Here is a 62,062-nt window from a genome sequence, read left to right as displayed (position 1 = left end):
CAAGGCTCAGCCTGTCCACACAGCTCCCCTGAAACAGCTCCAAGCCTGAGGACCTTGGGCCATGACAAAAGGTTCCTGTTAAGGGAGGCTCTTTGTGGCATACAAAGCACTTTCACCCACTCTCAGTTATCCTTGGAAAGCATTTAGAGTGAAAGATCAGGGGCCCAGAGAGGAGAGGGATCTGCTTAGGGTCCAAGGAGCAGGTAAGGAGAAAACAGTTTGAGTCTGGACTCAAACTGAATGCTCACACAGTTAAAGGCATCAGTTCACGTTCCCCAACCATCTGGGCTCACAGCATCTGGTGAGTTACTGTGCCCCCTTTCACAGTCCGAGGAGAGCACAGTATTTCCTTCCGTATTCATCTACTATATTGAAATCAAGCTAGTTAGGTGATAGATTCAATGAGGTGATAAATTTACTGTGTGTGATGTTATGCAGGAACCAGAAGACTTTTCTGGGTCTTTTTGGTATTAAATAGAAGAATAAATATATCCGTAAAAAATATAGTCCAAAGAACTCCCCCTTAGTCAGCTGACCCACTTAAGAATATACTAGATGCTCTAGATAATGTGCTCAGTTGAACTTTCCTGCAAAGAAAGAGTTAATGTAGATGTTATTTGTGGTAACTTATCTCCCATATAGGCACTTATTTCCCTAAGTTGGTTGAGACAGGAGGGCAAAGAGACGGGGGGAAATAGGAAGAGAGAGAGGAAAAATGGGTTCGTTTCAAGATCAAAAGATGCTCAGAGATCCAAAAGGAAATACAAACTCTGGGGGTGGGGGGATTTTCAGGACTCTGTATCCTCCTGATAAGGAACGAATTCTTAGGATGGCTCCACCCTCCTGTCTGCAGCCCCAGGGCCAGGTCCCCTCTCCAGCAAGAGCAGGCAATGGCACCCACTCCTGGAGCTGGTGACCAGAGGCCAGAGCAGACACAGACCTGGGGAATAATATCCCCTAAGTCCACAACAGGAAAGAACAATTGGACAACACCTGCTTTGTAATATTTCATTAGTTTCAGGTATGGCTTATGTCAATTACACATGTGAACACAAAAATACTGGCTAAGTTTACCTATTCAAATTAAACACACATTCAAACAAATTTACACTTATTTGTAGGCATTAGTGACTCTCACTGAAGTCTAACCAAATAGTAAAACAGTTTGGTTCATCTTCATGATAAAAGTTTAAACAGAAGCGTTGAGATAGAACTTCCCGTGGATGCTGCAACTTAAGCAGAAATTTAAGACAGTTTCACACGGAAATAAAAAAAATGAAGGAAGAAATGAAATAATTCCTTCCCTTGATTTTTTTTCAAAATATTAGATAAAAGTTTCTACTCAAGTCATTTGAGAATGGGAATTATTGAGATTAGAGCTGAGGCAAATAAATGCGATCACCAGACAGAAGGACACAGATTAAACCCATTAGCTACTCAACAGATTAATGGAGGAGCTCCAGCAGGGCAGCTGGGGCCAGGTGTTCTTGCTGCTGCTTTCTGACAGAGCAAGCAACACATTAGCTCTGCTGAAGGCCCTTCACTCACCCTCAGTTCTTCTCCTTGTAACCCCATCAGCAGCAGGAGAGAAAGAGAAACAGGACATATAGACATTGTATTTTCCACGATTCAGGTAATACAATTCTAAGTGTGTCAACCTGACCTACCTGTTTCTCTTTGCTTCCTGATGATGTTTTCAATTTATTTAACAAACCATGCTATTTGAGCATCTTATTATGAGCCTTTCAGTTTCATGACAGTAGAGAAAACGTGGCCAAACTGTACTTAGACTACCAAGGCATCAAGGTATCCACCCCATAACAAATCAAATCTAAGAAATGAATGAAAATAAACTTAGTATATATATATATATATATATATATGTATATATACACACACATATACATATATATGTATGTATATATACACACACATATACATACATATATATGTGTGTATACATACATATATATATATATGTGTGTGTATATACATATATATATATATATATATATATATTTTTTTTTTTTTTTTTAAAGGGGATGCCCGGGTGGCTCAGTCAGTTAAGCTACTGACTCTTGATTTTGGCTCAGGTCATGATCTCACAGTTTGTGAGATAGAGCCCCACATCAGGCTCTGTGCTGACATTGCAGAGCCTGCTTGGGATTCTCCCTCTCTCTCTCTCCTGCCCCCGCCTCCCTCAAAATAAATAAATAAACTTTTAAAAGTATTAAAAGATGAATGACAGTTAATTTGGTAAAGATAGATGAAAAGCATTTCAAGTAGAAGGAACAGCATGGGCAAAAAAAAAAAAAAAAAAAATCCCTGTGGCATTTCCCTCTTTTTAAAGGATGGTGTTGGTAGAACGTTGTATGGCATATATTTATTACAGGGTTCTAAATCCTGAATAGTCAGTTTTGGTTGTTGTTGTTTGTCTTTTGATTCTACTTTAATCTACTTAAAACAAAACAAAAAATAAAGCTTCCTTGGAATGACACCAGTCATAGGAAAGAAACTACGGAAACTGGAAGATTTTGGAGTGAGGTTGACAGGCTGGCCCAGGAAAGCTGCATGATTTGAACTGCTTAACCCTGTTCCTTTCACTTCGGAAATGGTACTCTTTTAACAGTGAAGTCTCATATACCTCAAATAGTTGGAAAATGAGCCATTTTGCATAAGTTAACTTTCCAAGTAACAAAAGTTTTACTTCTGTGTAACACCAAGATTTTTTTCTATGCTCTAAATCACTAAAATTTTTTAAAAGAATTTATAAGAGACAAGAAAAAGACTGTTGCAATATTAACTATAAAATAAAATACAACATTTTTCATATGATATGGAGCAGATGCAATGCCATGGCTCAACAAATCCTATGTCATATTCCTCCTTCCTGAGTATATGACCACACTTTGTCCTTTGCAGTCAGATGGCCTATGTGACCAGCTCTTTCCAGTGAAATGTGAACAGATATGGAGGCCTCAAGTTGGAACGGTAGAGCCAATTAAAACAGCTTGGACCCCTTAGTCACTACTTAAATGACAATAGCCCCAGAGGGTTGCCTGCGTAGGTGAGAAATAAACCTCCAGTGGACTAAGCCACTGAGATTTGGGAGTTATTTGTCAATGCAGCCTAACCTAGCCTATCCACACTAATGCATGATATAAAAAGGAGAACAAAAATAAAAATATTTTTAAATTACATGGAAAGAAAGTACTCCAAATTTTTCTAATTTTTCTTAGGTGATGGTACCTACAGGTAATTAAAAAAAACTGGCTTTGTATATTTTCAATATTCTATCATGTAATACATTATTTTTAGTGGAAAAAAATTAATTTTATTTTAAAAGCCCCAAAAGTTATTGGTGGAGGGATAGACACATAGATGAATGGAATAGAATAGAGAACTCTCAAATAGACCCACACAAAGATCTCCAACTAGTTTTTGACAAAAATGCAAAATGAGAAAGAATAGTTTTTTCAATAAACAGTCCCAGAGCAATTGGGCATTCTAAAGGAAGGAAGGAAGGAAGGAAGGAAGGAAGGAAGGAAGGAAGGAAGGAAATTAATCTCAACCTAATCCTCGTGTCTTATACAAAAATTAACTCAAAATCACAGACTTTAATGTAAAATATAAAATAATAAAGCTTTTAGAAAAAATAGAAGGAAATCTTTAGGATCTAGGTAAAAGTTCTTAGACTCAAACACATGATCCAGAAAAAGAAAAATTGATTAAATTTAACTTTATCAAAATCTAAAACTTCAGTTCTGCAAAAGACCTCATTAAGTAGATGAAAAGACAAACTACAGAATGGGAGAAAATACTTGCAAACTACATGTCCAACAAAGAACTGTTATCTAGAATATATAAAGAAACCTCAAGACTCATAAGGGAACAAAGAATCTGATTAGAAATTGGGTAAAAGACATGAGCAGATACTTCACCAAAGAGGAAATATGTATTGCAAATGAGCATGTGAAAAGACGTTCAACACCATTAGCCATGAGAAATCTTTACCTACCTATCAGAATGACTAAAATTTTATATGCCCACATTGCTGATGGGGATGTAAAATATTACAGCCACTTTGGAAAACAGTTTGGCAGCTACTTATAAAACTAAACAAGCAGCTACCATAAGACCCGGGAATTGCACTCTTGGGCATTTATTCCAGGGAAATGAAAACATAGGTTCACGCAAAAGCCTTTACATAAGTGTTCATAGCAGCTTTATTTGTAATAGCCAGAGGCTGGAAACAACTCAGATGTCCTTCAGTGAATGAATGCTTAAACAGACTGGTGGTACATCTATCCCACAGAATACTACTCAAGCAATGAAAAGGGAACAAACCATTATTGATGCACACCACAAATTGTGAGGCAAAATGTTGCATATTCTGACTCCATTCATCTTCCTTTCTTGAAATGGCAAAATTATAGAAATGGAGAACAGAGGAATGGTTGCCAGAGTTAAGAAGGAAAGTGGGTGTGGCTATAAAAAGGCAAAATGAAGATTATTTGTGGTGCAGGATATGTCTATATCTTGACTATATCAATGTCAATATCTTGGCTGTGATATTGTACTATAGTCTGATGAGATGTTACCATTGGGGAAAATTGAGTAAAGACTATAGATCTCTCTGTATTATTTCTTACACCTGCATATAAAACTACAATTACCTCAAAATAAAAGACTTAATATTTTGAAGAGTTTTTAAAAGTCCCAAGAGGGAGAGTGATCAAAATTTTTACCATGTGTGGCAAAGACTGTTAATACCCACTCTCCCTTTCTTCTTACTCACAAAATCCTAAATATTGGAGGCTGCAATATATCTAATTAATAAAATGACATTTCCTAAATTTTTTTTTCAGGTGGGGATAACCAATGAGGGTTTTTTTTAATGTTTATTTATTTTTGAGAGAGAAAGAATGTGAACAGGGGAGGGTCAGAGAGAGGGAAACACAGAATTTGAAGCAGGCTCCAGGCTCTGAGCTGTCAGCACAGAGCCTGACATGGGGCTCGTGAGATCATGACCTGAGCCAGTCAGAAGCTTAACTGACTGAGCCACCCAGGCACCCCAGGATGACCAATGAGTTTTATGCAGAAGTCATTTGGAAGAGTTTCTAGGAAACTTCTCTCAAGGGTGCTAAAACATTTTCCCCCTCACTCCCTTCTCCTTCCAGATGCCTGGAACATGTACACAATGACTACAGGCACCATTTTGTCATCGTGATGGAATCTAATACTAAAGATAAGAGATAGAAGGAGCCTACATGCCAATGGCCATGGAACTACCATACCAGCCCTGGACTGCCTCTGAGTTTTTCAATTAAGCCACTGAAACTTGATTTTCCATCATTTGCAGTCAAATATATATGTGCTACCGAAGTGAGCATACCTGCAGTCAAATGTAATCTTACTTAGTGCACCATACAATTTACCACATCTCTCAGTGCCTCATCTCCCCCTGTCCAGTCCCAAACATTCCCGTCCCCACACAGAGGAATGGTGACTTGGATTGGGGCTTAGTTGTGCTTAAGGAGCAAGAGGAAGTCTGCAGAATTGAAAAACCAGAGATGGCTTTGATTCATTTACGTTAGAAAACTCTCAAGAAACTTAAGAAAAACAAAAATAATTGGGTAGTTAAAAGTAAGAGAAAAATGGAGAGTAGTACTGGCTAAAATCAAGAGGGAAAAAATTTGGAGGGAAAACTAGAAAAAATCAGGAGGGAGGGGAAGATAGGTGAAGATCTGTTGGATATTTTGCTATGAAATGACCCCTTGGGGTTTCTTAGGGAGGTTTTAGTAAATAATTGGCTTTGGAAAAAAATTTTTTTAAATATCAGAATGAGTTTCTCTGATTCTACCAGTATGCTGCAAAATGCCAACAGGCAGCTCAAGTATATTTTGGTTATAAAAGAATTGTCTATGTGCCCAGGGTCCCCTAAATTAAATGCTTAGTAACTTAAGGGAAAGATAAGAAGAATGCAGGGTGCTCTTAGGAAGCACAAGCAGGAGAACATCTACTCTAGCCAAACCATGATCAACTTTTAAAAATTACAAAAATATTTTTGAAGAGGAATGTCACAGACATTCTATTTCTCTCTCTTTTTTAATGCAGAGCTTCAAGCAAGACACAGTGAAGCTTATGGTTACATGGGTGCAGTTAAATTTTGGTTCTTTTCCCCACTTACTAGTTATTTATGTAATTTTGGCTAAATTAACTAGTAGCCCAAACCCCAGTTTCCTCGCCTGAAAAAAAAATTACCCCAAGTTCTACATGAAAGCATAAGTTTGAAAATGCCTGGCACCCTGTAGGTGCTGGATGTTAGTTCTTCCACTCTTCTGATGGTTCCTAATCTGGCTTCTGCCATAGGATGATGGGTAGTCTGCTATGGGCTCCCCAAAGACCCAAGGATCAGTGATGAGAGACACATTCTTGGCTTCTCAGGAAGGGAAAGCATTTAGATTAGTGTCTTGGGCAGAGGGAAACAGTGTCTTTCCATCTGTCTCTTTTGCCAGGTAATAAGGTAACAAAGAGTCTGGAAAAAGCTGGAATGTGATCCAGTAATCCCTGCATAAGGAAAGAGAAGATCCTGGTTCAGCCAAGAACCTAATGTGAGTGCTGGAAAAACACTCCTTTCTCGCCTGGGGGCTTGCTGGCTACTTCTCACCTGGGCAGGTGGTGGTAGGTGACAAAGCACCCAGCTCCCAAAACATGTTGATGGAGTCATGGAAATTCAGAGAATGGAAGCAACTGGTATATTACAAGAAACTGATTTACAAAACCAGAGCAATAAAACTCTATAGAGTCTGTCATTCTGGCAAATGTGGCCAAGGGTGGGTGGGAGGAGATTGGGAGATGATCAGAAAGTGTAGCAGAAACTTCCAGCATCTGTCAACAAGGGGGCATGTTGCCAGGGATAAGTTTGGGATGCGAGAAGGTCATGTGGGGTCCTGAGAGCATCCAGCCCAATTCTGCCCTCTGGGAAAGCTTATGCTCTGCTCCTTGACCTTCTTCTCCAAGAAGACCCAAGGTCTATTCAAGGTCTAGGAAACTGGACTGCTCAGGACTTGGACCAGGTGACTGAGATGCTGTCTCACTGGGATAATGAGGACTCAGAGATTTCACACCATATCTCTGGACTTCTGATTTCTTCTCCAAAAAATGAGGAGGCTGGACAAGTTGGCCCTTAAAGACATTGTCCATCCTGAAAGTCTATGACTCTACAAGAAGCCAGTGGCTCTCCTGAATTGTAGCTTCCAAAGAAAAGCAGCCCATAGCAGACCATCCCTGTGCCACCCTCTGCTCTTTGAAAGGCACACAAGGTCTGATTCACCCCTGCTCTCAACTAAACAGAAAAATGTAACAACTAAGAGTTGACTGGGTCAAGGTGAGCTAATAGCATCTATAAACAAAGACCACCTCTCCCTCTCTAGCTTCTGGCTGGTTCATTCACCAGTCTGGGCCTCAGCCTATTCACCCTTTTTCATTAATAAAATAAAAACAAAATCCCTTCCTGTTTTGTAGGCTTGCCCTGAGGATGCCATGAAGCTGGTGAGTAGTGGGAGCTCTGGCAATGCCGTAGCTGGAGTTCTCAAACTTGGTTACATGTAATAATCTACCTAGAACCCGACCTCAGAGATCTCTACCAAACTGTCACTTTTCTAGTGGTTCCTGTGGGACTCTAACATATAGCCAGGAGTGAGAACCACTTCTCTCCAACTCTGAGTAAATACATGTTATTGCTAATAAAAGATGAAAAAGTCAGCTGAGAAGTTATTTAGCTTATACAACACTAACAACCCATTTGACTGATTTTTATATTAATGACCATTTATTTTAACATTGGATCTCTTGGATTTCTTTTTTTTTTTCATTTTTTTAATGTTTGTTTATTTTTCAGAGAGGGAGAGAGAGAGTAAGAGAGTGCAAGCAAGGGAGGGACAGAGAGAGAAGGAGACACACAACCTGAAGCAGGCTTCAGGCTCTGAGCTGTCAGCACAGAGCCTGACACGGGGCTCAAACCCACAAACTGGGAGATCATGACCTAAGCCCAAGTCAGACACTTAATCAACTGAGCCACCCAAGCACCCCTGGATCTCTTGGATTTCTATAATGTCTTAAATTATTGTGGGAATGAAGAAATACACAAATAGAAGAAATAAAATCTTAAATTAATTTCTGTAAAGATCTTCTCCAAACCAGTGGTTCCCAAACCTCAGTCTTCAACACCAAATCATCCAAACCACCAGAGGTTTTGGTTGAAGTCCCAGATTTTCCAAACATCACTTCCTAGAACTGAATCCAAACCTTTGAGGGTGGGAATTGGTATGAGCCATCATTCTAGGTGATTCTGAAGCATAGCCAGGTTAGAGAATCACTGCTAACACATTCTGGGATGGGCACATCCTGCCAGGAAAGAAAGCCTCCAGGAAGGGAAGCAGTCATGTGCCCTTGAGCTTTCAGCCTCTGCTGACTGGGTCTCCATGTTCCCAACTATAAAACTATGGGCTCTGGAAGTACTCAGAAACATAACCCACAGGCTGTTTCCCACTGTTCGAGGGAGTGCAACTCCCATGTCACTACCAGGCCAGGTGGAGGACACATTCATTATTGGTCACCAGTGCAAGATTCCATACTGTGAACCCAAAAGGCAACTGCTGATGTGGGCTTTATCCTCCTTCCAGCTTGCATTTTGTCTCACTCATAAAGCCTGGATTCCTTCAATACCCTGTTGGCCACCCTGCCCCATCTTCATTCTGTCATTCAGCAGATACGGACTACACCCCAGGCTGGGCATTGAGGCCACCCCAGAGAGCATGACAGGAGACATCCTGCACCTCGGAGCTTAGAGCCTCATCTGGAGACAGGAGAGAACCAGGCTGGGTCAGGAGAAGCAGAGGGTGCATCAGACTCAGCAATGTCACTGGGAGAGCCTGCTGTAATGAGGATCTCATAACACTAGCACCTGTTTATGTTACACTTTCCCTGACAGTCTGATCCCCACACAACATGTGGGACCCACCACTATCATCTCCATTTTGTGGTGGGAAAATGGAGAAGTTTAAATACATAAATACATAAAGAGATTTGAATACATAGAGACAGGCAGAAGCTGTGGAGGGAAGCTGGGGTTTGAACCCAGAAGTATGGACACCAGTACTGGTTTTCTGAATGGCTAAGTATCTTACCTGTGTGTGCTGTGTTAAGATATTGTCTTTCATTTATTAACCTAGTAAGGATTTTGCATACCTTAGTAGGAGCCTTGGGAGCATGGACCCAGAGAAGAGGCAATGCAGGCTCTAGAAATTTCCAAGGAATCCTGAGTCCCCAGTATGCACTCCGGATGGGGCACATCCCCTGGTGTCTCTGGACTCCTCATCCCCTAGGAAGGAGTGTCAATGGAGATGGGCCAGGGCCAGCCCCTCTAATGTCCAGGGCTCAAGGTGGAGCCTCTGTTACCTGCATCTACAGGTGGCAGGTGTGGACAGAGCCTTGGACGTAGACAGGAAGTTGGAGTTCTAAACCAGCTCAGCTACTTACCAGCTATGTGGCTAGGCAAGTGACTTAACTGCTCAATGCCTTACATACAAAACAAGGAGACATGCTTTCCTCAGAAAGTGCTAGGAAGGTTGCAATGAAAATTTAAAAATGGGTGTTGAAGCCTATTATGGTATGTATGCTCTTAGGCACTTTGCACCTATTCTTCTCAAATGACAGCCCTCAGTGGTTAGCCCCCTTAGGTACTGCTTCAGCAGAAGGCAGCTTGGCCCCGGGCTACATTTCTTGCAAGGTAGTGTACCTCCAATGATGCATCTGTGCAAGCCCAGCCATAAAGTCCTGGTCATCTTGCCCCTAGTCAAGGAAGCAGTCAAGAGCTGTCTACTTTCAGAACTTCCTGCAAAATTGGTTGAGTCTACACCAAGACTCCATGGCAACCCACTTCTGCCTCTGCCAGTCCTATTTCTTCCCTCTAAGGGCACCTCCCAATAAACCTCAGTACCCTAACCTGCCTCTCAGATTCTGCTTCCCAATGAACCCAATCTGTGACAGCTGAGAGCATATTTTCATTGTTGTTGCTGCTATCAGTTTTTTTTTCAATTGTGGTAAAGTACACATAACATAATAGGTACCGTCTTAACCATTTTAAGTGTATAGTTCCATAAACTATATAAAGTATAAAGTATATTCATATTGTTGAGTGGTCATCACCACCATCCACTCACAGATCTCTTCATCTTGCAAAACCGAAATTCTGTCCCCATTAAATACTAACTCCCCATTCCCCCTTTCCCTAGCCCCTGGAAACCACCTCTCTACCATTTCTGATAGAACCACCTTTTTTGTCTCTGTGAATTTGATTCCTCTAGGAATCTAATATAAGTGAATTCATATAGTATTTGTCTTTTTTATGGGTGGCTTATTTCACTTAGCACAACATCCTCAAGTTCATCCATGTTGTAGCAGGTGTCATAATATCCTTGTATGTATATGTATACCGCATTTTCTTTATGCACTCATCCATTGATAGATACTTGAGTTGCTTCCATCTTTTGGGTACAGTGGATGCTGCTGCTTTAAACATGAGTGTACAAAAAGCTGTTCAAGACTCTGCTTTCAATTATTTGGCGTATGTACCCAGAGGTGGAATTGCTGGATCGTATATTGATATTATGTTTAATTTTTTGAGCGACCGCCATGCTGTTTTCCATAGTGGCTGCACCATTTTGCATTCCCACCAAAAGTGCACAAGAATTCCAGTTTCTCCACATCCTCACCAACCCTTGTCATTAATTGCTTTTCAATGTAGGCTTCCAGGCCTCCTCCTAGAGGAGCCATGTTTTTTAAATGCCTTGGGCAGTTTTACAACAAATAGATTTGAGAACCACAGTTCTGAAATCTAGTAGCCACACCATCCTGCTCCTGCATGGATCTGATACACATCTCCAAAATTTTAAAACAAATCACAAAGAATGGTGTAACAGGCATGGACCCTGATGTCCAAAGCCCTGGGTTCTTTGTCTTATTTGAAGTGACCTCCATGTCTTTGCCAGTAAAATGAGACCCTCAAAGTAGAAAAGCAATAAGGTCCATCTGACTCTTGTGCTAGAGCTCCAGGTAGGATCTCATTTAGAGAAATCATTTTTGCTGAGCATGGACAGACACTACACACACAGGGGAACTGGACACAATCTTCCACCTTCTCAGTGTTTATCTTCCTCAACTCTGCACATATCTCCCCTAGAGACACCCCCAGGGATCTCAACCTCACAGCTTTCCTATGTCACTTACTAAGGGTTAAGTGGGGAGCTTCAGGAGCAAGAGCATCCACCCCATGGTCAGAAGGAGCGAGGGCAGTGAAGGCTGTGGCCAACCGCTCCCATCCAGGATTTGTTTCCTTTCAGAGCTGTTGGCCATCCCTGAGCCTAGATAGGAGTCTGTTCCTTAAAACAGAAACCTGTTGGGGTTGGGGGGGGGGGCTTCCATTCCCTCAGAAAACCCTTGTATTCACTACTCCAATGGGTTGACAAAGCTCTTACAGAGGAAGAAGAATGAGATTTTAAAATTCCACAGACATGACTGTCTTAGAATGCTAGCAAAATCTATTCCACTATGAAAGCCTTCACTTTCCCCAAACCTGCTTGCTGACCAAACTACTTTAATTGTGGCAGTTAGAGTATCTTTCTTAAGCACTTAGGTGTCTGTCAGGCACATGCTCTAGGTACTGCCACTATGCTAGATTCAGGAGGAAACACCACACACAGTAGTAACGCTGCAATGCTGATTTGTGAATTCTCAGGGTCAAGAACTTTGCCTGGGAAAGACTCTGTGGCCACTGAGTCTGTCCTTCTAGATCAGTAACCTCCCTGCTGGGAAAGTGGGATGGATTGCTCCCCTGACTCCCGGAGAGCTCCGTTTCTCTTATGAAGGATGGCAAATACCTGTTTAAACTTCTTTTTGATATTCTGGTGAGGGGCCTTCCTAGCTGTGCCCCAGGTACAGGAAAATCTCATAATGCTGTGGGGAGGTGTGCAAGTAAAGCCTTATGGACATGACTCTGGAAAGGGACATTGCTGGCACCTCCTCTTTCACACTTGCTGACTTTCTCACTTGCTGACAGAGGCCTGATTGGGTGACCACATGTTTCATGAATCTCTTCCAGCCACAGAGGTTGAATATTTGACTAGTCTAAACTAATCATGTAATTCCATTTCCCTTATCAAAGGACATGTGATATCACCCTGGCCAATAAGAGGCTTCTAAAAAGGTGTTTTTTTTTTTTTTTTATACATTAAAAAGAATACAAGTCAGGGATTCGTCTCTTCATGCTTTTGATTGTTGTATGTGGATGTGAGTTTTGGCACTTTTACTGCCACCATGTGACCACGAGGACAAAGCCAAAAGAATTCTAGAGTCTTAACTTGGTCAAGCCATTGAATTAATCAACCATGAAATCACTCTGCCTCTGGGCAACAAAATCCTTAACCTAAAAACACTTTTAGCTGGGAATTCCGTTTCTTGTAGCCAAAAGCATCCTAACACAACAGTGGCCCAACATGGAGCTTTGACCAAAGGATCCAACAGGACACAAGGCAGCATCAGCAGGGTATTAACTACAAACCTGCATTATCCACATGTAGAATAATGAGCTACCGCATGACTTGGCACATAATAAACTCACTGAGCACCTTGTCATATTATGGATGAGGAATCTGAGGCTTAGGGAAGTTATAAGAACCAAATTCCGTAGTTCTTTATATTTCATAAATTGCTTTTATATTGGTCATCTCACTTAATCATTATAAAAATTACTATTATTATCTTCATTTTATAGGTAAGCTAAAGCTGATGTGGAATATTAAACTATTAATAGTTACATTGTGTTTTATAGCTTTATGCAGTTCTTTGCTCATCATAATTTCTCTAATTATTACCTTTAAATCGAATCTGTAAGGTAGAGGTTTGTAAATAAAGAAACGGGCTCAGAAGGGTCAACTTGGCCAAGCTCCGCTAAGGTCCAAAGCTGTTCTTCCTACATCAGTGACTCTCACAGTGCAGGCCCTGGACCCACAGAGTCAGCATCACCAGTGAATGTCTTAGAAATGCAAATTATCAGGTTCCACCCAGACTCACTGTATCAGAAACTCTGGAATGGAGCTCAGCAATCTGTGTTTGTTTACAAAGACCTCTAGATGATTTTGGTGCACACTTATATTTGAGAAGTGTTTGCTTTGTACTACAGCTGTCTCTTCAGTGACCTGTCCAAAGTTATCCTTCAGGTTAGCCAGAGGTCTTGGTCAAGGGCCAAGTGTTCTTTCTAATACAAAAAGTCAAGGCTAAACTGAAAAAAGAATATGGACTCCAACCATAAAGATAAAAGCTAAGATCACAGTTGATCTCAGACTATAAAATCATGAAGCATATGCTATACTATAAGTAAAATATTGCCCTTCAACCTTGAAGAAAATTATTTTAGGATCAATAAGCAAAGATGATACTGTTGTATACTGTATACATCACATGATCAACTCATAGAACTTAAAACCCCAACTAGTGGGATGGCCAAGATCCAACCAAAGGAACTGAAGACTGCAGAAACTGATCCTTAATGAGCTGGTGAGGGGAAGGCAGACTATAATATCAATCACCTACTATGCACCAGACATTTGACAAATGTGATGTTGTCTCATCTCAAACAATCCCTCTTGGTAGGTACCACCCTGCCATGTAAAGTACCTGAGACTCAGGAACTTAACTAACTCGCCCAAGGTTCACCCAGTTAATGAGGAGTGAAATCATTGTTCAGATAAAAGCCTGGTTTCCTCCAAACTCTGAAATATTTTGGCTATTTCACTTTATTGTTGATTATGCTGCATCTGGGAGAAAAGCTTTCAAAGCAGCCCACATTGAGCACCAATGTCCTATCTGCAGCTGAGAGATTGGCTAGGTCCTCAGGACCCACTTACCCCTCTTTGCTTCTGAATCCACCCTACTCTGTACTCTGTGCAGGTGGTCAGGGAGCATCACGCTCATTTTTATAACCCTCAAATTGCCTAGCACAGGGATCAGAACAGAACAGGTGCCCTTAAGTGTTTACTGAAAACATTCTCAGATACTGCTGTTGAGGCACAGCCCTGAGCTTCTGGAGATGATGGTATTGGAAGGAACAATATCTTCCCAGCATGTCTACTATGCCTCAGGCCACTGCTGGACAAATGAACCCTTGGTCTGAGCAACAGAGAAAAAAATCTTTCTGTTCCTGTGTGGTTGGATTGTATCAGCCCAGCACCTCCTGCAAGCCACAGGGTGGTTGCTCAAGAGATATTGTTGACAGATTGATTTACCGACTAATTTATACGACATACTTATCCAATGACATAGGTATCTTGGAGGGAGTTCAGAGGAAAATAACCAAGATGATTAAAGGATTGGAAAATGTGCTTTACAGGGAAAGGTTATGGGGACTGGGGTTATTTAACTTGGAGCTGAGAAAGCTGCTGAACACTGCATGCATAGGCTATTGCACTGGAAAGAAGATATGGCTCCTTGACTCCATCCTGCTGGCTTTCCACCTAGAACACCAAAGCCCAGAGAGCAGGGGTACCATGCAGTCAGCAAGTCTAGGCGTTGTGACCACTAGTCCAGTGGTCTCTCAGCAAAACCAGGTCCCCTGCATCAGCACACACACACATGCATACACACACACACACACACACACACACACACACAAACCTATGTGCATACACATGCACAAACACATAAACACCCAGTCACATACACACACATTACAGGCATGCACATACACAGACACGCACATATAGACATGCATACCCACACACATATACACAAACATACGTTTAAGCACGTTGGTGCTGAAAATGGCAACCAGCTCTCCTATTTCCCCCAGCTTAGATAAGGAAAGCAGACCTGTCTGAGACCACCATAATAAGAGGATTTCTGGATGATGTTTACATATCTAAGAGCATAAACAAAGAATAATGCAGGTTATACTTCTCTAGAAATTTCCCAGAGCAGAGGATATTCTCACTGTCTGAGGTGTACTTCTGGGCTGTGGGAAGGAACCAGATGCCCTCCCGGGCCTCCTTCATGGTTACACTGCCAGAAGGCAGTGGCTCATGCCCCCTTGCCCATCACTGTGGAGTGGACCTCCTTCTCCAAGTACAGGATGAGTCTGCAGTGGGGTGGAGCCCAATGGGAAGGTGCAGAACTGAAGCACAGAGATAATTAGTGTCAGTCATGCTGGACTTGGCTGAGAGTCTGCCCTCACTGGCTGTGTGCCCTCTGCAAATCACCCAGTTACCCCAAGTCTCAGTCTCTTTGTCATTAAACCTGGGACAGGAGGATGGCATTTGCCTCAACCAGGGATGACTAAAAAGAGCAACAAGGAGGAAAGAGGTTTGAGGCAGACCTGGGTTTGATTTAGTGGTGCTTCCATAATTTAACATCTCCATGCCCCATTTTCTCCTGTAGGAATGGGTGCAATGATGCTAACCCTGAAGCCAGTAGAAGAAATTCAATAATGTAATTCCTAGGGACTCCTGACCCTTTTTCCTGCCAATCTCTATATTCGCCCTGGCTCTTTATAGCCTTCTCTTGAAGTCTTGATCCTCTGAGAAGCAAACATGGCCCCTGAACTATCCCACCGTGGGCCATCCTCACCCTGTAGGAGTGGAGGGGCAGCTCCCCTCCACCCTAAGAGACTGAGCGGGGTCCTCAGGAGGGATTTCTCCCTCTCTGGCTCCAGTGACTGCATTGTTCACCCCCTCAGTGCAGGTGGGAGAACCAGACAGGCTATATAATATTAACATCCTGTAAATTAACGAGCAGGAACCTGAATCTTAGCAGCACCGTGTTTAAACATGACCTACCACCAAACAGCCCAGCAAGCTGGGGGAAGAGAACCAATCTTGCATCACCACATGCATCCTGCTCAAGACGTCCCTCCCAGAGTCTCAGGCTGAAACACCTCCTTCTTGGCTGTGACTTCCCAGAGCCAAGATACTCTACCCCTGGGGTGGCTGACCCTAAGAGACACAGACCTACTGAGACTCAAAAAGACTCACCATCCTCTGCAGAGCAAAAGAGCATGGCCGGCTCCTCTGAGCCCTCTGAGACCCCAGGGAAGTGGCCAGTGGACGAAAGTCAGACCACTGTGGATGCTTGCCCCTCTCTCTGAAGCTGATTCAGCCTCCCGGGGCCACAGGACTAGTGGCCTTCTTCTGGACAGCCCTTGCGGCTGCTCTCCTTGGCTTAAGAGCCCAGAGCCCCAGCCCCACAGAGCAGGTGACCTACCTCCTCTGCTTAAGCAGACAGTCCTTTTACATGAAAGCCAGACACCCAGCAGCTCTCCTCAGAACAAAACTGGATTATGACAAACTGAGAGAGGATTAGTGGAGGACACCATCTGCAGAGAGAATAATTAGCTTAGTGGGTTACACAGATTGTTCCTGGCCCTCTGCCCAAGGCTGCACTCTTCAAGACTGTTAAATACAGCCCCCATGGGCTTTCAGGGAAGCCCTCCCAGCACCAGAGGCTCCCACCTGATTCCAGCTACTTGGGTAGGCCATGAGCAGCCTGTGCGGACAGGGGGTGCTCCATGGAAACACAAGTACTGAGCTAGAAACACCAGGGGAGAAATGGTTAGCTGATTCCCATCTCCCTGAATAAATCAGAAAAGGAAATATGATGTCACTGCAAGACATAGGAATTTGGTGTATGAAGTCCTAAAAGAACAATCTGACAAGTACACATATCCATCAGCTGTTTTCTGTACCAATGTTGAATAACCAGTTTCCCCCTTGTAAGACCCTACTTACTCATTTTAGACTGAAGTGATCATTTTGGCTTTACATTGACAACACTTCTGGTGAAATTTTGAAGCCTGGAATTATCAAATCCTCTCTCCCTCCCTCCCTCCCTCCCTTCCTCCTTCTCTTTCTCTCTCTGAGAGCAGGAAACTATTCTTTCTTAGAAAATTCATGTTTAGTTTCAGGGTTGCTTAGAGGCAGGAATGAACTATGTAACTTGAAACTTGGTGGTTTCCTCAATGGAATTTAATGAGGTTAAAGAGTCACCTGCAGAAACAACTGGAACTGATAATGAATTGCCATCAAGAAACAAAGACTTAGCCAATGTGTGTTCGATATAAATATGACTGATCAGTTCTACAAATGAAATCCCTCTAGGCTTGCTTCTGGCTGACAGATACAGGGTTTAGTCCAATTAGATGTGCACAGATGTGTGTTACAGAATGGAGATCACTCTGTACTGGAAATATAGGTGTATTAGTCAAGATCCTCAATGAAATACAACCAATAGAATATTTAGAGATATAGATATGCAGAAATAGATTATGAGGGATTGGACTATGCAATTATGGAGGCTAAAAAGTCCCACATCTGCAAGCTGGAGAGCCAGAAGGACTGGTGATATAGTTCTTTTTTTTTCAATATGAAATTTATTGTCAAATTGGTTTCCATACAACATCCAGTATTCATCCCAACAGGTGCCCTCCTCAATACCCATTACCCACCCTCCCCTCCCTAATCCCAACCAGAAGGCATGAAAACCATCTGATGATGCAAGTCCCAGCCTGCATCCAAAGACCCAAGAACCAGGAGAAATGATGTCCAAGGTCAGGAGAAGATGGATGTTTCAGCTTATACAGAGAGAAAAAAATCACCTTCCCTCCACTTTCTTCTTCTATTGGGGCCCTCAGCGGATTGTATGGTGCACACTCACATTGGGGAGGACAATCTGCTTTACTGAATCTACCGATTTGAATATGAACCTCTTTCAGAATCACCTTCAAGACAAGTCCAGAAATGATGTTTTACCAGCTATCTGGGCATCTCTTAGCCCAGTCAAGTTGATACATAAAGTTAATAGTCACACTGGGCTTGCCCAGGTAATTTTAATAAGAACAAATATTGTCAAATACAATAGTCATTGGCTGAAATCCAGATTTTTTTATGCCAACTGTAGAACATAAGAAGCACAAACACATTTCAGATGGTATGTATTAGTTCATTGAGTACCCGAAAAGTGTACAACATTCATCGGTATTCAGCAAATGCCAATTCATCTACCCTATGAAGTAGATATTATTATCATACCAATTTTTGAATGGAGAAACTGAGTCCTGGAAAACTTAGCTTTCCAAAAGACATTTGGCTGGCATGTGGTGGGGTCAGAATTTGGATCCAGGCTGCTTGGCATCAGCTTCCATGTGTCTAACTACTACACTGTACTTTTTGTGGGGAGAACAGCATAGGCCCAGAGAAGGAATGATTTTATTAAAGGAATAAGAAAGAGAATGAAGTGTCAAGAAGAGAATGAGAAGAGTTAAAAGCAAGAGAGTGCAGAAAACCAAGAAAAGAATGTTTCAAGTATGGAGGAATCCAGCCAAAGGCTGTTGAGACATCAAGGAAGAAAAGGTGGGGAAATGAATGCCCCTAGTTGCTGGCAGTGCAGAGAGGCTTGGTGGCTTCACAAGAGCTACTTTAGTAGACAGGTGAGAGCAGAAGATAGACTGTATGTAAGAGCGTGGTAGGCAAATAGAGGAAGTTATTGGGAAGTTTGCAGTGAAAGATAGGAAAGAGAGAAGATGGTAACCAGAGGAGATGGCCTGTGTGTGCCTGAAGACAGAAGAGATAAGCCAGTGCAGGGGGACACGGAGAATGCAGGAGAGAGGAGACAATGAGCGGAGAGTGGGGGAAGGGGGGGTCACAGCTCATTATGGGACTTGGGACTGGCATGTAAATTCAGCCATTCAGACACAGAGTAAAAACTTCAGCAGGTTTCCACATCACCCAGACAAGGAAACCTGTAGCCTCTGGACAGTCATCACTCCCAAGAGTCTTGTCTCTATGATTTCCAGCGACCCAGTAAAATTTGGGACTCTCTAGTCAGCCTATCTGTCACCTTTGGCATTGTTCATACCACTCTGTGTTTCCTTTTGCACTTATTCTTTCTTTCACTGCTTTGTCTGTGCTGGTGCTTGCATTGTGTCTTCTGAAATCTACATCATCAACCTTTTCATGGAGCATCACCTCTGCTTCCTTGCTGTAACTGAAGCCCAACCCTCCTAATCTCACCACTTCCTCTGCAGCCCTTGAGGGAATGCTGTGTCACCTCTCACACCTTCCTAGGAATGGAACTGGCTTTCCACAAAAACTGCTATTCCACCATTTCTCACTGTCATACAAAGTCCCTTCTCCCTTTGAAGGGCTCGCCATCAGGCTTAGCTACTATGCACCACTCCTCATTACTATCATCTCACGGACTCACTCTGTCTTCCTCAGTCCTGGGGAAGATGCAGATCCCAATGATGCAGAATCTCCCTTTCTGCTTCATTCCAGCCAACATTCTCTGAGATCTAGATGTCTCTGTCACACCCAGCCCACAAGCTGGCTTCAAATGCCCTTGACTCAATACTCTATGTCTATACCCCACATCACCAGCTCACTCCCATGTCCATTCCCAAGGTCTTCTCTCCCAGACATGCTTGGTTCTGGAAACCTCAACTCTAAGATGTCAGTCTCAGGCCATGGTCTTCTATCTCTGGCTCTCTTCCTCTCTTCCCCCTACTACAAGTGTTCTCCATGCTCAGCAGAACTTAGTCATTCTCCTCAGATTCCTTTGCCCCCTTCCTACCTCTGGATCACTTTGTACCCAGCCCAGTGCCCATGGTACATTCTTTCAGCCACTGTCTTGCTGATCAATCCAGCCATCTCCTTCTTCTTTTCCACCCTCAGGGGTTGGAAGCTCAGCTGAACTTAGTCACTCTCCTCGGATTCCTTTGCCTCCTTCCTATCTCTGGATCACTTTGTACCCAGCCCAGTGCCCATGGGACATTCTTTCAGCCACTGTCTTGCTGATCAATCCAGCCATCTCCTTCTTCTTTTCCACCCTCAGGGTTTGGAAGCTTCTGGAGGAATTCACTCATTCCAGTGGATTGAAATTTCTGCCAACTCCTGGTATCAACATTATCTGGGCATCCAATGCTACTCCTCAGTGCTTCTACATTTCTCTGGTCAGGTCCAGTCCTCACTCTACTCCAAACCATCACCAATTTTTCTAGGTCACTGCCTCAACAGACTTCTGACCAAGATAATAGGAGCTGGGCTTTTTGTCCATAAGATTAAAATCATTCCTCTGCTACTTGTCCCTCTCTAGGCGTTGACCTCTTTTTACTCCCTCCTCTCCAAGAAAGACCCTCAGGAGAGCTTTAGACCTGGACCAATATGCATTCACCAAGTGTGGTAAAGTCTTTGATTGAATTATGTTTTCCACAGCTTGGGTTTAGGGGATATAAGGCTATCCTTGTATCTATCACTGTCCTACTCTCTACAGCTATTCTTCCAAACCTCTGCTTTCCCCACCTGCCCAAACCCCATTAATGCCCCCTCACCCTTAGCAACAACATCATCTGTGCCCTACTATTGTAAAGTAAAAATCAGAATGTGGTCACTTTTTTCTCAAATAAGCAGTTAAACAAGTTCCAACCCCATCCCACATAGATGGGAAACTCAGTACCTTTCCCCATGTCTCTAAAGGGATTCAGGGGACTAGAACTTTCATCTTCATGCACCAGAATCTCATTTACTGCTGCCAAATTCCCACTCACTGAGTAGCTTTTTATTTGTTACTTTTCTCTGTCCTACATTGATCTTAATTTCTTCATAACCAGATCATTGTGCATACTAGATGTCTGTGATGTAGGGGGTAAAGATGGGCAGTTCAGATTATGTCACAGCCCAGTGAGGAAGGACAATTTAAAGTGACTCTGGTACATCCCTGTATGCCAAAAGGGATGTATGCCTTGGTCCTCACCCCTTCCCGCCAGTGAGGACTTTTCATAGTGGCCCCTCCTCTTGGACACTAGCTTCCTCCATTGTTCCCTCTTCTTCAAATTCCTCCTTGGAACTCCCCAGATTCCTCACCTCTTCTACCCCTAAGGTTTTGCTATTTCTTTTTCCCCAACAAATGTTTTATTATCCTCAGGCAAAAAGACTTTGTTGTTGGGGCAGGTGAGATCAGTTGCTTACCTAACTGCCATGTCTGCTTTCTTCACTACCAATAGGACCCCACTTTTTGAGGCTGAATATTGAATGTCCTGTCCACTTCTTATGCAAAGCCATTTATGTGGCCTTCTGCCTTCTGCTCCAGTATTCCCCAAGAGCTATCTTGGCACAACCAAAGAAGCCAATTAAGTTATTCTAAAAAATTTCTTCCCAAGATGATCTCTCCCCTGGCCCTAAAGCTAACTTCCACATCTGTCTCTCCCACATTGAAGTTAGGGTCCTGTTGTATAATGGCCCTTCTCAACTTTCTATCATGACCCCACACCTCTACCCGTTCTTTGTTTCATCATCCACCCACTTCTCTTGACCTAGAGGGAGAAGTGGTCCCCAACCTGGCTAATCTACCAGACTCCATCCTCTTTCTCTGCCTTGACCCTCAGTCCCCAGTTAGTCCTGCTCTGTCTCCACAAAGTCATTTTCTCCAGGCATCCATCCCTGTCTGGACTGGGTGTCCCTCCTCTCCTCCTGAGTGCTCTGCCCTTATCTTCAAACAGCACTATTGTGATTGGTCTGCTCCTCTTCTAGACTGGAGACTCTGTGAGGACAAGGCCTGTGTGTTCATTCATTCAGTTAATATGAAGTTTCTGCTCTATGTTAGATGCTGTTCTAGGGACATGGTCCCTACAGTGAGCAGAGCAAAGATCCTGCTCTCATAGACATTCATTCTAGTGAGGGGAACAAAAACACATAGCAAATAAATACATGACAGGTGGTAATAAGTGCTGTGAAGCAAAATAAAGCAGGATGAGGATACAGAGAGTGAGAAGAAGGGACTGCCTTTTTAGGGACATGGTCAGGGAAAGCATCTCTGAGGATGTGACATTTGGTTGAGTTCTGAGTGAAAAGAACTAGTCAGATAGGTACCTGGGAGAAGAGCTTTCTGGACAGAGGCAAGAAAATGGTCAAAATCCCCAAGAATGAGTTTGCCCCAAGGCCAGTGCAAGGAACAGGGGGCACATCATAGGAGATTTTATAGGATATATCTGTATCTCACACCTGCAGTGGAATGGCTTCTCTCACATGCTTCATAAACATTTTTTTGAGTGAATGAATGATTGCTTAGAAACATGCTGAGGGTTACTGTGTATGTCTCCTACTTTCAGGGGTCCTTGCCCAGGGAAACTAAGGGTTCCCACCCATCTAACAGGTTGCATGCTCACAAAGCCTAAATTTACCTTCTGACAAGTGTCCCCTATAGGGTAAACCTTTGGCTTACATGATAATTTGTCCTTAATGGAGCTCCTTTTATGTTAATGAGTAGACTTCCTGCCCCCACTCCCCAGGCCCAAAAAAGTTTCCCAAGATGACTGATGACTGTCCCTTTCTCAGGGCCCTGACAGGAAGTAGGACTTGCAATGCACATTGGTGACCAGGGGAGATATCCTGCAACCTAAACTCCCCCACTTCCTGGTTCTGGCAAATCGCTTTATTTCTGTGAACAAGAAACCCCCATTGCCTGGTCCATCTCATGACCTGATTTGACCCAACTTGGGCCTCAGAAATTAGTTTCTATAGCAGTTAGAGACTGAATGTCAATACACATAACTCTAAACCCAAATACCAGTGGCTTAAGAAGTGGGTGTTTTTTTCTCTCATGTCACAAGTCCGGAGTCCAGTAGTCAGTGGCTGGTGCGGTAGCCTTAGCTGTCATCAGGGACCCCAAGATGGGATACTCCTGTGCTTGTAACAGGACTGCTAGTGCTCCTGTGATCATCTCTGCATTCCCAATCCAAAGAAAGAAAGGGATAATGGGCAAATGGGCTTTCCAAAGCCCAGAAAACCTACCCAGGGACTATGTCACATAACCATTCCAATCTGCAAGGGAGGCAGGGAAATGTTTTTCGATTGTGTACATTGCCCCTCTGGGAAAATTGAGGTCCTATTGGTAAGACTAGGGGAGAATAAATCTTGGATAGACCACAAAGAGTCTCTCTCAGAATCAACCCTCTTGAGCTACCCATCATCCATGAATATCCTTTTTCATATTCATATTCATGCCCACTAAGAGTGATGCTTTCTTTCTGTTATGTCTAAATGTGGTCCCTGTAGCCCAAAGGTCTAAAAACTAAAAGTCAAAGATTCTACCTCAGCATCCCCCATATGCAATGACAGAAAAAGAAGATAACTGTCTTTAAAACCCCCATCAAGGAAAGAGAATAACGGGAAACTCATTGCAGTCATTGGTCCATAACAATTCTGGAATATTCTAAACAGAACACAGAATAAGCATGGACTGTTGGTCTTGGCCATGGACTGTATTCCTGGCCAGTTGCTTCATCCTCTGGGAGAATTTCTCTTAAGCATTTTCCTCACTGTTTCCCCTCTAGGAGGTTTTTCCTCATCCATTACTCCCCTTGCTCCATCTCAGAATGGTCTTTGGAAGAATGACTTTCCTTAGAAATTCACAGCTTTTAAAGCTCACCTCCTATTTGCTTCGGTTTGGAGGTGCAGGAATCATTTTTGTTTAAGAATCTTGGGATGTTGCAGGTCAGGTTAGGCTTTTGATGGTAATATTGTTCTCTCAAAACTTAACTGACTTTGGTTCTAATTGGCTCCAGCCAATTCCATATGCAAACAACCACACAGAACAAAAGATCCTATCCAGACTTAATTTTTAGGGCTGCTTGCCTTTTTCTGTTGGCCTCTATGTAATCCCTTAGCCCATAAAATATGACTACTGACCTGAGGTAACTTCTAACAATAAGCTCCAATCAGAAGGTTTAATCCTAATTTTATTAGGAGATCAATACTTTTGCCTGATGGGATAGCAGTCCAGTCTTATCTTACTGTGGCTGTCATTCTCAAGTCCTTATTTATAAATTGTTTAATTTGAAGTATAGAAAGAGTTGGGTTTTTTGATCCTGTAAGACTCCAAATTACAGTGATCTCTTTGGACACCCATGTGGATAGCAGGCCAAAAGGTGGAAGCAACCCAATGTCCATCAGTGGATGAATGGACAAACAAAATATAGTCTATCCATACAATGGAATATTATCCTGCCTTAAAAAGGAAGGAAATTCTGACACAAGGTACAACATGGATGAACTCTGAGGACATTATTCTAATGAAATAAACTCATCACAAAAGGACAAATGATTCTAATAATATGAGGTGCCTAGAGTAGTCAAATTCATAGACAATTAAGATGGTCGTTGTCAGGAGCTTTGGGGAGAAGAGAATGGGGAGCTATTGTTTGCTGGGTACAGAGTTTCTGTTTGGGAAGATGAAAAAGTTCTGGAGATGGATGGTGCTGATGGCTGCATGACAATCCGGGTGTACTTAATGTCACTGAACTGTATACTTGAAAATTATTAAAATGGTAAATCTTATGTGCATTTGCCATAATTTTTAAAAAATCATCTTTAATAAATTATAAGCAAAAAAATTGCAATGTTCTCAGCATAGATTGTAGACTGTAGGTGAAGGGTGTATCTCTAAGATGTATTTTCATCCATCTCTGCTTGCAGACTGCCCTACTCCAGTCTGAATTTCTCTCTCTTTCTCTCTGTATTTTGCTGTCAGAAGTCTGTATTTTTCTTACCATATTCCCTGATGCTACAGCTTTGTTTGGCATATGGTATACATTCCAAGGTACAGTAGGTGACAGTTTAAAATGTCTTCAAATGCATCATGAGGTTACTAGTTTTTATTCTGTAATATCTGATATATTAATATCTCTCTACCTACTTTCTTCATTCAGTTACTTTCAAATATTAGGTTGTCAGTCCCACTCCTGGTACCTGTCTGCCTCAGGTAGGAATTGGTAGAGTTGTGTGGTAGAAGCCACCAAATTATGGCGGTTTAAACAGAGATGGGTTTGTTTTTGTTGTCTAACGAACAGTCTAGAAGTAGGTAACTGATGGTGTTGGTTTGGTGTGTAAAGGTTAAGACCTCTCTGATTTGAATAGCCTTTTTCTTAGGGTCCAAGATGCTTCTGAGATCTCAGCCATGTCATCTATCTTCTCGGCAGGAAGAGCAAATGATAAAGAGAGACAAAAATGTGTGTTCCAGAGGTGCCTGGGTGGCTCAGTCAGTTAAGTGTCCAACTCCTGATTTCAGCTCAGATCATGATCTCACAGTTCATAAGTTTGAGCCCTGCACTGGGCTCTGTGCTGACAGCATGGAGCCTGCTTGAGATTCTCTCTCTCATTCTCTGCATTTTTTCTCTCTCTTCTTTCTCTCTCAAAATAAGTAAATGAATTTATAAAATGTGTGTTTCAGGTGGATATGCTCCTCTTAAAACACTTCCCTGATATACCAGCTAAGAACTGCTACTTATATGTTATTGGGGACGAACTTTATCAAACAGCCAGCCCTCTCCAAACATGAGAATTCTGTTAGTAATGCAAAGGAGGAAGGTAAATGTTGGAGAACAACGAGAATTCTCTGTATCTCTACTGATGAAATTCAAGTTCTCTTGAAACCACAAGCCAGCATCTCATAGCCAATCTGTCAACTGTCCTATTAGACTGCTTTCACCTTATTTTGGTCATTCTTAGTAGGTAGAATAAAGTTTTTAGAAAATTTTATTTTTATGTATTTTCTTTCAATGTACCTATGCTATATATATGTAAATAAAAGTTATGTGTGCCATGTAAGTTCCTTTAGGGAACCAGTCAAGATTCTACAGAAAAACAGAACCAAGAGGAGAGATAGATAGATGATGATTTTAGATAGATAGTTGATAAATGATGGTGATAGATAGTAGATTTATAGATTGATAAATTGATAAATGATTGGCAGATGATGGTAGATGATAGATAGATAGATAGATAGATAAATATTAAGAAATTTATTTTAAGAAATTGGCTTATATGATTATGGTATGTTAGTATATTAGTCCAAAATCTATAGGACAGGATGGCATTCTAGAAACTTAGGTAGGAGTTGGTGCTGCAGTCTTAAAGCAAAATTTCTTCTTTTTCAGGAAGTTTCAGTTTTTTTCTTGAGGCCTTCAGTTGATTAGAAGAGGTCTAGCAACAATATCAAGAGTAGTCACCTTTACCTAAAGTCAACTAATTACAGCTGTCTATCACACTTGGAAAATACCTTAGCAACACCTAGATTAGTGTTTGATTAAATAACTGGGTACTATAGTCCTGTCAAGTTGGCACATATAACTGACCATCATAGACAGGTAACACAACGTAGATGAAATGGCACTAATGTCGGGTCAGAGCCTTGGGTTCCAGTCTGAACTCTGATATCTAGTGATGTTCCCTTTGCTCTGGGCCTCATTCCATTATCTGGAAATTTAAGGGCATGGACAAGAATACCTTTGTGTTCCCTTCCAGATGTAATATTTTTAAATATTAAATATTTTAAATATTCTGATTTTAATTTAAATATTAAATATTTTAATTTCAATATTTTATATGTTAAAATACGACTTTACTGTGTATTTTTTTGTACTTCTAGGATCCACAGTCATGTCTTAGTATGATGATGAAGGTGATAAAAACAATGTTGATCAACATTATAGAATATGAAGATTCCCCCCCAAAATTAAAAATAGAACTACCATGTATGATCCTGAAATTTCACTTCTGGGTATGTACCCAAAATAAATAAAACAGGATATCAAAGAGATATCTGCCCCTCCATGTTTACTGCAGCATTATTCACAATAACCAAGATATAGAAACAACCTAAGTGTCTACTGATGAGTGAATGGATAAAGAAAACATGTGTGTGTGTGTGTGTGTGTGTAATGAAATATTATTCAGCCATAAGAAGGAAATCCTGCTGTTTGTGACAACATGGATAAAACTGGAAGGTATTATGCTAAGTGAAAAAAGCCAGACACAGAAAGACAGTTATTGCCTGGTCTCACTATATGTGAAATCTAAAAAAAAAAAAAAATTAAACTCATAGAAACAGAGAGTTTAAAAGTGGTTGCTGGGGCTGGGGTTGAGGGAACAGAAATAGGGAGAAGTTGGTAAAAGGGCATAGACTTCCAGTTATACGATGAATAAGGTCTGAGGGTCTAATGTTGTAACATGGTAACTACTACAAAAAAAGTTGGTGATAAGGGATGAAAAGAAAAAGTAATGATCAGATCTGCCCTGAATCACTCAAACATAGCCGAAATCTCCAGGTTATAGTGTATATCATAGCCTTCTGAAGGAAGCAGTTATGTAAACTCTACTTGAACACTAACTGGAGTCTGTGAACCTAAACATCCAGGTCTTATCTAGAAAATTCTTGAATCCGGCAATCTACAATGGCTGTTAATATGGCCAACTGTTAAGGTCAGGGTTTCAACACTAGTTTTGTGATCTTGTACAAGGTATTTAGTCTCTCTAAGCCTCAGTTTCCTCATATGTGAAATGAGAATGACCATTATTATATCTATCCTATGGAATTACTGCAAGGATTAAAAGAGATAGTTAAAGCTCCTGGAATATAACTCTATTTACTAACTGAAAGTACTCTTCAGCATTCCTTGGTAAGTACATGAAATTGTTTTGTTTTTTGTTGTTTTTACGACCAAACAGGCCTGTAAGATAGATGAGCTGAGATACAAACATTCATTCCACAAACAGTAAATAGGAAAAGGCACATCAAGTACCATTAAGTTCAAGAGTGCTGGACTCTATGGCTTTTGTATGGATCTCATGGGAGATCTGAGAAAAGTCCATGTTTAACTAAAGAACATTGGGTGTGGCCAAAATGAGCCACGTTCATAGGTAGGTCCATAACCTGTTTCTCTCCTGTCAATATCACCTCATGATGCTTTCAATTATTCAACTAACAAACACTTACTGAGTACTAGCCACCATCCAGGCCCTACACAAGGCATCAGGGCCCCAGAGAGGAAGAAGGCATTGTCCATGTCTTTGTGGGACATGCAAGCTATAAGGAGAGGCCCTCAATAAACAGGTGAAATGTCCTGTCATTATGATAAAGATAGTCACATTCATTCAACAAGCCTACTATGGCTTGGAGAACAGGGAATAAAATAGTCATCAATAAAATGAAATACTCTCATGACTTACAATCTAGGGGGAAACAGTCATTAAAACTAATCATTCAAATGGTTAAGTGAACACTTACAATGTGCAAAGTGCTGCTGGTGATGCATTTACTGCCATAGACCATGTCACAAGGGCTCAGGAAAGCTTTCCCCGGGCAAGAGATGATTAAGCTGAGACATGAACCAGAATGATGGAGGCAGAATGAGGGAGGAGAGAGTGTTCTAGGAGAGAAGACAGTGTATGCAAAGTTCTGGAGGGAGGACAGAGGAGGACTGGAAAAGTGTGGATGGGTAAGGCCCGGAGGCAGTGGGTATAGCCACCAGGATGGACTGGACAAGAAAGAAGAATCCAGATCTTTACAGTGCCTTTTAAGCCTCATGAAGTCTTTGGGGCTTACTCTGTGAGCAACAATTGTATTGCAAGTTTGAAGCAAGAAACTGACATAGTTCAACTTTATGTATGTTATATATTTGTGTGTAGCAAAAAGGGAATATATAATTTACATAAAATAAAATTCAGAGATCTTAAGTGAGGATACATGCTGGAGTAAGTAACCAACCCTCAAAACAAGATGCAGGACATTATGATCACTTTAGCAAGTTCCCTCTTGCCAACGTCCATTCCATAATCAGACTTGTTTTGTATGCTTATTTACTCTGGCAATAGTGTAGAGAATGGGTGATGGGGGTGGGGGCAAAAACTGATGAGGGATATACTTGGGTAGTAGCAATGGGGATTGAAGCGAAGGAACTCAATAAATAGAAGAAAACGTTGGTAGAGCTTGGAATGTCTGGGAAGGAACAGGGGAGGGGCAGTCAGGAATGACCCACAAGTTGCTGGCTGGAGTAGTTGGAGGGACGCCTAACCACCCTGGGGAAGAAGGATCTGGAAGACTTTCCAGAAGAGCTAATGTGCAGTCTGAGTTTTGCAAAATCAATGAGAGTTAGCCAGGTGAGGGGAGTGAAAAGTGCATTTTAGGAAGGGGGTGGCAAAGGACAATCTCAGGGAAGATCCTGGGAACGAATACAGATGAGAGCACCTGGATCTAGCCTCAACTTAAATATACCCTAAGACATTTTACTTCTGTGCAACAATAAAATCTCACTTGGTCTAAGCTAGTTTGAGCTTCTGATGTAACAGAGAGTTGTGGTTATGAGGAGAAAATTGAGAGGGATGGAAAAGGAGGTGAGAGCAGCCTCTGGGTCCAGGGTGTTGAGTCCCAGATCAATGCCACTTAGGAGAGAAGTCAAGAAAGAACACCTGAGTTTCCAGACACAGTGACTGACCTGTAGGACCTACCCCAGAACTGTGGGCAAGGACAGCTCCCACCCAGTGGGTCTAGACTCGGAGACTCACCCCCTCAAACCACTGTGTCAGGACCCACTCCCCCTGGCAAAACACCCCATGAAAATCCTGAGCCCCCAAGGACCCCAAAAACCTAGCAAAGCTCCCCAGTCATCCATTCTATGGGAGAAGACTGAGCACTTTAACACTCCCCAGGCTGGGGGTAGAGGTGAGAGGACACATCCATTGCATAAATTTGGAAGTCATTTGCAATGGATGGACATTGAAGTCATGTGGCTAGAAAAAAAAATCCCTCAAGAATATGTGACCTGTGACCATTGAGGACATTATGCTGAGTGAAAGAAACCAATCACAAAAGGGCAAATACCGTATAATTCTGCTTATATGAGATGTCTAATGTATTCACCCTCATAGAGCCAGCATGTAGAGCAGTAATTGCCAGCGACTGGAAGAAAAGGAACACGGAGAGGTGCTCATCAATGGGCATAATGTTTCAGTTACATGGGATGGATAGGTTCTAGAGACTTGCTGGATGATGGATTGCCTGTAGTTAACAAGACTGTGCTGTGCACCTAAAAATGTATTGAAGATAGATCTCATGTTAAGTGTTACCATAATAGAGCTTTTATTTTTTTTTTCAACGTTTATTTATTTTTGGGACAGAGAGAGACAGAGCATGAACGGGCGAGGGGCAGAGAGAGAGAGAGACACAGAATCGGAAACAGGCTCCAGGCTCTGAGCCATCAGCCCAGAGCCCGACGTGGGGCTCGAACTCACGGACCGCAAGATCGTGACCTGGCTGAAGTCGGACGCTTAACCGACTGCGCCACCCAGGCGCCCCCATAATAGAGCTTTTAAAAAGAACATGTAGTTTAAAAAGAGAAGAGGGTAAGGATCGAACAATGGATGACACCAACATGTCAGGGACAAATAGAGGAAGAAAAGTCTTCACAGAAGGCAGAGAGTGAATGCATGGAGAGAGAGGTCATTCAGGAGAAAGCAGCTTATGAGAAACCAAGAAACACCAGCCAAGGATGACAAGGATGGAAAGGGATCCATGATGCAGCAACCACATGTTGCAAAATGACACCCTCTGTGAGATTAACAAGAGTGTGAAGGTTGCCAGAAAGAGAATGGGTAAGTTGGAATGAGGAGCCCGAGGCCCTCGTGGGAAGGAAGGGCACCCCCTCCCCATTCCTTTAACCCTAGTAATTTGCAGGAGTGGAACAAAGTGCCCTAACCAAGTTTTTCCTCATGGCGGGAAAGACAGCAAGGGGCCCTGAAGTAATATGACCATGAGGGTAACGAAAGTGGTACAGAACAGAACTAGCCTGATGGAGTCACTGGGCTGATGGTAATAATACTTTGAGTAGTTGAAGTGGTAGATGCTAGACGCTTGGGCTCTCTTACTTCTTCCCTGACTCAGGGAAAAGCTATAACCTGGGAGCTGTCACTCCTGGCCAGGAACTCCCTTGGTAGGCCCTAACGCAAAGAGACGAGGAGACCTGGGAAGGTACCAATGGAGATAGCTGCAGGATCAGACAGTTCAGCCACCAACCTAAGCCAGCATCCAAGGTTTTCTTCATGGAGGCTCCTGGGCAAGGAGTCATGGCCGACAGTCAAGGAGGCAGGGAAAGCAGGACTCACCCTTGTCAGTGGGCACCAGGGCTTCCAGGACGCAGAGGGCAAAGCTAGCCAGGAGAAGACTCGATCCCTACTAATCTCGGCATGTGGATGCTTGGGCACCGTGCTAGGGGACACCCCCACAGAGCTGTTTCCTGCACCCCAAAGCAAAGTCAGGATACAGGGAACAGGAAGTCACAGATGTTACAGGCCAGTGAAGAAGTGGGATGAAACTAGACCTTGGTGGGCATAAAGTCCAAAAGCGCATGAAGACAGTAAATGGAGGTCCGTCTTTTCATGGAGATAAATCCTTGACCTTGAAAGGAAGGAGAGAAGTGGGGCTTGGGTTAGAAGGATATGTAAGATGGGGGCATTCGTGAGTGTTTATAGGAAAGCCTGAGAAAGCTCACCTCTGTGAAGGAGAGGTGGGACAAAGGAAAGGGACCAAGGCCCCTGAAGCAGGTGTTGGGGGATGAGACCCAGAACCCAGCTAGAGAGGAGGGGCCAGGAGAAAAGAAACCTGGAAGAAACCACCTCAAAGCAGACCCTATGACCTCACAAAGCTGGCACACTCATCCCCAGGGTTCCAGAAAATCTGAGTCAGTACTGGCTAAGTCTCCTAGCAACTGGATGCAGGGGGCATGGCACTCTTAACACCCCAGGGAGTAAAAAAAGTCTTCCAATTTCAGGTGAAGAGAAAACCTAACTTTTAAAAAGGAGTTTGCTCGGTGATGTAAGAGTGAGGTGTGTGTGTAAAGTGGCCCCTCAACAGTGCTTCTTCAGATAGACACCTTGGACATGACTCCTTGCCCAGGAGGCCCACAATGGGGGGCAGGGGCATGCCAGCTGGAATGCCAGGCCAAAGGCTTACCAGCCCTTGGAGCTTGGAGGCTGTTTTCCCAACCTATAGGGACAGAGCCTGCCTGAAGGGAAGGAGGATATGGCCATAAAGGCACTGTGCCTGCCTCCACTCTGAGGAGGGCCAGGAAGGCCCTAGGGGCTGATCACCATGGGATGCTACCTCTTATCAGTCAGCCTCAGGGCCCTGTGAGCCCTTTGGGCTTATATGCCAATGTGTGTAGGGAATGTGTGTGGTTGTGGGGGTGGGGGAAGGGGGCTGTTGCTTTAAGGCAGGGAGGGGGCAGATTTCATCAATTTCTTAGACCCAACTCTATGGTGACTGGTGTGAGTAAGGAGGGGCCTGGACCTTCCAGAATAGGGCTCCTTCCAGAATAGGGCTTTCCACAGAGGGGTGTCAGGGCACTGTTACAGAGCTCAGGCAAGAGGAGTCATGCAACTATGTGCACAGGTTAGCTTCTGACCTTCAGCCATGAGCTGATGGGCAGGCACCAGGCAAAACTTTCCTGGTGGGGCCTCCCTCCCCGCCCTGGGACATGTGCTTTCACTGGCTGCTCTACATCTCCCAACCAGCTGACACCAACCTGGGGATCTGTGAGCGCTGCAAGGAATGGCTGCCTGGGTCAGGTGGTGAGAGAGGAATCCCTGGGCTCTGGACCTTCCCCTGAGAACAGTTTCCCCACAAATGCCCACCCCCCCAGCCAGGAACCTCCCTCACCCCAAGGGAGCAACGTTCCCATGTTCAGTGGCTCTCCACTTCATGCTGCACCTTTTCTTACTCCCTCCTTTAATGACACTTGCTTCTCCTACATCTGTTGATGACCTATAAGAATCTTTCTGGAAAGGCCAGACAAACTCTCAAGTGTGAAATGGGTTCTTTTGGCTAGTTCCCTGATCAGGTTTCCCTGCCTGACCTGCTAGAGTGCCCAAATTTTCACCAAGTAAGGCGTATTCTTTCTTTTAAAACATAGGCTCACCAAGCTTCTTTGTAGTCATTTACACTTTAGTATGAATTCTGTTATCAGATCAATACCTCTGGGGCAGTTAGTTGAGAGTGGACTCACAGGGAAGTCAACTATTGTTTTAGAGAAGAGGAAGGAGGAACCATAATTCAGGACTTGAAGCCTGCTGAAGCTGCAATGACCTAGCATGAGAACTCTGAGAGGAAGGAGCAGTGCTAGAAAGAACAGTGCATTCCCAGAAAGGGGAGGGAGAGCTGTCCAAAACTGAAAGCATGATTCTCCCCAGGCATACTCACATTTCTGGTCACTCTTCAGGACAATGCAGAGCCCTGTGAGGACCCCAGTGGTGATTTGCTCAGTGAGGATGGCATCTTGATTCCTCAGTCTCACTCTCCATCCCTCATATCATGCCCTGCAGAAACCAGAAGGTAGGGAGCACCTACGGAGACTGTTGAACTGGGAAGAGTTTGATGAAGTGAGAGACTCCCGCAGAAGCATTCTGCTGGATACCCTCTACGAAAGCATCATCTTTGCCGTGGGCAAAGGTTTCCCATGGGTGGAAGTGGCCAAGGTGGTCAAGTTCACGGAAGAGCTGCTCAAGGAAACCAAAGGTATGGGGCATCCAGAGCAGGGGTCAGCGAGGCTTGCAGGGGAATGCAGGGCACAGGACCCCCCTGCAGTCCACAGCCTCAGGAACCCTGTGAGGAGCTGGAAGTCCCTTTCTTTCTTTCTCTGACATTTAGCATCCTCCCATGCTCATAAACAAACTTCCTGTCTAGGCTTTCTGGAAATTGAAGCAAACTGAGTGTCCATGCTGCGTCTTTATTTTTATCTCCCTGGCTTAAAATTTCGCACAACTTCAAGCTGTTCACACAGCAGCCAGGATGTTTGTCTCTTGGTCAGTCAGTCATTTATGCTTAAATATGAATTTCCTTATCTGATCAGTACCTCTGAGGCAGCTAGCTGAGAGTAGGCTCCTAATGGAATCAGATTTTATTTTAGTGAAAAGAGGAGGGGCCAAGATTCATAATTTTTGTTTTGTTTTCACTTAACAGAAATCAAACGTGTCACTCTACTGGTTCACTGACACGCCCCCCCCCCTGCATTCCTGAAAGACCACAATTGTTCCAAGTATCAAGTTTGGGTCTACTGAATGTCTTGGAGGAATCCTTTACAGGCAGCAGCTTGCTGGCAGGGATGAGGGGAAAAGCAGTAAAGTGAGTTTGCAGAGGGAGCATCTCTCCCACCTCTGCCCTGTGCTGGGCTTCATGAGAAGAGGAAGAATATCTCTCCCTGTGACTCCCTGGCACAAGGGAATGTGATCACACCCATCCTCATCTTGGGCTGTGAGATGCAGATTCATTCCTTAAGCAAATATTTGGAGCAGCCCCTCTTTGGCCAACATCATAGTAATACTCAGACAGGAATAATCAATAAGTACCACAACCAGTAGGTAGATGCTTGATGGGAAATGGGACATTTACATACTCCCTCCCCACAACATTCTTACTGATCACAAAGGGGAAAAGGCTACTTCTATGTGAGTGAGCCTGACAGACACCTCCTTCATGAAATGATCCAAGTAGACATCATCAGTAAAGGGACACACTAAGAATCACGTTCTACCTGGTAGAATGCAAAAGAAGAACCCAGCATCCTTCTGTGATGGTTCTAGCAAAGACTCAGAACCTGATCTAATCACAAGAAAGCATTAAATTAGCGTCACTGAACAAAGTCCCTCTCCTGTGAGCTTCAAAAACATTAAGGTCCTGAGAGCCAAGGTAAGACAGAGGAGCTGGTTTAAACTGAAAGCCACCTAGGAGATGTGGCCACTAAACATGACATGTGGCCTCAGTTTGGGTCCTTTTGCTATGAAGGGATATAAGGGACACTGGAAAAACTTGGATGAGGTCTGGAGGTTAAACAGTAGTGGTGTGTCAAGGGAGATCTCCCGAACCATGGCTGTGGTTATGAATGCCCTATGTTAGGTAATTTACATGAAAACATTCTGAGATGATGGGGCATTTTGTGGGCCACTGATCATTTAAGTACTTGGAAAAAATTTCTTTGTACTATTTTTTTCCAGTTTTACTGAGATACAATTGACATATAATATTGTATGAGTTTAAGGGGTATCGCATACTGATTTGATATACGTATATATTGCAAAGTGATTACCAAAGTAAGTTTAGTTAATATCCATCACCTCACATAGTTACAATTTTTTTCTTGTGATGAAAATTTTTAAGATCCACTCTCTTACCAGCTTTTAAATATACAACATGATATCGTTAGCTGTAATCACCATGCTGTGCATTAATTCCCTGGGACTTATTTCTCTTATGACCAGAAGTTTGTACTATTTGACCACCGTAATCCATTTTGCACCCCGCCCCCACCTCTGGGAACCACCACCTGTCTGTCTCATTTCCATGAGTTTAGTTTTCTTGTTTTAATTCCACATGTGAGATCATATAGTGTCTGTCTTTATGCCTTTAAGGAAACGTAGGGTTTCCTTCGTTTTTATGGCCAAAAAATATCATATTTTCTTTATCCATTCATCTGTTGATGGACCATAGGTTGTGTACATGGCTTGACTTGGCTACTGTGAATAATGCTGGAGTGAACATGTAGGTACAGGTACCTCTTCAAGAGAGCAGTTTCATTTCCTTTGCATATATACCCAGAAGTGGAATTGCTGGATCGTATGTTGTAGTTCTATTTTTAATTTTTTGAACAATCTCCATACTATTTCCACAGTGGCTACACCAGTTTACATTCCCACTGAACAGTGCATTAGGGGTCCCTCTTCTTCACATTCTCTCCAACACTTGTTATTTATTGTCTTTTTGATACTAGCTATTCTAACAGGTGTGAGGTGATATCTCATTGTGGTTTTGATTTTCATTTCCCTAATGATTAGTGATACTCAGCCTGTTTTCATGGATCTGTTGGGCATTTGAATATCTTCTCTGAGAAAATGTCTATTTAGATCCATTGCCCATTTTTATTAGATTATTGGGAGTCTTGCTATTGAATTGTTTGAGTTCCTTATATTAACACCTTATCAGAAATGTGCTTTGCAAATATGTTCTCATATTTCATAGTATGCCTTTTAATTTTCTACAAAATTTCTTTTTCTGGGCAGAAGCCTTTTACTTTGATGTAGCTCTACTTGTTTATTTTTGCTTTTGTTGCTTGTGCTTTAGGTATTATTCCAAAAAATCATGGTCAAGACTTATGTCAAGGAGGTTTCCCCCTGTTTTCTTGTAGGAGTTTTATGGTTTCAGTTGTGCTGTTTTTTAGTAGACTATTTCTTAGAGCAAAATGGAACAGAAGGTACAGAGATTTCCCACAGAAACCTTGTCTCCCCCACCCCCGCCCACCCAACACACACAGCCTCCCTCACTATCAACATCCCTCCAAGAGTGGTACATTTGTTACAACTCATGAATCTACATTGGCACATCATTATCACCCAAAGTTCCTAGTTTACATTAGGATTCATTATTGGTTTTATGCATTCTATGGGTTTTTTTTTAATTTTTTTTTTCAACGTTTATTTATTTTTGGGACAGAGATAGACAGAGCATGAACGGGGGAGGGGCAGAGAGAGAGGGAGACACAGAATCGGAAACAGGCTCCAGGCTCTGAGCCATCAGCCCAGAGCCTGACGTGGGGCTCGAACTCACGGACCGCGAGATCGTGACCTGGCTGAAGTCGGACGCTTAACCGACTGCGCCACCCAGGCGCCCCTGGGTTTTTTTTTTTATTTTTTTAAATGTTTGTTTATTTTTGAGACAGAGAGAGACAGAGCATGAACGGGGGAGGGTCAGAGAGAGGGAGACACAGAATCGGAAACAGGCTCCAGGCTCTGAGCCATCAGCCCAGAGCCTGACGTGGGGCTCGAACTCACGGACCGCGAGATCGTGACCTGAGCTGAAGTCGGAAGCTTAACCGACTGAGCCACCCAGGTGCCCCAACCAGTTCTTCTTTTATGGGCCATGTCTTTGTGTTGTATCTAAAAAGTAGTCACCAAACCCAAGGTCATCTAGGTTTTTTTATGTTATCTTCTAGAAGTTTAATAGTATTGCATTTTAGATTTAGATCTGTGATCCATTTTGAGTTAATTATTGTGAAGAGTATGAGGTCTGTATCTAGACTCCATTTGTTGGCATGTGGATGTCCTGTTGTTCCAGCACATTTGTTGAAAAGATTATCTTGGCTCCATTGTGTTGTCTTTGCTCCCCTGTCAAAGATCAGTTGCCTATATTTGTGTGGGTCTATTTCTGGACTCTCTTCTGCCTGCCCCATTGATCTCTTTATTTTTTCTTTTGCCAATACCACACAGCCCTGATGATGAACTCTTTTTGAAACTTTTCTGTGATTCTTTATTTTGAAAATTTTTAAGCATAATATTTTCTTTAACATGTGGCACATTTGAAATTCTCTGGACTTCTGACCAAAGTCTCCAACAGCTGCCAAGCAAATAGGACACATGATGCTTTGTCCCTTGTGCATCAGGTCCCCATCCCTTATGTGCCCAGAGCTCATCCACCAGTCCAGTCAGCAGTGCCTCAATGTCCTTCCCTAAGCTCACCACTTTTCACCAGCTCCTTGTCTGCCACCCTTTCTAACCCACCTCCATCTCTTGACCAGCCCACTGCTTTCAAATCTTATACCTCTGCAGCCTTTCACTGAACTGCCCAGTGATTTTTTTTTCAGGCATAAATAAAATCCCATCACTCCTCTGCTTCAAGCCATTTAGTGGCTGCCACTGAATTGCACATCTTATGTGCATGTGGATCAGCCTCTTTTTATTTTTTATGCTGCCCATGTGCCCTTTTACTTCTCTCCTCCAAACCAGTGATCCCTGTCTGAAGGCTTGAACCAGACATGGCATTGCTCCTGGGCTGGCTTCAGAGATTCTTGGGAAACTTCATCTCCCACCAGCCACCCCCTAACCCCCACCCCTGGGGCCTTCCTGGAATCCCTCTGGGTCCCACTCCCTGCTGCTCACAGCAATACACAGGTACCAGAGTTCATCCCCTTCGGCTGAGCTCTGCAGTGGCTTGTGGCCAGAACAAACACTGACGAGCGGGAAGAAGAATGTCTGCCCCAAGCAGGTGGGAACTCGGGCTCTTTCAAGTTTCCATCAGAGCCTTCCACAGGCTGAGCCCGTGAAAAACAGTCAATGATGATGCAGACCCATCTTCACACTGAGGAGATTAGAACACCCTGGAGCTTTCATCATATCTGGTTAGTGCATGCAGCCAATGCCTCCTATATATGTCTTGTGGACTCCTAAAACCTTGCAGTTGGAAGGACACTCAATTCCCTCTACTGTAGGGAGACCCTCAACGAGCCAGCAAGGTTTTTCCAGCCTCTGCAGACACCCTGCAAGCAACAGGGTGCTCCCTCTTTCCAAGGCCACTCATGCCTTTGTAAAACCATACCAATTATTTGAAGGTCTTATTTATATCTAGCTACATCTGCCTTCTGCACCTTTTACTAGAATGTTCAAAGTCTGTCACCTGGACCCAGAATGCAAGTCCTGCAGATATTTAATCCACTTTATCTAATGTGACTATCAACTCCCAGTTGCTTTTATCACTTTTTTTTTTTTTACTTCTTGTAATGTTTATTTTATTTTTGAGAGAGACAGAGCACAAGTGAGGAAGGGACGGGGGTGGGGGTGGGCAGGGGACACAGGATCTGAAGCAGACTCTAGGCTCTAAGCTATCAGCACAGAGCCCAATGCGGGGCTTGAACTCATGAACCAGGAGATCATGACCTGGTCCAAAGTCAGTGCTTTAGCAACTGAGTCACCCAGGCAGCCCAATTTTATCATTTTAATGTGACGTCATTTCCACAGGCCCTTTCCTCCTACCTTCCCATCACTGCTCTCTTTCTTGCTGTCCTTCTCTGGGCAAACTTGTGATTGTCAATATTGTTCTTAAAATGTCATCCAAATACAAATACAAAACAACCTCGGGGCGCCTGGGTGGCTCAGTCAGTTGGGCGGCCAACTTCGGCTCAGGTCATGATGTCGCGGTCTGTGAGTTCGAGCCCCGCGTCGGGCTCTGTGCTGACAGCTCAGAGCCTGGAGCCTGTTTTGGATTCCGTGTCTCCCTCTCTCTGACCCTCCCCCGTTCATGCTCTGTTTCTCTCTGTCTCAAAAATAAATAAACGTTAAAAAAATTTAAAAAAAAACCTGAAAATTGGTCAGTGAAGTGGTCGGGGATTTTATTATCTCCTCTGTCCTGGTGATGATGCTCCTGTTTATATAGTATATAGGTGCACTTACTTTATCAACATCAAAGTCACACTGATTTATATTGGGCAGGCAGTTCCACATGTGAATGATTTTTCCCATCCTGCCCTTGTGCAATGGCAGTTTTGAGTGAACTTGCAGGACTTTACAATTATCTCCATGGATTCCATCTTGTCAGTGTTGGCCCATCTTTCTTTCTTCCTAACAACTTTTAAATCTTGGTCTTGGGCTCTCCACCTTACAAGTTCTTTCTCTTACCTTTAAATCATCTCAAAATTTAAGAAACATGGTTGGTACAAACACTGAGTGGGAACAAGCACTTAAGTGGGCCCCTCATGCCTGAAATTTGACTCACTGAAGATAGAATCCATCAGGAGGTTCAGCACTCAAAGCAAACATTCCAGTCCTCGTTCAGTCCCTTACTGGATGTGTGGTCCTCGTCAAGTCGCATCACCTTTGAGCCTCTGGTTACATATCTAGAAAGTGGAAAAAGCGAGAGCACCCACTTGCTAGGGTTGTTTTAAGGATTAAACGAGGTTACATACATAAAGCCCATAGCATGGCATTTGGTGCCGCGTAAGTACTCAGTGAGAGTCAGCTATTGTTCTTAGGAGGGGACCACAGGGACAAAGACCCAAGGCTTGAGAGAACAGGATGTGATTCAGAGATGGCATGATCAGATGTGGCTGCATGTACTTTATGCAGCATCCACGATGGATCGGCCTCCAGATGTACAAAAGCAGCATCAGCTCCTGTCAAGGGCAGCAGAGAAACCCAGCTGCCAGCACTGCCTGGCAGACCCTGTGACCTGGGGAGTGGGCAGGACAATGGACTGAAAGCAAGAGGGCTGGCACTTTGGCCAGAGGCAGGCCCCGGAGGTAAAGTAAACTGGCAGGCTTGTCCAGGAAGTGGGGGCGCAGGAAAAAGGCAGACAAGACTGTTCCCAGCTTGGCTCCCAGGTAACTGACTTATTGTGAGAGCTGACTCGAGAGCAACACCAGGCTGGCTGTGGGTTTGCAGGGAGTAGACAACGGTGTGCAGTGGAAGCACCCAGGGGTACAGAGCCACACTAGAACCAGGCCTCCTGAGCTAGGTCCTGTTCACCTTGGGCCCCTCATGGTGCCATTCAGGATGGTGGCTGTTACACCTGAAGATTGTCAGGTTGGCCCAGATAGCATCTCCATGGCAGCCATGCCCACACTGCTTCCCGGAAATCCAGCCCAGGGACACTAGCGAGAGCATGAACAAGTTCATCAATACCCCCAAAACAGGGGATAGAATTTCATCTGAAGCCTCCTTACTCCCAGGGATTTTCTTCTTCAGTCTGTAGTCAACCCCAGTATCAGGCTGGACTGGTCCTCAACATTGCTGGGGCCCTGCTTCAAGGCTTGATTCTGCCATTTCCTCACTGTGTGACTTTGTGAGAGTCCCTTAACCTCTCTGTGCTTCAGATCACTCATCTGTAAAATGAGGACAAAAATGGCACCAACTTCATGGGATCTTTGCGAGGATTAGATGAGTCTATTTATGTAAATCACTTGGATCGGTGACTGCTACATAGGACGCCCTGTGAATGTGCAGTGGGTTGACCGCTAATATTATAATACCCATTCCTCGGGGGTTTTAGGCACTCCCATGGGTTCAGCTGTCCTTCCAGAAATGTAGGTCTTACACCTGCAGCAGGAGACAGCCATTCGGTCCTGTTCATTGAGGGTGCCTGGTTTGTTCCTCTTGACTTTGCTCCCAAAACCCCTGCCTTTGCTTACTTAGTTCTGTTGCCATTCTACCCAATTCCTAACCCAATCTTGATCTTCTCTTTCTCTCCTATCTGGTGTTATCTGAGCCACACTACCCAGGTTTGGACCATATTCTCTAAGGAGTTGGCCCACTTTGCTCCTTCAGGTGCCTACCAGCTCTGGGTAAACTCCTCTCCTAACCTTGGATCCAACCCCAGTAGGGGCCAAATGAATAAGTGTCCAGCTGAACAAAGAGGCACCTGACATCAGTCCTACTTGCTGGAGGGTGTTTCCAAATCCTTTCTCAACTTAACCTGCCCCTCCCCAGGCCCTGTCCACCCATGCTGTCCATTACCTCTGAGATGCCCCCTACATTGATCTCTGAGATCAGCCCAGGGCCTTCTCACACTCTCACACCCTATCCCATCCCCTCACCCTCCAGGTACCCAGACTTTGCCACCCAGAGCCATCCTTAGAACCTCCCACGTCAGGCCCACTCCCAGCCATGGCCACACCTTCCCAATGCCCTCAACACTTTATACCTGGATGTCTGCGGCTACATCTCTCTGGGCATCCACATGCCTGCAAGCACCCTCTTGCTTGTGGTGGCCACCTTATTCATCCTTCTCAAACGCTGTTTATATCAAGGTGTCCTCCTTCTTACTCTATTCAGATCTAAACTCTTCCCCCAAAGAGCTATAGTTAGACAGCAAGGAAGGCTAGACCCTGGGGAGGCTGGATCTCCTGGAGAGGGGTCTATGCCCACTTCACTTTTCTCCCTCTATTAATACCCCCATACCAAACACAGTATATGGCACACAGTGGGTGCTAAATGAAGAAAATGAATGAATGAATGAATGAATGAATAGATATTTGATGCCCATGGAGATGATATGCCCTGTATGCAGAGAAGAAGTTAGGGTGCTTGACTCATCCAGGGTGACCTCATTGAGTTGCATGTCCAGGTGATATTAGAGGCTGCACAGTGGGGTGATTAGCACCAAACTCTAAAGTCAGAAGATCTGCATTCAAATCCTACCTCTACCACTTACTAATGTGTTACTATACCTCTCTACACCTTCATTTCCTTGGCTCTAGAATGAGTGGCATAATAGTTCTAACTCATAGAGCAGTTGGGAGGATTAAACGAGACAGGGCCTACAAAATGTATAGCACAGTAACATGCACATAGTGAGTGCTCAACAAGTGTTAGCTCCCGTGTGCCCATCACGCATGGAAGGGAGGTGAGATGAATAGAAGGTGCTGGAAGTCCAGGGCTAGAAGATGCTACATGCTGCCCCTCGGAGAACTCGCTGTCTGTGCCATTTATTGTCTTCCCCTCACCTTGCAGGCAGGATTGCAGATGCATTCAAATCATGGGCCAACAGAATGGTGGTCCAGAGAACCTCAAACCTGGCCCCTAATGGAGACACCCAGCATCCATGACCTGCCCTTGGGCACATATGTGAGGAAGTGCCACTGCCCAACAGCATAGGGGAGAAGGCATCTGTTTACTGCCCTTGTTAGGGGACCCAGACAGCAAGGGGCAGGAAGAGCTGGTAAGACAGCAAGTCAGTTCCTCATAGGTCATGGGATACAGGATGCAGACAGCAGGGTCCTACTGACCAGCCAACTTATGCGCAAGCTGATTTCCACAGTGGATTGTCACTCTTCTTGGAAGGGAGATTCTCCAGGGATTTGTTTATTTGTTTGTTTTTTGTTAATCTGGGGCTAAGGATGGTTGAGTTCTGTTTGCATACTAGATAACAAAGCTGGTGGACAGTATTTAAGGAGGGTCATGTTTGTACAACAATGATTCAGAGCTTTGACAGGCCAGCTGCCAGCTGGGCTTATTTCCTGGCCCAATCAGTCCTCAGTACCAGGAGGGAAAGAGTGGCCCTTATTCAAAAGCATAAGCTGATTCTGCCCTGGCAAATGGCTCACCAGGATGTTCTGGTCTCAATTCCAAGCTAGAAGTGAGAGTCCTGTCAACTGCACCTCCTTTGCCAGCCTCCAGGAAGCCCTGGGCAGATCCCATCCTTCTGTCTCTGTAGGGCCTGGGAGGAAGTCACCAGGAACAACACAGAGGAACAGAAGACTGCCAACTCTGTCCTGGTGGGAAGAAATCGCAGGAAGTGGACAGATTTTGCACACCCTGTTGAGTGTCTGGAGAGAGGTGTTGGGACATATGGGAACCCTGAGGTCTCCCACTTTGCATACAGGAGTGGCAGAGATTTAGGGTGCCCAGAAGGCCCTGCACATCCTATCTCTGACTCACATGTAGCAGCAGGTGAGGGGTTGGAGGGGAACAGCCTCTGTGGCATCTGTCATCAGCAGTGTCTGGCAGGCCCTGGTCTTCTCTCTGATACTTTACCTAGACTTCTGGGCTAGAAGTACCTCTTTCCTTCTGTCCTGGCCCTCATATCCTGAAGCCATGAGGAAGTGGGCCTTGGCCAGTTGGTAGAGGTATGAGGTGGCCAGGGAAGTGGGTCATAGCACTGTATCTGTAGTTCCATCCATGGCTACTCCTGATTCTCCAGAAAATGTCATCTGGGCAGCCATAGCATGGAAGGCAGCCACCCCACCTTCCCCCAGCAGCCTGGGGCTGGCAGGACGCATTACTTGCCTAAGCTCATCTGTGTGAGTTCTTCCTACCAGAATACTCATGGCCATGCCCAGGGTCTACTCCACCAGCCCCCAAGTACCGCATCCCATGTGGGAGAGCCTCCAGCAATTCAGGACCAGCCCAGAGAGAAAATGCACCTTCACTCTTCCTGGAAGGTAACTTCCTTGGGGCAGCCTGACTTCAATGCCTCTCCCACTAGACTCTAAGGAGGGGCCTTTGGCAGCAACTTCCTTGCTGATGGAGAATGGAAGCTGCCACAGAGGCCACTGGTTGAAATCCTGAGAGAGCATTTTGTGGGGGCAAATGGGCAACTGCCATTTCATAGATACCTCCCTGAGTGTATCAGTCTGTGAGGACCATCATGACAAAATACCACAGATGGGGCACTTGCAACAACAAACATTTTTGTTCTCACATTTCTGGAGGCTGAAAGTCCAAGATCAAGGTGTCAACAGGGTTGGTTTCTTTGAGGCCTCCCTCCTTGGCAGATGGCCATCTTCTCATTGTGTCCTCACATGGCCTTTCCTATGTGGATGTATGTGTCCTAACCTCTTTTTGTAAAGATACCAGTCATAATGAATTAGGGCCACCCACATGACCTCGTTTAATCTTAATTATTTCTTTGAAGACCCTATTTCCAAGAGCAGTCCCATTAGGAGGCACGGAGTGTTTGGATTTGAACATATGAATTGTGTGGGATGCTGTGCTAATTCAGCCCATAACGCTAAGTAAGGTCAAAGCTCTCCAGGTGAGACTGTGCCAGCTAGTAAGCCAGAAATCAAGACTATGCAATAGAAACCTTCCCCAAACTTCCCTGGAGGAGCATACATCCTGTAGAGGGAGCAACAGTGAGGACTTTATGATCCTGGCATTTTTGCATGTAGCATTTATAATCTTCACCATGATCTTGCATCATACCCATTATTTTAATGATGAATTGAGGCCCAGAGAGGTTAAGTAACTTGCCCTAAGTCACACCCCCAGTAAATGGATTTGAACCCAGGTCTGTCTGACAGCAGAGCACATGCCCTGCCATGTGACCCTTCTATCTTGACTAAAGGGATCTGTACACAGAGCACATGAGGGTCTGAGAAGCATGAAGCCTGGGAAAGCACCCTGCGATGAGAAGAATGAGGCCGCCTGCATGCAGGAAGAGGGAGACACCTGGAAGAACCAGGTGTGGAACACCTGGGGGTGGGGTTCCTAAGTGGGTCACCTGGAGTTACAGCATGTACCTGGGATCCTGACCCTCAACAGGATGGCTCCAATGTGGTGGGTGGCACAGGCCCAGCTGCAAAGAGGAGCCATGCCCTTTGGGTAATGTGTTCTGGCCTGGATGTGCCACCTGTGTGCGGGTGGGTGGTTCTGGTGCCTTAAACCCAACCTCTGGCCCTTTGGAGTGACCTCATGCTCTACCTCTAACTTCCCATGTCCTTCTTCAGTCAGCTGGACATACTGGTCAGTCTCAGAGCCCCCAACATTAGAGGGGACACGGTACAGATACAATATAGTCTATTTTTAGTCTAAGTCCCTGAGACAGTGGGATTCCTTGGTCGTTTTCAACTCAGGGATGATGACAACAGGATGATGATGAAGATCAAAAGTCAGGACTCCTTTCACTAAACTTGAGACAGCTGCAGAGCTTGGCCACGAGGTACCCACAGTGCCCCAGATGTGGCTATGGAGGACCATCAGCTCCATGGAAATAACCATAACATCTGAGAATCAAAAAGAAACCCAAGATCTCACCTGATCCAAGTCCCACTACCACCACCACAACAAACACATTATTCGAGAATCCTCTTGCCAGCCAAATGCCTCCTAACTCCTCAAGCTAGACTGCTCTGCTAATAAAGCTTTTGCTTCTAGAATGTTCTGCTGCTGAGCTGAAACCTGTCTGAGACTTCCATCTGAAGACTTCTGTTCTGCCTTCTGAACCTTCCTCCCTGAATCAGCCTAATCCACTGCACTCAGTCAGCCATCCTCCAGCAAACATTTCCAGGGCACTGTGCTAGGGGGTGAAGAAGATGAGACATCCACTCAGCAGTCCCTATGTGCTGAGCTCTCCTCATGAATCATCTCCTTTAAAGTCCACAGCAACTGTGGGTGGATTTAGCAATGATGCAGCTGAGGTTCAGAGAGGTTAGGTAACTTGCAAATTATCACACAGTATAAGGGCAGAACCAGCATTAACCTTGAGACCTTCTGGCCCCAGATCTGTTCTTCCTGCCAAAGCTCTGTAGCATTAAGCGTGCCAACTTCTTAAACAGACTCTTAACTATAGAGAACAAACTAGTGGTTACCAGTGGGGAAGTGGGAAGGGGGATGGGTGAAATAGGTGATGGGGATTAAAGAGTGCATTTGTTGTGATGAGCACATGGTGGTGTATGGAAGTGTTGAATCACTATATTGTACTCCCAAAACTAATATAGTACTGTATGTTAACTAATTGGAATTAAAATTAAAACTTAAAAAAATAAAAAATAAAAACACTTCCTTTTCAATGAAAACAAAAAAAGCATTCCAGGGGCGCCTGGGTGGCTCAGTTGGTTAAGCATCTGACTTCAACTCATGTCATGATCTCACAGTCTGTGGGTTCGAGCCCCAGGTCAGGCTCTGTGCTGACAGCTCAGAGCCTGGAACCTGCTTCACATTCTGTGTCTCCCCCTCTTTTTCCTTCCCCCATTCACACTCTGTCTCTAACTCAAATATAAATAAACATTAAAAAATGTTTTAAAGTAAAAAAAATCATGCAAACTTCTTGAGGAATGGAAGTGAGGAACAGTGAGGGGTGCATTTACTAAACAGACAAGGTCAGGGGACCATTTTAAGCAATGAGAAGAGCTTCGGCCAAAGTTCATGACAATCTAAAATACATGGCCCTGTGTTTGCCCTTTTTGAGTCCCAGGACTTTGAATAGCAAGGAAATCTTTAAAAGATCAACATAATCTTTCCAGTCCTGCTGTTGGAGTAGATTTTTTTCTTTAAGGTGACTCTTGGTTTATCTTAAAAACAAAAACAAAATACCATGGGCAGGAAAATAGTAGGGAGACTCCTCAAAAAATTAGACATAGAACTGCCACATGACTTAGTAATTCCACTTCTTTGTATAAAGAACTGAAAACAGGGACTTGAACAGATATCTGCACACCTGTGCTCACAGAAGCATTGTTCACAATAGCCGAAAGGCAGAAGCAACCCATCTGTATGGGCTACTTGTCCATCAACAGATGAATGGACAAACAAAATGTGATCTATGCATAAAATGAAATATTTCTCAGCCTGGTGAAGGAAGGAAATTCTGACACGGATGAACCTTGAGGACATTACCCTAAATGAAATAAGCCAGCCACAAAAGACCAAGTACCTTATGATTCCACTTATGTGTGGGTATCTAGAGCAGTCAGGTTCATAGAGGCAGAGAGGGGTCTCAGTTTCCCATCTCTAATATGAAAGGACTAGACTAGCTCAATAGTTGCTCAAATATGCTCCTTGGTCCGAAAGACCATTTACCTCAAATAAATTTGAGAAATATTGCAGATGCTCAACCCCTTTGGGCCATTTGCTGAGCCCACTAGCATATTAAGGGCCTTGTTTCATATCTTTTGATCCAACATATCTTCAAGGTCTCTGGCTTTGAAGTACTGGTTTCTATGTAATACCTATTGCAAAACATCCTTTGGAAAACTGTGTCCAAAAGGATTGGGGGCCCCTTCCAGTGTCCATCTCTAAGGGTCTACAAAGACAGCCCAAAGCTGCTTGGGACTAGATGGCTGTGCCAGGCAGCGGCTTGAATTCTGGCTTCCCCACTCCACCAGCTGTGTGTCCTTAATCAAATCCCTTGAGTCCTTGAGCCTCAGTTTCTCTCACGAGTAAAGTGCCTGTACCCCTGCCTCACAGAGCTAGGAGGGATTGGGTGGAACGAGATGACCCAGGGCATGCGGCACCCAGTGGGAGCTCCCTCAACAAGAGTCCTCCGCTGCCTCAAGGAAAGCACGTGAGCTGTCACTGTTATTGGCACCTTGGTGTAAATGAGTTTGGCAGAACCTTACCATGAGCAGAAAGATGGGCAGGGGGCAGCTTTCAGGATGCAGGATGGGGGTGGAGATGAAGGTTCTGTGCTTTCATCTGCTTTCCACCATCCCAGGTCAGCCCTGGTAGGTGCACAGAAAGGTAAGCAAGCCAGGCTGCAGCCTGACTTGTTCCTCCCCTTTGAGCCAAGGCGGGGGCAACCAAACTGGTTTGTCAGGGGGCACTGGTGGCACCTGGATCCTCCCCCTCACACCCACCCAGAAGGAACAATGCCTCTTCACCGTTCCCAACCCTTCCAGGACATGGCACATCTCCCTTGCTGTCATCCAGCCCCAGACCCCGAACATGAGGGGCAGCGGGAGGCAGGCGCCCAGAGTGCTTGGTCCAAGCCCAGTGCCTTTTTACCCTAATTCTGGAGCATCTGGTATTGTCATCCCACCCCCTGCTCTTCCCCTCCTCATTGCTCTCCTCCTCTCCCATGCCTGCGTCCCCGTGCAGGTGCTGGCCTCCAGGGGCTTGGGGACTGTCTTCAGGAAGTTCCCAGCAGCCAATGCAAATGAAAGCCACTCCCTGTTATTGAAGAGCAACTTGCACGTACAGATCTGTCCCCCGGCAGCCAGAGGCTTCTCTCTGAGACTTAATCCTTGGCTTTCTGAGTCATCGGAACTTCTCAACCTGCGGCAAATAGAGAATGGTCTGAGGGCCAAGAAAGTGTGTCTCATGAGCCAGCTTAGGATGATCTTTGCTGAAAACCAGAGCTGGCCAAGGAGTCTTGGGGCTGGAAGTTAGAAACCAGCCCAGGGACTCCTTCCCCAGTGACCCTGGATGAGGTCCACTCTTGCATTTTATGACCTTGAGGCTAAGGCCATAGCTCATACCCATAATTGGGCACCTGCCAGGATGACAGGCAGCTGGGAGCACTTGCCAACATTTGCTGAGGTCACTCAGCACAACTGGGCCCTCAGACTTCTTGATTCAAACCTGGCCTCTATGCATGGCTGCCCAGGGGCTGAATAGAGAAAACCATGGCCTTGACAAATGAGGCAGTTGTGGCCACCCACATCTGGAGGATGCAGGTGATCCCAGCCCCATCCACTCATAAGCCAGGCTGGAGGAGGGACGGCATTTTCCAGCATGTTTGTTCGGCTCCGCAGAGCCCAGAGAAGAGGCAACGATTCACCTCACAAATTTCACACAGTCGCCTCCACACCAACCTGGAGTCCAGCTTTGATTATCAGAAACCAACCCTGGTCCCCCAGTCTCTGAGATTCCTTTACTGATTATTTTTGCCGTCACACACCACCACCATCCCTTTTAAATGCCCATCTGAGCTCTCCCTTCTCGGCTTAAGACCTCTGAGTGGCTCTGCAGCTCTTGGCCACGGTTCTTAATTTTCCTTTCAGAAATCTGATGATTCTTTCCATGCACACACCCCACCCCCAGGGGGAAAAAAGTGCATGTGAAATTCTGGATACAATTTCAGAAGATGCCAGTTGGTCCTGAAGCCCAACATTGGGGTCCATGAATCCTCTTTAAAGAGCCTGGTTTCTGTTTTGAAGTCCAGCTCTTTCATGTGACATACACGAGTTTGCCCTTTGCAAACTGATGATGCCAAGCCCTTCTGTCCCCCTGGGGGAGTCCCCCAGACTCCAGCTTTTCTTCCCAGAAACTCTGAACCATGTGGATCAAGCACATGCCCACACTGTACCCTATTTGCTTCCAGCCTTTATTCTGCAGGCTCTCCACCTGGAGGGCCCTTCCCTATCATCTTCTGCCAAACTCCCCATTCTTCCTGTGGGCTCCAATGTCCTCTCTGTGGGAAACCTTCCCTGGCTCCTTGTCCCCCCACATCCTACGTCAGGATGCCTTCCCCATGAGAGCACCTACCCCATCTCCTTGTACTTTCACTTCTTCCTCTCTGCACCTCGGTGCCCAGTTTTATCCTAAACATGGGTACTTGCTTGCATGCTGCTTTTAGAGGAATCTTCAACTCTTGTTATGTCGTTATGTAATGTATTTGAGCACCTTAAAAACAACAACAACAGAGACTTGTACGTTCTGTGTCATTTTTAACCAACCCTCTCCAAAAGCGAAAGAGAAAAGAACAAAATGCCCACGGGATCCCAGCAGCACAAAGCTCACATCTGTGCAGGAAGGGACCTGGCAACCATGTGACAGGTGAGAGGGTCCTGAGACAGGTATCTTGTGTAAAGGTCACTCAGCAGAACAGAGCATCTGGGGGCTTTGGTTTCATCCTTTTGCCAGTTGGGCATTTCATAACTCCATGGCCCCCGTGTGTCAACATCTGAGTTCTTTCGGCTCAATCTGGCTCATAACTGAGGAGCAACAATTCCCAAGCCAATCCCACCCTGGAATCAGCACTTCCTTCTTTTGAGATGTGGGGTGCTCTGTATTTTTAGAAAGATCCAGGTGACTGTGGAACACAGGGCTTCCACTGGCCCTGGGCCCCTCCCCACTATTCAGTAATGAAAGGGTCTTCAGGATCAGCCACCTAGCCAGATATTTCGCAGAGCAAGAGAGAAGTCAAGGAATGCCTAGGTCGCTGTCCTGGTGGCTGCAGAGTATCTGTGACACAAGTGAGAAGCAAAGCAGAAAATGGGGAGAATGCATTTCACACCCTACCATGCAAAAGCAGCATCTCTTTTCTTGCCATTATTGCCTCCCTTAGAAGCTGTTTTATTTGTTTCCTGAATGTGTGTGTGTGTGTGTGTGTGTGTGTGTGTGTGTGAAATACCCCCTCCTTGCTTTACTGAGGTATAGCTGACAAATAAAAACATTGAAAAATAGGGGCACCTGAGTGGCTCAGTCAGTTGAGCATCCAACTCTTGATTTCAGCTCAGGTCATGATCTCATGTTTCATGGGCTCGAGCCCCGCATCAGGATCTGCTCCATGCTCGGTGTGGAGCCTGCTTGGGATTCTGTCTCTCCCTCTGCCTCTCCACTCCTTCCTCTCTCTCTCTCTCTCCCCCTCTCTGTCAAAATAAATAAACATTTTTTTAATATTGAAAAATATTTAATGTGTACAAACATAATGTTTTGATACACATTGTGAAATGATTACTACAATCAGGCTAATTAACATAATCATCACCTGACATAGTTACCACTTTTATTTGTAGTGAAAACATTTAAGATCTACTCTTTTAGCTAATTTCAAATATGCAAAACAGTATTGCTAGCTCTAAGCACTAAGTAGATCCCCAGAACTTATTCATCCTGCATAACTGGAACTCTATATACCTTGATCAACATCTCCCCATTTCTCCCTCCCCCCAGCCCTTGGCAACCATCATTCTACTCTATGCTTCTATGAGTTCCACTTTTTTTAGATTTCACATATAAGTGGGATGATGCAGTATTTGTCTCTCTGTGTGTTGCTTATTTCAATTAGCACAATGTCCTCCAGGCCCATCCATGTCGTTGCAAATGACAGGATTTACTTCTTTTTTCAATTTATTTAAATTCTAGTTAGTTAACATATAGTGCAATATTGATTTGAGGAGTAGAATTTAGTGATTCATCACTTATGTACAACACCCAGTGCTCATCCCAACAAGTGCCCTCCTTTTTTAAGGCTGAATAATATTCTAGATAAATGATAGATAGATATAGATGATAGATAGATAGATAGATATTCTCTCTACATATCCTATATATAGAGAGATTATATAGATCATAGAATAGAATTCTATGTATATTCTATATCTATATATCTCACAATGTCTTTATTCATCCATCAGCACACTTAGGTTGTTTCCATATCTTGGCTGCTGTAAATAATGCTGCATTGAATATGGGAGAACAGATTCCTCTTAAAGATCTTTAATTCATTTCTTTGGGGTATATATTGAGAAGTGGAATTGCTGGATCATACTGAGGAGGCATTCTAGACATTTTTCCCTAATGACCTACTCCTTAATGACCTACTGTCTAGTTTTAATATCATAAATATTTTGTATATCTGATTTTGTGTTGTATGTATGTCTGCTTTATACACATATAAAGCTTACTCTTTGTATGTAATGCAGGGTTAAAGATGACTAAAGAAAATTTTTAAGTTAAATTCAAAATTAAAAAGCTATCAACATCTAATTTAATGTTACAACTGTAACTTCTAAGTAATTTTAATATAATTTATTCACTTATGTAAATTGTAATTGTCAAATTACACATGCAAAGAAGCAATTTATGTAGATGCATAACGATAATAGCAATGCAATCAAATCTTAAAATGTCATTCAAAATGTCATTCAAAACTGCCATTTCTTTGACAAAAAATTTACAAAATTAATTTTTTAAACTGTTTTCAGTAAGCTTAACTTTCAACTTTTCCTTCATACATTAAATATTTGGAGGATGGGCTGGGGGTAGGGTGGTCTGGGAGGTGTCTGTGAGAAGGTGGCATCCTGGGAGTGATGCCAGGAATGGCATCCGAGCCTAAGGCCTGGCACAAGGGAATACAGGGTATGGTGGAAAAATAAGGGAAGGCCAGTGTGCCAGGCAGAAGCAGAAGGAGAAGAGGAAAGGAGGGTTTTATGCAGAGGAAGACCATGTTGTGAAAGGGTCATTGTTTTAACATCACTCTTAGGCTGAAGACCAAATTCCTCCCATAGGGTCTTAGGAGGTCCTGCACCACTGGGCTGCTGTCCACCACCCAACCTTTTCTAGAACCAGGGAATCTCTCACCAGCTGCCTTCTAGCCTGCCAGCCCCTCACCCCCAGTCTTTTGGTTTCTCAAATGGGCCATGCTTTCTCCAACTGCAGGCACATGATGTTGCCCTTGCCTGATTCATTCTCTCCTACCTCTCTTTGCCCAGTAACTCCTCTGACACTGTTCATCTCAGATTCTTCATCACCCTCTCAGAGAACTGCTCTTTGACTTCCCTAACAAAGTCACTTCTTCCTATTCTGTGTCCGCCCAGACTGCAGAACCCTGAACAGAGTTATACTCTGTGTGTTTTCTCCCTAGCCCTTCACTGCCTCCCTGGAACCTGAAACAGGTCTTAACACATGAAAAGTACCTAATACTTGTTGGATGTATAAATGAATAACTCTGTCACTGCACTTAATATCAGAATTTGCTCATTTACTCACTAGCTACCCATTGGCTCCAACTGTGCACAAAACCTTGTGCTGGGGACTGAGCATAAAAAGGGGAATGTCATCTTTTTGTCACCTCTTCTACAAATTGGAATCTCTCTGAGGGCAGGGGTCATGTCAGAGGTGAATGTGCCACCTGTATCATATTCTATTGGTGGTCCCACCACTCTCTGCAGGTCGCTACCACACTCCACATCGGACCATCAGTCCTGCCACTCAAATCTGCCCGCACCTGCTGACTTGGCATTCTCAGACCACAACAATCCCATCTGGACCGGACAATGCGATGCACCAACACCACATGACCATCAATGTTATTTAGCTCAAGGCAAGCATGGCCATGTGTACAATCTTCCTACAATGCTAGGCAGACTCTGCACTTCCTACAATGCAATACTTCTGAATGCAGCATTCAAGGCCCTCCCATCTGTATTCTGCCTACCTTTCCACACAACACTTGCCATTTTCTGCTTCCATTTTTATATGCCAAAAATAACAAACCCAGGCTTGTTCCCCACCCATGCCATACAGCTTCTTGCCCCAATGCTTTCACCCAGACTGTACCCAGAAAATGCCTCCCTCACCATCTTCACTGGCTCAGTCCTCCCACTAAGCCTCTGAGATGTAGCTCATGCATTATCTCCTCCAGGGGAATCCCTATCCTCAACTGAACCTTCCTCTCCACCTGTTTCTGTTTCTCTTTACACACATATCATAACATTTACTTGTTTGTCTTTCCTGTGAGCACTTTAGAAACAAAGAATGTGTCTTATTTGTCACAGTAGTGCCATAGTATTGACTTAGCATAGTTCCTAGTAATTAATAGGCACTCAGTAACAATTGACAAATTAATCTTGAGTGGATGGTTGGGTGGGTGGGTAGGAGGACGAATGGGAGGGTGGATGGGCAGATGGATGGGAAATAGATGGGTGCATGGATGGGTGGATGGGTGAATAGATGGATGGATGAATGGATAAATGGGTGGATGGGTGGGTGAATGAGTGGATGGATGGGTGGATGGATGGATGGATGAATGGATGAATGAGTGGATGGATGGGTGGATGAATGGGTGGATAGATGGGTGGAAGATGGATGGAAAAGTGGATACATGCATGCAATGCATGGAGGGTGAATGGATGCATGCATGCATTCATGGATAGATGCATGGATGGGTGAATTGATAGGTGGATGAATAGATGGAGAAATGGAAAGAAGGAAAGATATATGTGGCCAGGAGAGACTTTTCTCACAGGGCAGAAACAAACTCTTCTTTCCCTACACTGTTTATTGATCACTACCTTGTAGCAGGCTCTGTATCAGGCACTTGGACAAGTCATCCCATTTGATCCTCATAAAAATCCTATCAACTAAATATTATTATCCTTCATTTTATATCTGTGGGAATGAAGGCCCAATGTCACAACTAAAACGGGACAGAACTGTCTCAGGCCTCCAAATCCAGTGCCCTCCCTCTACACCATCCTGAAACAGAAGCACTCTCTTGGACCTCTGAGCCTGATGATTTGCCTTGAAAGAAGGGGAAAACACAGCCTACCAATCTCCTGTTCTGCACATTGGAGAGGCCTCTCTTCATCCCTCGCCCAGAAGACTGAAGTCTAAATCCAAGTGACACTCCCAAGCACATTCTAAATGAGGCTAAAAGTGGAGTAGTTCTCCATCTACTAATGTTTTTCTAAGACAGTGATAACTTACCATCTCAGCACTCTGGGAAGATTTGAGGTAAATATTCCCATACAGAGCCAAGAGTGAGAAGCCAAAATGAACATACAATGTTCATTGTGGGGGTGGGGTGTGGAGGACTTTACAAGCAACTACAAGGGCAAGACTGAGACAGCTCCTCCTAAAGGAGAAAGGAGCCCTCTGGCTAGGAAGGTAAGAGACTTTACTAGGGCCCTATGGGAGCCTCACATAGGAGAGACGAGGAGGGGGATCTACAGACAGGTTGGGCCTCCACTCCAGGAGGAAATCCAGGTTCCCTGCATGCAATACTTAATCTCTCCCTTCAGTAGATAAAACTAAATCCCCCAAATCATGTGACTTGGTGGTCAGCTGGCCCAAGCTCCTATTCTACAGAGGTAGACACTGAGTCAGGAAGCAAGAGACACTTGACTGAATTTACAGTGCACTTCAGGGATGGCATCTGTGTGAGGACCCAGGTCTCCTTACGCTAAGGCATGTTCTTTCTCTGTCCCTTGTTTCTTGCCCCTCTCTCTGCCCAACGTCTGTTCATCAAGGCATACCCATCATTCAGTCATGACCCTTTACTGAACCTCCCCCTGTGTTAAGACCCAATCACATGCTGGGAAGAGTCCTTCCTCCTTGATCACACTACCCTGAGCTTTTGATAAAGTTGTGAGCAAAAGGAGTGTATGGGAGGGGGTGAGAGAAGATGGTTTGCTCAGGAGCATTGCCCATGGTGTAACCCCAGAGCTGATCTTTGTTTGCATGATAGAAGCAATATTTGCCTAAATCTGTGACACACATCTCCAAGATAACAGTTGTCTGGACATCTGTCTCTCCAGCCATCTCATAGCCTACTCTTATCAGAATCCCTTTTTTTACACCCTCATTTCCTTTCCAAAGGGTTTCAAGTGGAAACAACATAAAGAACAGCTGAGGTAAACCTTCAAAATAAGAGTTAAAGGTCAAAATATTGGTAAGGGGTGAGATAATCATATTAAAAAATGAGATAAAGGTAAGTTACTACTTAAATTTGGCTTTGAACTTCCTAGAAGCCAAGGTAAAAGGAGAAATGTGATATACTCCATAGACTTTTTTAAAGATTTTTTTAAAATGTTAATTCATCTTTGAGAGACAGAGCATGAGCAGAGGAGGGGAAAAGAAAGGGGGGAACAGAGGATCTGAAGCAGGCCCTGTGCAGACAGCAGTAAGCCGATGAGGGGCTTGAACCCATGAACCATGAGATCATGATCTGAGTTGAAGTCAGACTCTCAACCAACTGAGCCACCCAGGTGCCTCTACTCCGTAATTTTTAAGAACTGATAAATGGTAATATAGAATAACTAGTAGGACATGGGCTCTGGGGTCATGGGTGTCATGGATGGGTGGGTGGGTAGGGGGATGAATGGGAGGATGGATGGGCAGACAGATGGGAAATGGATGGGTGCATGGATGGGTGGATGGGTGGATGGTGCCTAGATTCAGAACCTATGTTGATCACCTATCAATGCAGCTTTACCTCAGTTCACATTCAATGCTCAGCCCCTCTGTGCCCACAGGCTGCTCCATCACTGAGGCGGTGACAATCCTAGGGAACAAACTCAGAGATTACCAGGGACAGTTCAATACCACCCACCTGCTGGCCCTCTGTGACTACTTCCACAACACCTTCATCCGCCACTACAAACTCTACCAGTATGTCCTGGGCCAGGACCAGGAAGTCAACCTGACTGTCAACCACCTGGAAGTATGTGCACCGCCCCAGCCCCTCCCGCTGGCCAAGGGCATGGACAAGGACATCTGGCAGCTTGAGCAGCAGATGGCGGAGCTCCGTACGGCTGAGGTGCAGAAACGCACCAATGTACTGCTCCTGAAAGAGGCGCTGCACCTGGAGCAGGAGCACAAGCTACAGAAAACGTTCTCTGAGGTGTCTGAGCAGCCCAGCCGGGTTCTAAAGAGGGAGGTAAGGCTGGACCCATGAAGTGGGAGGATGCTCACCTACCACATACAAATGCGCATTCCTACCAAGAGCACATCAAAGCTGGAGTCAGACTCACAGACAGGACTCCATGGTCTGCACACATGGGACGGGGCAGAAGGGGACAGTCACTGAGCTTTAGCCACAGGCTTTGCATGCATGTTTCACAAAACATCTCTGTGAGGTATAATTCTTGTCCCCATGTTAGTAATGAGACAACTGAGGCTCAGAGAATTTAATCCACTTGCCCAAGGTCACCAACCTAGCAAGTAGAATTGTTTACATTTGGACTGAGGCCTGGTGGATCCCAATGTCTAATGAAGAGCCCAGGATCTGAACCACCACAGATGGTCTCAGTGCCCTTCATCTACTTGCAGAGCTGGCATCCATTGAGGCCTGGGGGTGGGGGAAGGTGACAAAGGAAGGTCCACTGGGGACAGCCCAATGTGGGTGATATGCTGAGGTAGGCAAAGGGGTGGGGCTAGTGGTCCAGGGAGAACCTAGAAGAGTCTGGTATGGATAGAAGAAATCGGGCTGCCCTCTTGACCAGTCTTAAGGCCACAGAGGCTCGAGGAGCCAGAGTCTCAATGACCAGCTCTTTACTAAATGGTGACTATCTTGGCCCCAGGGCAATCAACTTCTTAAGGGCCTGGAAGAGTCCAAATTTATTTTTTAACTAAACATAGGCACTAATATCATCATTGCTGCATTATCTTTGAACACAGAGACAAGTATTGCATATGTGTACACATGAGGGCATATGTTGGTATATGCTGGGGTGGGGATGGAGAGTCACAGGGCCTGTGTGTTTCAAAGTCAGCCAAAGAGTGAACAGCCCTGTGAATTATAACATGGGGAAAATCTCTAAAAAGCAATTAACACAATAGAATAAATGATACTCTTCTAAGGTTAAGTCAAGTCTCCCAGAGAAATAGCACATTGGGCTGCCAGGTAATCTTAGTGCAGTAAGATGTCCAGCAAAGAAAGACCCAACAGAACCTAGACAACAGGGACTCCTGGGTGGCTCAGGCAGTTGAGTGTCCATCTGACTCTTGATTTCAGCTTGGATCATGATCCCAGGGTCATGGGATCGAGCCCTGCGTATGGCTCCGTGCTGAGCATGTAGCCTGCTTAAGATTCTCTCTCTCTGCCTCTCTCTCTCTCTCTCTCTCTCTCTCTCTCTCTCTCCCTCCCTCCCTCTGCCCTTCCCTTGCTTGTGCTTTCTATCAAAAAATATTTTTAAAGAAAAAAAGAACTTAAGCAATAGCTTGTCTCCTCTGGGGGACCTTGCTCTAGAACATGTGGACAAGGCGATGGATGGGAGGTGTTGCCTTCCCTCCCACTCCTGCTGTCCTTCCCTGCCCCTCCCAGGTCCTCTTCCAGCCCCCATTACTTTGCTGCTGGTCCCTGCCTGGTGGAGCTCGTGGACTAGAGTCCCTTCCACTGTGTGCCCCTGGTTGTGTGCCAGAAGTGGGGACACTGAACACCATAGGATAAACACAGTACATCCTCTTGGAGCACAGTCCTCCCCAAGGACTTAGGGGAAGAACATTACTTTTATATAAAACAACCAAGGAGATATTCTGGGGCAAATATAAGATTTTACACTAGGTTTTAGTTAAAATAAGAGATCTCAAAGAAATGTCTTCTAGGCATCAGCTACTCTAAGTATGTCCCCTGACACCCTCAAGACAAGCACAAACTCTCCTCTGCTGTTTGGTTCCTCAAGCAGGAAATTTAGAGACACACAGTTACATAGTCCATGTCTCCAGGATTCCATGGTGCCATAATCCTGATTGAGATGACAGACAGGGTCTCATTTTAACATGGCAGATGGTGATTGACTTTCCATTCTTTCCATGGCTGGCTGGCTGGAGGACATTCCCACTCTCTGAGCAACTTGCACTGTCCCTTCTGACAGTGCTGCTACTAGGCTGCTACTAGAACTTTGAGATGTAAAAATGAGATGAGGGCAGGAGGGGAAGGAAGGGGGATGATATCCAAATGGAAAGTTCATTGACCAGAAGATAGGAGAAGATGGGACTAGCCTATGGGCCCAGAACAATGTTAGTAGTCAATGACACAGTCCAACAGGGTTGTTGCCACAGTAGGCCTGATGGGAGAAGGAAAGAAACAGTCACTGGAATCCAAAAAGAGAGCTGTAGGAGAGGGTTGTGGGTTAGGAGGCTGTAGGCAGAGGGTTAGAGTCATGGCCAATCTACAGTGGATCCTGAAGGAGGTGAGAGACTTCATTCTCTTCCCAGGCTCAGATCTCCTGCCAGTACCTCCCATTGGCTGAACTCAAAGCCATAGGTCAAGGTAGCTGGTTGAGGCAGCCCTTATAAGTTAGCCTCTCAGAGCACAGAGTAGGGGTGAGAAGGGTGACCAAGAGATCTGGTGGGGGAAATGTAAGGTTTAGAACACAGAAAAAGGAGTGGATGTGTTCAGAATTGGATATCTGCAGATAGCCTCAGTCTCCCCAGAGTTCTGATCACCAGCCATGTTCTATTTCTTCCAGGAGTTAGAAAAGCTCATTGATGAGGTCATTCACATTCAGACTGAATGCCTGAAGGAGCTGCTGCAATATGAGATACAGATAACTTTTGATATTTTGGACCTGAAACTTCAGAAGACTTTGAACCTCAATGCTCCTATCCCTTCCCCCCTCTCTATCACTGGCCAGCCAGGCCAAGATGAATCTCTTAAGTTCTACAAAACAAACAAAGGAAAGAAAGCAAAAGCAAAGAAGAAGTAGAGAGCTCCTGGTGTCCACTGACTAAAGACTATGATTGAGGAAAAGCCATTGACAATTATGAAAGTATTATGTGATGTGCTCAGCACCCAGTAGATCAGAGCTTTCTAGTGATTAAAATAAATAAAATGGCAGTCATCATATCTCCTCTCTCTTCTTTCTGAAAACCACCTTCTACCCCCTGAAAATCGAACCCAAATGAATTTTCCCTGCATCTTGGAAGAAAGCTGTCTTTCTCTGCTAAGCACAGAGTTTATGCTCAGACAGGCAAACATCACTTGTTGACTAAGGCTGAGCTTAGACACTAAAGACAGAACTACCACCAGTGGGTTTAAATGGATAAGGGTGAGGGTGACACCAGACACCAGGAAAGACTTCCAGCTAACAAAGTGGTTCTCTGGCTAGTGTGGGAACAGGTCCTGGGATTCTGTTTCCTTTCTGCAATTTGTACAATAGGATTGACCTCCTGCAGCCTGTTAATTCACGTGCTGGTCTCCCTGCTAGAAGATCTAGAGCTGCCTAGAGCCTCTAGAAAACTCTTCCTTTTGTGAGGACCTACATTGCTTAGACTGAGGCAGGGGAACCAGCGCTGCCCGAGAGGCCAGAAACCTGGTTGGGAGCACAGCTTTGCCTCTGGTCTGCTGTGTGACCTTGCCCATGTCCCTTCTGTCTCTGGACCTCAGCTCTCTATCGGTGTCAGGTGAGGGCATTGCTGGCTGGTGTCTAAAGTCTCTCTCTCATTCTAACCCTGGGAGGCCCCATCTCCCCTAGAAGAGAGATGAAGCAAAGTTGGCTATACTCATTTTTCAAGGAGCTCAAGGTTCAAAGAAGTCAAGTACCTATCTCAAAGTCACACAAGATGCAATGAGAGAATCACGACTAGAACTCGGGTACCTGGATTCTTATTTCTGTGCTGCTTCCCCTACAGCCTCATGCCTCATCCACACAGTGGCACAAATCCTGTAGTAGTCAGCTTATCACAGCTGTGTAACTGACAGGGGACTGTGGGCCCAGGATTAAGACAGAAGAGACATTACCACTCACTGATTCTTCCCAGGCCAGCAGTCTGCTCTCCCACCTCTGTGGTCTGCCCTATTTATTTGCTGATGATGGGATGGGCCACAGTGGATCACACCCATCATCTCACCATTGCCACTGCTGCCTTCTGGGTCTTGCCATCCAAAGTGTGCCTGGCTCCATGTGTTTCCATGAAGTCAGCCTGCTCTTGGATGTCAAGCTGGATTCAGGTAGAGAGAGGGAGCCCCAGAGCAGGCACATCACTGGCCTGGAGCACCTTCTGAGAGAAGTCCAGGAGACAGGTGTGCCCCAGCTGAGAAGGCGCCTCACAAGGAGCACTGCCCCACTCTTTTCCATCTTACATTGAGGCCACTGGGAGTGTGCCTTATATCAGAAATACAGTAAGCTTTCCCAGACCTCTTTGGACAGAGGAAGGAGGTTCCAGGTTCTTCTTAAATTTCCATCCTTTCACTCACTCACTTATTCATGTACTCATATTTCACATTTTTTTTAAACCCACATCTACTATGTGACTGAAACCACTATGACCTAGAGGGAAATATGAGAGCTGCCATCTTATCCTGCCCAGGCCTGACCAGAATTGCAAAACACTCCTGCAGCCTGTGTGGATGAGATGTGTGTGTGTGTGTGTGTGTGTGTGTGTGTGTGCATGTGCATGTGTGTGTGTGTGCACACCCACATGTGCATGTGTGGGTGTATGTATGCTTAAAATATGTGTGTGTGTGCGTGTATGTGTGTGTGAGTATGTATGTGTGTTTGGGGGGAGGGGGAAGGGGCAGATGGGCACTCTTCCAGGCCATACGCTGGAGACAGTGCTGGAGCAGGAGAGAATCAGGTACCCTGGCCAGCCTGGGAAGAAGCTTTGCTGAGAGTATTGTTAGAGTATCCAGAAGATGCTGGAAGCAGTGGTCAACACTAGGCTGGGTCAATCAAGTATAAAAGGATTAATATCTCCCTCTTGCCTTGCCTTTCTCCCAAGTCAAGGGGGGTTGTTCAACCATCCCATCCACACCCAATGTCCCAGCCTTGTCCTGCCAATGCCCCAACCGACCCTCAGGACCCCTGAAGCTTTGAAACTTTTCAGTTTCTGGCCACTCAGACCCTGAGCTGTTGACAGGGTTCTATTGGTGTTGTTGCCCCCATTGGACTTGAACCTTCCCCAGCTCTCCTGCCAAGAGAGCCCCTAGTCACCACCCCCATTGGTGGACCCACAGATTGGCCAAGGGTCTTCCTCCCAGCAATAGTCAGGCCTCTAGCAAAGAGATGGGAGCCATAAGAGTTTCCTGTAGTGGCTGTGAAGGGGGAAGAAGTGGTTCTTAGAGACTTGTGTCCACACAGTGAGTCTGTAGGGCCCTCCTTTGCCCTCAGGGGCAGCTCTTCTCCTTAACCTGGAAGGGTTGGCATCACAGCTAGCATTTCAGCCACACATTAGGTGTAGATGTTAAAAAAGTATTTGGGGGGTGGGACACCTGGGTGTCAGTTAAGCATCCGGCCATTGGTTTCAGCTCAGGTCATGATCTTGTCATTCTTGGGTTCAAGCCCCAAGTCGGGCTCCATGCTAACAGTGTGAAGTCTGCTTGAAATTCTCTCTCTCTCCCTCTCTCTCTGCCCCTCCCCCACATTCTCTCTCTCTCTCTCAAAATAAATAAATACACTTTTAAAAAATGTTTTGAGAGTTAAGGAAGAATGAATGAATGAATGAATGAAAATGTTAAGAAAATCCTGGAACTTACTTCCTCTGCCCAAAGAGGTATGGAGAATCTATCTTATCAAACTCCTCAGATACAAAACAATCCTCCTTCCTTCCAAGGCCAACAGCAGAGTTGTAGCCTCTACCATATGACAGAGGTAGAAAACTCTCTTGCCTGGCCTTCCCTATAGAATCTTCCACAGGCTCAGCCTCGTGCTAGAAGTTTCTGCCTTTAAGAAGCTGTCTCCGATTAGCAGGGAGAAAAACACCCCTATGCCCAT

General features: G+C 44.6%; 1 protein-coding gene across 1 annotated transcript; it reads left to right on the top strand.

Moving 5' to 3' along the window:
• Window positions 1–31,654: 31,654 nt before the first annotated feature.
• On the top strand, window positions 31,655–59,056 carry CUNH8orf74 (chromosome unknown C8orf74 homolog). Its single transcript, XM_047090861.1, has 4 exons — window positions 31,655–31,702; window positions 33,252–33,444; window positions 55,883–56,286; window positions 58,820–59,056. The coding sequence occupies exons 1-4, from the start codon at window positions 31,655–31,657 to the stop codon at window positions 59,054–59,056; spliced, it is 882 nt and encodes a 293-aa protein (XP_046946817.1).
• The last annotated feature ends 3,006 nt before the right edge of the window (window positions 59,057–62,062 follow it).

Source organism: Lynx rufus, unplaced genomic scaffold, assembly GCF_022079265.1.
Source record: "Lynx rufus isolate CCGP_SWC_20201006 ecotype Redwood Valley unplaced genomic scaffold, mLynRuf1.p SCAF_3, whole genome shotgun sequence".
In the NCBI taxonomy this organism is placed as follows: Eukaryota; Metazoa; Chordata; class Mammalia; order Carnivora; family Felidae; genus Lynx; species Lynx rufus.
This window is presented reverse-complemented; position numbering and strand designations above follow the sequence as displayed.

Coding starts and splice junctions, on each gene's coding strand:
- CUNH8orf74 (XM_047090861.1), top strand. CDS start 31,655: ATGGCACTCTTAACACCCCAGGGAGTAAAAAAAGTCTTCCAATTTCAG. Junction 31,703..33,251: donor AAAAAGTCTTCCAATTTCAG/GTGAAGAGAAAA, acceptor CATGCCCTGCAG/AAACCAGAAGGTAGGGAGCA. Junction 33,445..55,882: donor GCTGCTCAAGGAAACCAAAG/GTATGGGGCATC, acceptor CTGTGCCCACAG/GCTGCTCCATCACTGAGGCG.